Genomic DNA, 72,089 nt, shown 5'->3' on the forward strand with positions numbered 1-72,089 from the left:
TGCGTGGAAATCAGTTCCACTGGTCGCGTGCAGAAAAGTTTACAGACGAAGGACGGACAGAACTGTTCTTCTTACTGACAAAACATTTAGAAGTTCGGGACGTCTATCGGGTTGGACTGATTTCAAACACTGTCATTTGTATTTGGCATCGCGCTGATTCGCGCATCGGCGAACATTCTCGCTCCAAGGAAATGTCGGTCGGGTCAAACAGACCATGCTATAAACTTTATTATTCCAGGATAATTGATTCATTTTTATCATCGCCACCTTACATAATTATGCTATAAAGATGTGTATTTATATCTATTGAGCTATGCGTTTGGTTGAAACAATACGCCAGTCAGTCAATACACCATATTTCACCATATTTTTGATGCGCTGATATATGAAATGAATATGCGCGACATAGTCACAATGATAAACTGTATTATTCCAACATAATTATGCTAAAGATGGCGTGTATAGTCAACATGTATTTATATCTATTGAGCTATGCGCTTGGTGGAAACAATACCACACACCATATTTCTTTTTCCGTTTCGAGAAATAAAGTCAGACATCGTTATTTCTGCAAACCGTATATAACAAATATAACATCTAAAACAACATTTAGTTTATGTAAGTTTGTAATGTAAGTTTGCCTACATGTGGAAGGCTAGTTGGAATGCAAATGACACATTAGCGTGAACAATGCCCGTCTCCAGCCGGGAGGGAGGTGTGAAAAGCACTGCTTGTGGGGGAGAAAGGGTGAGGGCTCTAAGAGCGGTCCCACGGACCGAAAAAGAGCAGACATTTTAGTAGAATTATGTCTAAAATCATATTTCCAAAACGTTTCAGATGGAAAAAAAAACAGAGATGGTTTGAATCGAACATTTAGAAAAAGTCATGCAAGGGGAACTTTCTCAAGACTTCATGGGCAAAGAAAATCCACTTCAAAATTTCAAAATCGGTCAGCCTGACCGCTCCGACGCGCTAGTGTTAAGTCAGGTTCAATCAGACAGACTAATTAGTAACTGGTAACTAACTAGTCTGACCTTACTCTTAATAGATTAGAACTAATGAGGTGATTTAAAACAGTTGCAAAACGTGTCTGCGCGCACACACACACACACACACGTTTACTAACCTGCTCGGCGTAGTCTGATGTGTGGCTGTCGCATCACGTCCAGCAGTTTGTTCTGTTTCTCCAGCAGAGTTTCTAGTGTCTCCATCTCTCTCTGGAAAAGGTTGCACATAAACTCTCCCACCGCGCTGAGGCGCTCCAACACAAACACTCTGACATTAAGCGTCACACTAAAAACATCAACACCACGCTGTTTGTCCAAAACACACACTATCTCCTCTCCCACCGACGTCATGTGTTTATTTATCTTCAGCCGTACAGACTCCATTTGACTCCTTTTACCTTTAGGAGACATTTTCACCAACTGTAATATACTAATATAATGTGTAAATCTCTCGGTTACTACTGTAATATACTAATAATTTGTCAAATGTATCGAGGATCAGTCCAAAGAGGTTCCACAACGCCTCTCCCCCCGTCGATTCCGCCATCACGGCTGCAAATAAAACAAATACGCATTTACTTCCGGGTCAACGTGTTCACGAGCATGCGCAGCAAAGGATGCAGGCGCACCTGTCGCCACCTGGTGAAGGAGGTGTGTAACTGTTACTGAATACAAGGATGGTGATTGATGATTGAAATTCTTTATAGGAATAATAACCCCTTGATGTCCCTTTCGAGGAGGTACTAAACACAATACAATGTATTAACTTTAACAACAACAAAGAAAGGAAAGGAAAACATTTAGACAACAAGACAAACTACAAAAAAACAAATCAAAATCAACCAAACAATAATAAATAGCCTATACAAAGTAAACAGACAAAATGACAAAATACAAAGAACAAACAAAATGACAAAACATAAGTCAAGAAAGGATAGGGAATGGATAATTTGGAAACATCAGTCATGATTGTCATAGTATTTTGCTGCCACAATTATGATTGTTATTATTTTGATATTAGGGTTTGGTATTTGTTGTTTTGTACAATGTGTTATTTTCTACATATGTTTGTTTCATTTCTATGTGGTTTCTACGCTTTAAATGATTATTTTGGTAAAGGTTCATCATTCAATCCCATATAGCCGTCATTTCCGGCGCCCCAACCATATATGGTGTGTAGAGAAACCTCACGGGTTCACGGTCATTGCAGCTTGTTTGTTCATCATGCAGCGTGTTGCCACTTAAAGGTTCGTTTGTTATTTCTGTTCCAAGTTGTTTGTCAACATTTCAGTTTCTATGTTTTGTTTCTTTATGCGTTTCATTGATCGTTTTGTTTATTGTTTTTCCTTTCAGTCCTGGTTGTTTGATTCATGGGTTCCTTCCACATTCATTCGTTCATTCCCTTTGAGTTACGTGCAGTCAGTAAGGTAAATCAGTTGTTCATGTTTCCTTTCTTTATATTTCGTTTATATGCTTTATTTGTTGCTTATTATTTGATCACTGATTATTGTTTGTCTTTGTGTTTCGTCAGTTTTGACGTGGGTTTTTGGAGTAAATAAACCGCCAGTACATGCTACTACTGCCTCGTCTCAAGTTCGTATCAGAGGGAGTGACATAATATGCAGTATAGCTGCAATTTGCAACTCTAGATTTGTTTTAATAATGGGATGAATCTAGAGTTGCAATACCTTCCATTGACTCCCTACCTATCCAAATTGCGTTTGCGATTTGCTTGTATTAAACAACGCACACACACATAGCTCCGTAAACAAATCTGTGCAGGTGATTCTTTTTCTAAGTGCTGGAGTTTGGAAGCACTCGTCGTAAGTCACTGAACGGCCATGCGTACCACCTGTTTCGAATTTGCACATAATGAAGATGGCAGCAGCGCGACCCGTAAAAAAAAACGAGTGCTTCCAAACTCCAACACTTAGAAAAAGAATCACATGCACAGAATGTCTTGACAGAAAGTAGCTCATAACATGTCTACGGTGGATTTTTTGAAACAAAAGCTCGGCAGATTGAAAGAGGATAATTCAAGCTTGGCCGAGCTGCAATGATGGTGAGTTTAACGTCTTTAATACAAGCAGATCGCAAATGCAAATTGGATGAGTAGGGAGTCAATGGAGGGTATTGCAAATACTATTGCAAATTGTGGCTAAGTATGCAGTATTTAGAGTGATTACAGTGATTAAAAAAAATCACTGGCACATATGGTGGATGAATGGACTGACTTCCACTATCTAGGAATAAATAACATGAATGTTAAACAAATAAAATATATAAAAAAATATATAATAATAATTCCAGTTCCAGCCATAGGAGCAATGTTAGGCCATAGGCACCCGCTTTGATGCCACGATGGCTGAGGGGACAAAGCTCCTACTGAAACAAACCTTTTTCCATGGTAAGGTTCTGTATCTTTGTCCTGATGGCATGAGGTTGAAAAAGCGATACAGGGGATGATCAGTGCCACGTGATATTGAGTGCTAGCAGTGTGATGGCCTTATTGTTCATATCAGAAAGCGCTGATGGCAAATGGCAAGTGTTGTTGCACGGGTAGACAACCTAGGGCACGTGTGCCAACACTGGCACAGGGGGAGGGTTATCACTGGCACACTGGCATTGTTTCCTTTTTGAAACTTGTCTCACGAGCCACATTGTACCTCTCCCTGGGCCGCATGCGGCCCACAGATAACCAGTTTGACACCCCTGCACTAGGGACATTTCCTTAGCTTAACGTCATGCCCAGGACACTCTATAGTCCTGTGTTATTTCTCTTTCGATACATACATTATATTAACCCAAACCCATTAATCAATTACTGTCTGGTATTATAATGACATTTGCTGTCCACAAGGGGGAAGCAACGACACATAATTAAAATGGATCACGGTGCTGTAAGACAGTAAAAGTCATATAGGAACATCATAAATCAGGGCTATTCAACTGGCAGCCCACGTGCCAAACGCGGCTCGCGGGGCCCCCTTGTGGCCCCTGGATTTGTGTGTGTGTGTGTGTGTGTGTGTGTGTGTGTGTGTGTGTGTGTGTGTGTGTGTGTGTGTGTGTGTGTGTGTGTGTGTGTGTGTGTGTGTGTGTGTGTGTGCAAACTGTCGAATAGGTCTACATCAATTGTAAGTAGCAAACCTGTACCTGACATAATATCATGCTCATTAATGTGCACAAGTATGTATAAATCTTTGAGCACAAAATGCATTTTGAGAACCCACACATTCTCCGTGCAAAGCGTGCACACTAGCTGTGCGGCCCCCCAGTGGCCCCCAGTCTAATCTAGTTGAATATGCATGTCATAAATGATTATAGTTGTAGCCTACAACTTGTATTGCAAAATGACATGATATTTTTGAAATACAAAAATTACAAAAAATATTGTTATAGGCCTAACATTTTTAAATCTGTAGACATTTTTAAATCTCAACTCAAGACTCACCTCTTCACTCTTGCTTTTAGTTAAGTTGTATTATCTGCGTTCCTACTCTGTCCTGACTGATTTGCTGCATGTTGTGTTTTTATTTATTTGTCTATGTTTTTGTACTTTATTTTGTTATTTGCCATTGTTCTATCATTTGAACTACTTGGCTGTGTTTTATTGTATTCTATTTTTTGTGTCCTGCCCTGTGAAGCACTTTGAGCTGCATTTATGTATGAAAGGTGCTATATAAATAAAGTGTATTATTATTATTATTATTATTATTATTATTATTATTAATGCATAGGCCTATATGAATAACGCATGGTCATCATGCATCAAGCAAGGCTGTCGGTCATTAGTCAAGATCAGGCAATATATTTCACTTCATAAAATAATGTCCACACACTTTATAACCAATGTTTCCATCACACTTGAATTAATCAACGTTTTGAGTGTGATGGAAACGTTGACTCTAGCAGTATTGTTGGTCCTGCACCTGCTGCATGGGCGCTTGGAAGTACGTGCACTATCCTTTCAATATATTTCCCTTTGTGCCATCATCATCATCATCATATCATCATATCATACTATAATTAACCAAATGTCTGAATGTGTGTCTGAATGTGTGTCAGAAACACTGCCGTAGCTCCTCACTGCCTGCACCAATCACTCCCACTTTTCACACAGGCATTGACCATAATAATATGGAGGTCTTAACGAAGCCCTTTTTTCAATTTAACAAATTATAGATTAATCATGAATTTAATAGTGAATTAAACATGCGAAAACGCACCCAGGGCGCAGTACCCCCCACGGCCACAAGGGGGGGGGGGGGGGGGGGGGCAATATCTCACAACGGGTAAGGGCTAGTATTTATAACGCAGTCATTTCTTCAGAACATGTCAAAATGCATTGTATGGTTCTAGCATGACCATGTCATCCGACTGTTACCGCCAAATCCTGAGTGACAGTTTAACTCAGAGTTCAAATGGAACCAAATGGACCCGATTATCATTGCTAATATGACTGTGTTTATCACTGGTGCTATATTTATTTAACACAACACAGCCCTGGAGCTCTTAGTTAGTGTTTTAAGAAATTAATTCATTAATCATATTTAATAGAATGTGTCAGTCTCAGCCAACCAGAAACGTGTTTTGAATGTCGGTGGAATTTAAGTTGTCGTAGAGCCCCGCCTACTCTGTCCGGTATTTGTTGTTTTAATTTTGCATACGTCATAGGCACGGATCATGTCTCATTTGGGGGCGTGACATTTGTAGTCCATGTGTGTCTCTATCCAGCCTGGTCAGTGCTGTGTTAATACAGATTATACATCCAAAACAGCGCTTAAGGGCAAGATTATACCCTACGTCACTCCATAGAACACATTGTAAAACAGGGTGATATTATACCCTACGTCACTCCATAGAACACATTGTAAAACAAGGTGATATTATACCCTACATCACCCCATAGGCACACATTGTAAAACAGGGTGATATTCTACTCTACGTCACTCCATAGGCACACATTGTAAAACAGGGTTATAATACCCTACGTCACCCCATAGGCACACATTGTAAAACAGGGTGATAATACCCTACGTCACCCCATAGGCACACATTGTAAAACAGGGTGATATTATACCCTACGTCACTCCATAGACACACATTGTAAAACAGGGTGATATTATACCCTACGTCACTCCATAGGCACACGTAAAACAGGGTGATATTATACCCTACGTCACTCCATAGGCACACATTGTAAAACAAGGTGACATTCTACCCTACGTCACCCCAAAGGAACACATTGTAAAACAGGGTGATATTCTACCCTACGTCACTCCATAGGAACACATTGTAAGTTGAGTGAGTTATGAGTTATGCCCTCATATATTTCCATTGTCGTGTCCCAAGCCAGCCCAGTAGAGACCTGCAGATGGCGGATTTAGCCGTGGTTGCCGCGGGCATGGCTGAGGGAAGTAGGGGTGCTGGGGGGGCTGTAGCACCCCCTCCCCCCAGGCACAGCCCCCCCTCGAACAGGAGGGGAAGAAAAAAAAAGAGATAGGCCAGGCCTAATAAATATGCTGTATCACAGTATTGGCACCTTATCCTGGTTAATTGCCTGTGTCAGTTCGTTCATATAACTTGCGTGTGGAGAGGGAAAGTAAAGGCCACGTTTGCGCGTGAAAATGCGCAAAAATGCGCGTGCATGATGCGCGTGCACGCGCATTTTTGCGGTGCGCACTACGCGCGCGCACCCCCTACTAGACGCTCAGCCCCTGCGAGTGTAAAGTACTTCCCGCGGGCCTGGCCGCGGGTAACCGCAGATGGTGCGGTTAATATAAATATGATGGGTTGGATAACGGGCGGATAATGAATTTGTGGTTGTGGTTGCAGGTGACAAAAAACTCCATCTGCAGGTCTCTAATACACTCGCTATTATTTGTAAATAATCCGCCAGCCCCTTTATTTTTTTATTTTATTTGTTTCGCATCGATAAAGGGAAACAGAGCTTGTACTGGCTTGGGTGGCGTGTCCATGGCAACCAGCTGTTCCAGGCTGTTTCAGCCAGGGGACTCACGGCTGATCAGCCAGCCCAAGATGAGTGCTGTTCTCTGGGTGGAACTAGTGAGATGACTGGGTGTGTTATAGAGGGTTTTTTTTTACTCACTATCCCACCTCTCTATGTTTGAGGGGCGCTAGCCGCTCCTATGTTCAGCTATAGTGTAGATTATTGTCCTAACACAAACATTAAATGCCATTTGACAATGAATGGAGAATTTACGTCATATGTGGACGAGCATATCGGCTATTGTCCTACACAAAGATTCAATTCCCATTAACAATGAATGGATGATGTACGATGCTAAGAGCACCCCTCACTTCACACGGGTGTGATTTTTTTGTTCTGTCTGGCTGGACCAACAGTGACACTACATTCCATTAATAGTGGGCAGGACAGGTAGACTATAGCCTATATGTTTTGTTTTTTTGTTTTTTTATGGATTGAGAGTTGGCCAAAGAAAAAACTTTTATGCCCTGTAGGGCTGTGCAGTGGAAAATGTTTGCAACTCACACCACCCAGGACTCCCATATGAACATCAATGCCTATACCTGCTGTAGTGGATTACATCAGAACCAATATAAACACAATATAAACGGTCCTTGACTTTCTGTACAGCTCAATACCAGTACAGCCGCCGTGTGACACATGTATGTTCGTGTTCCAAGTGTAGCACTTTGTTTCCCAACCCTGTTTGAGACTCAACGAAAAGCATCCGTCTAGTGTTGCTATTTTGCAATGAAAGTAGGCTATATAGCCTAGTGTTTGAACAACACTAAAAAACTCTGACATCTCTGGCATGTCGGTTATTGAATTCACAAGCACAAGATTCAGCCTATGAATGAGCATGGATATACGTTGCATGAGGCACCGTCTCACACATTATAGCCTGCACTCCACGTGCATTGCCCCGCATAACACTTGCTCCGTCGTAGCATTGTGCAACTGGATAGATATAAACTTGACGTTTCAAGAATTATTTTCTGGGCCAGGGATTGAGCTGTCAGGTCCTTCACCTGGTAGGCCTATGTCCCTATTGCTCGTTCCTTTATCATTCCGTTGTGGACATAACGGACCAAGATTGCCAACTGCTCCTTTTTAGATAGGTCTTTAGTTTCATCAACTAAAATAGAAAAGTTCTCGGCTTTCTTTACTTCGTCTATTATTGCTTTCCTAAAAGATAAAGGTTCTCCTATAACCTTTATCATGTCATTCTGAGCCTCTGGGGAAGAATAATGTGCAATCATGTCTGGGGAGTCACTGGGGAGGCACTGTCTGGGGAGGCACTGTCTGGGGAGGCACTGTCTGGGGAGGCACTGGGGAGGCACTGTCTGGGGAGGCACTGTCTGGGGAGGCACTGTCTGGGGAGGCACTGGGGAGGCACTGTCTGGGGAGGCACTGTCTGGGGAGGCACTGTCTGGGGAGGCACTGTCTGGGGAGGCACTGGGGAGTCACTGGGAGGCACTGTCTGGGGAGTCACTGTCTGGGGAGGCACTGGGGAGGCACTGTCTGGGGAGGCACTGGGGAGGCACTGTCTGGGGAGGCACTGGGGAGGCACTGTCTGGGGAGGCACTGGGGATGCACTGGGGAGTCACTGGGAGGCACTGTCTGGGGAGGCACTGTCTGGGGAGGCACTGGGGATGCACTGGGGAGGCACTGTCTGGGGAGGCACTGGGGATGCACTGGGGAGGCACTGTCTGGGGAGGCACTGGGGAGGCACTGTCTGGGGAGGCACTGGGGAGTCACTGGGGAGGCACTGTCTGGGGAAGCAATATCTGGGGAGGCACTATCTGGGGAGGCACTGACTGGGGAGTCACTGGGGAGGCACCATCTGGGGAGGCACCATCTGGGGAGGCACTATCTGGGGAGGCACTGTCTGGGGAGGCAATGGGGAGGCACTGTCTGGGGAGGTACTGGGGAGGCAAGGTCTGGGGAGGCACTGTCTGGAGAGGCACTGTCTGGGGAGGCACTGGGGAGGCACTGTCTGGGGAGGCACTGTCTGGGGAGGTACTGGGGAGGCACTGTCTGGGGAGGCACTGTCTGGGGAGGTACTGGGAAGGCACTGTCTGGGGAGGCACTGTCTGGGGAGGCACTATCTGGAGAGGCACTATCTGGAGAGGCACTGTCTGGGGAGGCACTGTCTGGGGTGGTACTGTCTGGGGAGGCACTGTTTGGGGAGGCACTGGGGAGGTACTGGGAGGCATTGGGGAGGTACTGGGGAGGCATTGGGGAGGCTGTCTGGGGAGGCATTGGGGAGGCACTGTTTGGGGAGGCACTGTCTGGGGAGGCAATGGGGAGGTACTGTCTGGGGAGGCACTGTCTGGGGAGGCACTGGGGTGGTACTGGGGAGGCACTGTCTGGGGAGGCACTGGGGAGGTACTGGGGAGGCATTGGGGAGACACTGGGGAGTATAAAGCTCTAGTTATGAAGGTGTGGAAAAATAATCAAACATGAGAGTTGATCAAACACTTTGAAGACGTTATGTGTTTAATGTTGAATTATCAAATGTATCCAGACAGACAGGGGGCATGAAAGGGACACAGAGAGACAGACAGAATGGGTTTACTCTGGTTACACCCCACCACTCCGAACCACCGCTACTCCGAACGCCCACTTCCATTCATCGGAATAGCGGGGTTTCTCCACTGTTCCGTTCATCCCGCCAACCTGATGTTCTCATCACGCTCTGCTCAGAGACAACAGAATAAACAGTAAAGAAAAACAAATGAATATTACTTTTATTAGAAGAAAACATTTTAGGCTAAAAATTATCTATAATAGTTCAGTTGTTGGTTCGTCTTGGTTTACCTGGTGTTTGGCGTTGGTTGAACCGGGCGACCTGAAGAGAAGAAGACATGTTAAAATGAATGGTTTTGAGTGCAACAGGGTGGTTAATCTGTTGACATGCAGGATATGATGTCCTTTGTTTCTCCCGTTTGCTGCCATTTGTATGCCAATGTATAGGCCTATTTAGTAATACAAATAAAAATCTACAACGTAATTAGTAACTAATTAAGTTATTAAAAATAATTGCTGACAGACAGACAGACAGATGAAATAAGATACTGTATTACTGTCATTGTTTGTTTACCAGAACACGTTATCTCCCGTAAGACGTTGGAGTGACCAGAGGAATCCCATTCCTTCCCGATGCAGTCCTTGGCCGTAGACTCATGTCCGTGGCAGTTGGAAATCGTACGCCACACTGCGTGGCGTTCGGAGCTCCTTCTGCTGGCCGTGTGGAGAGCGTGGCCACAGCCCAGCTGTCTGCACAGCACGTGCGTGTCCTTCATGTCCCAGTCGTCGTAGCGCTCGACCGTCGGCCTCCACCTTCCCCACAACTGCATCTCCAGCACACCGTCACAGTCGCTGGGTCCTCCCACCAACCTGAACTCTACGCAGAGACAGAATGGATGAATACTGAAAAGCTCGCCTCAAAACACAGTCCCCCGGGGCGCCCACTGGCCAAGTGGTCCAGGCGCATGCCCCACATAGGCTTTGGCCTGACAGCGCGTTGCGTGTTCGAGTCCACGTTCATGACGCCTTTTGCTGCATGTCTCTCCCCTTGTCTCTCTCCCTCTTTCCTGTCATTCTTCACTTGTACTATCAATAAAGGCAGAACAGCCAAAAAAACTATCTTTAAAAAAAAAACACACAGTCACGCAGACAGAACTGCTCAGCATCGTATTCCTAAGCATAGCCTCAGTAAACTATGCTTAAACGGTTAAACCTAACCTTATTCCCAACCTTAACCGTTATAGTATAAAGTTCTATGCCTAACCATACACTTATTTCTAACCTCATTCTCAGTATAACAGATACAAAAATACAAGAACCGCCACACTGAGCGGTCGGCGGAAAAAAAACTAGGGCGAGCAGGTTTTAAGGCGAGCATTCCAGATACCGAACGGGTTAGTGAAGAAGAAAAAGTAGAAATATGAGTTTAATTAGAAGAAAACCTTTTTAGGCTACAGACAATAATGTTTGGTTGTTGGTAAGAGTCTGTGACCCAAATTAAAAATGTGGACCCAAAAGTTGTATAATTCTTTTTTTCCCTCAAATGTATGGAATGTACCGGCATTTTGTTTTGAAAATTTAACACAATCATCAGCCAATTCTTCTGGGCCTCAAACCCAGTACCGCCCAGTCCCGTTTCACTGAAGGACCCCAAGGGCCCCAATGGCTAATTTGGCCCTGGGAGCAGGGCTGGACTGGCCGTAGGACGTAACGGGCATATTCCCGGTGGGCTGCGACCGTAGGGGGCCGCCATGATATAGAGTAGTAGGTAGAGTAGCCTACAGCTGTGCAACAGGTCGGTTTATCTGTTGACATACAGGAGATGATGTCCTTTGTTTCTCCTGTTTGCTGCTATTTATTTACTTGAGTAACTGTATGAATTCTATCAGAACATATAGATACTAAAGGTATGCTGGAATGAATGAGACAAGCAATAGTTCGGTGTATAGAGCGCTATCCAAACTGCTTCATAGTGCGTGTTCGCACGCACGCACACACACGCACGCACGCACACGCACACCCCTGCTAAACGAAACCTAAAGTGTAGGTGATATATTACCTGAGCAGGTGAGTCCAATGGCCTCGTCAGGTGAGCAGGTGTTTCTCGTTGAGTCTGAGGCTCTACAGTCCAGGAGATCAGACTCGTTGCCATGACACTGGAACTCTTTGGTCCACATCGGAACGATGGCTTCTCCATAGAGCGCCCCCTGGAGGATTGCATGGGTTCCACCACCGAGCTGCCTGCAGACCACCTCCGCCTCCTGCTGGTCAAAGTCAGCTTCACACACCGAGACCCACGACTGGTTAGACTTCACCTCCACTCTGCCCGAGATCTCACTGGACCCATTCACCAACCTTACTGACCCTGGTAGAGAGAGAGAGAGAGAGAGAGAGAGATTTCTAAACCATTTAACTTTTCTATACAATGATGGTCTGGAATATTTTTAACCTACCCTTAAACTCATTAAGCGCCAGGGGGATATATAGGGCCGTTAGTCGGCGAAGCCAGCCAAATGTGCAAGATAAGCAGAGAAGGCGAGCGCTTGTTGTCTGCCGTTTGAATCGGAAGTGACTATGGTAACGTTCTCCTTACTGGCCTACGCAGGGCTGCCAAATTTCAGGAAATGGCAAGAGTGAGACTTTAGTGTCATGATGCGTTCGGCCGCCGCCCAGAAAAAATTTGGCCTTTTTAACATTGATTAAGAGGAATTCAGACATCCCACCATCCTAAAAAAATCCTAAAATATATGAACATTAAATGCCACATATGATTAACATAGGCTATATGTGGATATATATGTGCTAGGCCTATATATGATGATGAATATATTTCCTATAAATCCGCATGTTGTTATATCAAGGTTCAAGGTTTCTTTATTTTGTCTCCCAAGGGAGAAATGTGTCTTGGACCCCAAGGACCCGCCCTGCAGCATGCAGATGCAATACATACAATACAATACAAAACAATACACAATACAAGACAACAAGGCACACAACAATATGCACATACACACGCACGCACGCACACACGAGTTAACTTCTTTGTCCCCGCACCGTTCCTCAATCCTCGTCAAGAGACGAACGAACACACCACTGATACTCACTTGAAGCTTTGTTTACTACTCCTCTCACTCTCTGCTGTTGTAGCCAGTGTGCTTTGTGTGTTTACTTCCCTCCATGCGTCATGGTGTGTGAGAAATAGGAGGTGTGTGTGTGTGGGGGGAGGGGGGTAGCCAAAATTCTCACATGTCTCCCCCCTTCTCCGCTCCCTGCATTGGCCCCCGGAGTACAAAACTCTGATGCCGGTCTTCAAAGCAACCAAAGGTTTGGCACCCTCATACCTTCAGTCTGATAGGACCCTAAAAAAAAACTCCCGCGCACTTAGATCAGCCAACACACCAAGGAAGCTGGAAAAACATTCACTAAAAACTCCAGGACAACGCTCCACACGTCCCAAACTCTTCTCCATTCTGGCTCCAAAACAATGGAACGTACTTCGCATTGCAATAAGAACTGCCAATCTTCCGCCAGTCTGAAAACTCACCTCTTCAGACTCCATCTTAGCCCATAGCACTTGCCATAGCCTCGACGACCTTACAGCCGTATGCAAAAGCTCAACTTATGTAATTTAAAGAGCATTTTATGTAGACATAGCACTCTATAGTGTGTATGCATTGTTTCATTATATAGATATTCCACTCTTAGACAGATGTTCTTAGCTTACGTATGATTTTTTTATTGATGACTTATTTTCATGTATTTTATGTATTACCATGTGTTGTTCTTTCTTACTGTAAATCGCTCTGGATTAAAAGTGTCTTTTAAATGCCTAAATTGTAAATGGATACCTGAACAGATGATCTTGGTGGTTTTCGGGGCCCACATCCTTTCCTCGTGGGTTAGTACCGAAGCAGCGCTGCCACAGCCTATCTGTCGACACACTTCGTGCGCCACCCTGAGACTGAAGGCATATTCAGAATCCCGGACTTGAACCCACTCTCCATCGTCTCTCTTCTTCTCCAGCGTACCGTTACAGTGGCTGGTTCCTCCCACCAACCTGACGTCTGTGGTGTTAGACATGAGACATTTTTGTTGAGTAGAGACAGACTGACTTTTCTGCTGATTTCTGCTGGTCAGCGGACTGACCTCATGCTTCCTTCTATGTATGAGGAGTCCAAGCTGCTTCTTTTCACCTGACACGGCAGAGTTTCACCGGATGGACATGGAAGGAACTTTCTGACAAGCAGCTAAATATTGTCCAATACGTTTTGTTATTCAAATGCAATCTAGTTGAATCGTTTTACTGTGATATCAATTAGACGGCAAATGATCATTGAGTAACGTTAGCTCTGACTCGCACATTATGTGAGATCACATCATGTATCACATTTATAAAACATAGCCTATATGATATCTAATCTATGGGCTCTCTCACTCTCTCTCTCTCTCTCACTCCTTGTAATGACAGGACAGGACTCTGTGCGTACCTGTGCGTAATGTGACTATATCGTTAGATTGGAAGACAATACAGTCTTGGCTGACAACACCAATTGAGGTGATTTTCTTCAACCGTCATCTGTCGGCAATTTGATCATTAACTTTAGCTCTGTTGTTCATTAAGCAATGTAATCATATTGTGTATATGTTACATCTTGATTGTGTTGTGTAAAGCAATGTGACATTCTCTTTCTTTATGCCTAAATAGGCAAACCTTGACTGTAGAAAACAATGAATAAAATATAGCCACATAACACGTCGATCATGACTTATTAGGCCGGCTTCCTCGCCGTTCTCAAATAGACTACTAATAATGCGACGATACCAGAAGTCCATTAACGTAATCAAAGTCATGCAATGACAACAAAAATACAGTAAAACTAATCACATTAGAACATATTGACTTCCTCGTTGCAATGAACATTGAACAGCCAACTCAAACCGATTGTCTTGGGCGTGTGGGTCACGTTTAAAAGCACAAAGATCATGACATGCTAGAGAATGACAAAAGAACAAGCTGAATCAAGTGTGAATCAAACTTTCTTTTTATTTCTTTATTTGTGTTCCCGGTTGCTGCGGGAGGTGGGCGGCCCTCCTCGTTTTTCTCTAACCGACTTCGTTGTGATTGGCTTTTGGCGAGGCTGCAGCTGGCTGCTATTGGTCCTCTCCGACAGACCGTTTGTTGATTCTCTGTGCAGGGCACAGAGAATGCACAGAGAATCCAGGACCGCGATTGGCCGCCCAAGCTCGACAAAGAAGTTACAACAGACGCCAGCGTGCCCCCTAAGCAATGTGATTTTGATGTTATCTCCCCTACTGGTAGGCTACAAAACAGCATGGAATTGTGGACAAAATCTTACAACAACAAATATTCAAAGTGTTGGGTCTGAGAGGCTAAATCTCATATAATGGTGGTCTATGATCAAAAGCAGAATAAATAAATAATGGACCTAGACGTGAAAGGGGTTAAAAACCACTGACCTGAACAGATGAACTCCTTTTTCCCGCCGGCACGGAACATTATCCCCGAGGCAGCCGAGCCGCAGTCCAGCTGTTGACACAGCTGCTTCTCCTTCATCAGGGTCCAGGTGTCATCATCCTTGAAGATAAGCCTCCACCCTGCGTTGTGTCTCTCGGTCAGTTTACCAACACACTTACCCTCTCGTTCCGCCAACCTGAAATCTGGACAGAGACCACAGAATAAAATGGTAAAGAAATATATATAATAAAGTCATATAAGACTTCCTCCTCCAGAGGGAAGTCTGGAGCTCTCTGCCGGAACTGTTGACATGCACCGGACCAGCATAAACCTAGCTTGAGGCGCGGTGGAACCCTGTTGTAAAAAGTGTAGTTGGTGTTTTACCTGAGCAGGTGAGTCCAACGGCCTCGTCAGGTGAGCAGCTGTTTCTCGTTGAGTCTGAGGCTCTACAGTCCAGGAGAGCAGACTCGTTGCCATGACACTGGAACTCTTTGGTCCACATTGGAACACTGGCCTCTCCATAGAGCGCCCCCTGGAGGACCGAAGGAGGCCCACAGCCAAGCTGCCCACAGGCCACCTCCGCATCGTGCCGGTCAAAGTCAGCTTCACACACCGAGACCTACGACTGGTTAGACTTCACCTCCACTCTGCCCGAACACCAGCTGGTCCCATTCACCAACCTCACTGACCCTGGTAGAGAGAGACAGAGAGAGAGAGAGAGAGAGAGAGAGAGGCTTAAAAAGAGAATATAGATTTCTGCCATTGTTGAAGTCATTGTTGAGTGGCACTATCCCCTCCAATGCATGGATTTTGAAGATTACGTCACATGCCAGCCAAGTCTATGGGAGTTTGTTTAGCCTAGGGCACAGAGCACGGAATGTGATGTATGATGATAAAAATTCCTTCTGTCACCTGAACAGATCACCTCCACACTGCTGGCAGCGCCGTCGGGCCTAATGGTGGTCGTGGAAGCTGCGGTGCCGCAGTCCAGCTGTCGACACACTTCATGCGCCGTCTTCAGTTCGAACTTATAGTCGTAGTGATCGGCGCGCACCGCTCTCCACTCTCCATCCAGTCTCCTCTCCAGTATACCAGCACAGTGGCTGGCTCCGCCCACCAACCTGACATCTGTGGTATGTGTGGACAGTGGTGGGAAAAGTACTCACTTCTGTTTTACTAAGTAAAAGTATAAATGTAGATAGAAATGTAGATTTCTCAGACAATTTTAGCCTTTTATTACTAGCAGTCCTGCTCCTGTAATGCACCTAACCCTAACCCTGTTACAGGTAATGGTGTGGAATAAAAAAATTACTATGTTCGGAATTAAAAATGTGCTTGAGTAAAAGTACAATATAAACCATGACAAGTTTAATCATACACCTCAATGCAGTCACAGAACGTCAGTCAGTCTTATTGTCATGAAAAAATGTAAATTAAATACAAAATAAAAATTTGAAAAGAAACTAACCTACAATAAAATACAAATCACAATTTGGAACTTCACGATTCGATTTTAAAACGGTGGCATTGAAAATTGCGATACATGAGTGAATGGTAAATTGCCCACCCCTATAAGACACTGTTTAGAATTGTGTCGTTTGTTACCTGAACAGATCACCTCCACATCGTCATAACTCGTCGTGTGTTACCTGAACAGATCACCTCCACATCGTCATAACTCGTCGTGTGTTACCTGAACAGATCACCTCCACATCGTAATAACTCTTGGGGAACCAGAACCCAAACAGACCGCTGGTTCCCGTCGGAGCGGAGACGGAGCCACAGTCCAGCTGTCTGCACACGTGATGCATTTCCATCAGCTTCCAGATGTCATCGCTTTGCCAAGTTGTGATCATTGTTTTCCACTCTCCGTCGGGTTTCTCCTGCAGTTTACCGATACATCTACCTTCCTTTCCTTCCACCAACCTGACCCCTGTACAGAAACAACAGAATACAGTTTTAAAAAATCACACCCGTGTGAAGTGAGGGGCGCTAATATATTAAAGTCTAACTCATGTTGATTAGGTGATGTAATGGTGATGTAAAACAAACGGTGCCAACACAAACATTTATAAACCCTTATTGACAATAAGGAGACAATATGACGTAATGAGTTACATTATGACGTACATTTTATGTATTACATACATACATGTATGTACAATGCTGTGCATATGTGACATGTACATGTCACGTCCTGTCCTAGGACGTACCACGCCTGGACCGCCGTCCCTACCTTTGCCTCTCTGTTGCCTCCCTTCCCCTGGCTGATTGTGAGACTGTGTCCACCTGCGCTTCTAAGCTGAAGAGACTTTGGTTAATGAGCATGGAGGTATATTAGGGACTCTGTGTTATTGGTTAGGTTGCTCTATTTTAACACTGTGTTTCCCAAGAGTGGGAGTTTATGTTATATATGCCCTGGGAGGGTTTTCTGAGTTTAAATAAAAGTGCTTGAGTGCAAGTCGTTGTTGCCTGGGTTATTCTGCATACGGGTCCAAATACTGAGGTGTTCCTGACAGTACATGCTTCTTTGAAGTATATATTTTTCCTATATGTTTTGTTTTCTACACTTCATTTGTAATGTGAAACAAATTGCCTGTCAATTGATATTAAAATGGCAAATTATACAACAGGTCGTTTCGAGGAAGCAATCTTGAAAAAGCCATCTAGGCGTGCTTAAACGAGCATGATGGAACGTCTAATCAAAACATACAAATCGGTCTCGCTGTTCGCGAGTTTCATGGGACATTTTCGGTCGTAGTGGATTCATCTCTTTCCCGAATATCTTAGTTATAATGACATTGAAGGGTATTAAATGTTTGTCTTTTACCTGAGCAGGTGAGTCCAACAGCCTCGTCAGGGTAGCAGGTGTTTCTAGTTGAGTTTGCACAGTCCAGGAGAACAGACTCGTTGCCTTCACACTGGAACTCTTTGGTCCACATCGGAACAGTGGCTTCTCCATAGAGCGCCCCCTGGAGAATTGGATGAGTTCCACAGCCAAGCTGCCTGCAGACCACCTCTGCGTCCTGCTGGTCAAAGTCACCTTCACACACTGAGACCCACGACTGGTTAGACTTCACCTCCACTCTGCCCGAACACGAACCAGTCCCATTCACCAACCTCACTGACTCTGGACAGGAGAGAGCGAGCAAGATTTTTTTTTAAATGTACTTAGATATACCTTTATTGATCCCACAGGGGGAAAATCAGTGTCCAAGAGGCAGCGCAGCAGGATTCACAGAGTTACAGTTCAAGATGAACTCATCTACTGCCAAGGGTGCATTTCTGTGGTTTTTATTGATTAAGTTAGATCGCTAATTTCTAAAAAATTACCCCGGGCCTTAACCCGAAGTTAGCTCACGGATTAGCAATCCTATTGCGGGAGGATCGCGGACCACCCGAGGCATGATTTATTTTTGCCACGACCAGTGACACGACCGTTATCGGCCATAAATAAACCTTGTTTTGATTAGAATCAAGATCTGGGATTAGAATCCAAGATAAAAGGGTGTTAAGACTGCGGCTATTGTTGAAGTAAATGAGGAGGAACCTTTTTACTGATGCATGAACCACTACCGGTTTCTCTCCTAGACACAGAGATAGATAGACATTAAAAGACGGAGATCTCCGTCCATGGCAGTCGGTGTTAGGATAAACAATCATTGTTTTGTTACCTGAGCAGATCAAATGCACATTGGTGACCCAACGACTGACTTCATTGTGATTAAACCCTGCAGCGGTGCCGCAGTCCAGCCGGTGACACACTTCGTGAGCTTCCTTCAGCTTAAACGTGTAATACTGATCCTTAACGGCATCCCAGGATCCATCGCGAGGACGAGTGTGCCGATACAGTCACTGGGTCCATTCACCAGGAATACCTCATCATCTGTACAGAGAGACAACAGCATGAAGAGGAAAGAAAAATATACAGACATATAAATATACAGCTTTATAGACCTAAATATATAAATATACAGATATACATCATCATCTGGACAGAGACAGGAAAGAAAAGGCAAGAAAAAAGAGGAACAGAAAAGAAGGGGGGGGGGGGATTAGGGATTAAATATTTGACTTTGATCAGAAGAAAACCTTTTACACTACAATGTTTAGTTGTTAGCAGTGGTGGAGATAAGTAACCAAATACATACATTTACAAGCGGAACTCTGTCTCCATCTGCCTCAATGTAAACAGATTTATTTATCTCTGGTTTTTGTCCCCAGATTGTGTTTTTGGTCAAAACTAGCTGTAGTATGTTTGTTTGTGTATGTAGGTTTTCCGGGTGAAAGAAAAGATGATCGTCCACCACTCCAAGCATTTACATCCGGTTAGCGTCTCATTCAAAATACACTGAAAAACACTGGCGGTGGTGGAAAAAAAATGTAATTAATTAATTCCTGGAACATCTAAGGCCCAGGCCACACGTCTATGGATCTTTTGCAAAACGCACATTTCTCTGTGCGTTTGGGCCTTTCAGCCACACGCAAACGGCGTTTTCGGCCACTCAAACGGAGGTTTTTTTAAACGGATAAATAAGTGAAGATTTTCGAAAATATCCGGATCGGTGGAGCTGTGTAGTCATGCAAAACGGAGCTTTTGAGAAACGATGATGTCACCGCTTATTAGCGCATATAATTTTTACTATAATTAGGTGAGAAATGCAGCTTGTGCCTGCATGGAAACTACACAGATATCTATCCAATTGTTCATGTTTATATATCACTGTTAACAACTTTAAAACTTATCATTGCATCAACTGCAGCGAGCAAAGGCTCTGCTCTGCTGCATCCAATAATACATATATCAGCCTACTAGTCCAGTGCGGACTGGTGATTTCATTTGTATTGGTGCCGAGTGCTAAGCACAACCGATTGTTTTAATTCAAAGTGGTATATATTCTGTGAAATGTTTATCGTCATTCCGTGTATCTACAAGCTCCAAGTGTTGCGTCCACATGCAGCGCGTTGTGAGCTTGCAGATCGTCGGTGCCGTCCATGAATCCAAGCAGAGGTCCTCACAAGTATAGGTAAAACACTGCCAGTCCTCAGCGCAATGGCCCATTGCGCAAAGAAGTTGAGATTTTACTTGTGCGATATTCAGACAATCTTCAACCGATTGTTATAATTCGAAGTGGTATATATTCCGTGAAGTTTATATTTTCATTGGGTGTACAAGTCATGTTTTTAATATGCCTTTATCAAATGATATAGAGAGATGGGTAGTGCCCAAGTATATTAGCCATGCAGCCTATATGATCTGTGGTGCGCTTGCTAGGCCTACACTCTCTCAATTAGGGATTTTCCCAAAGGTTAATTTCACTGATGTGACGTGTACAACCTTTATTCAAATAGTTTCATTTGTATTGGAGTGCGAAGCTTGAACAATAGGTTAATTGCGGAACGCTATGGATAAACTGTGGATATTAACCTATAAGGACCCAGGCCAAATTCCATTGCGCAGTAGCCTATACACCAACAAGTCTATGCGTGGTGTGGCACATCTCTCTCATGTTTAGGTAATTAAGGGCGCACCATGGACTGCATCTCACTCCCTACATGCTGACAATGTGCGCGCGTGAACTTGTATTAGCCTACACATTATAACGTGACATTTATTATACAGCTCGAAAATATAGCCACTCTACAAGCTCACAACTGGTTGTGGACACTTCTATAGGTCTGACTATGCTATTCATTTTTGTGCAGGACTTGCCAAGTCGCCAGAGCAATGGTAAAGTGTTTATCATTTTTAAATTATATGGAGAGAAAAGTCGAGAGTCGGGATTTGGAGATTTACGCACATAGTGTGACATGCTGAAATGCGGTACTTATTCCTTCATTAAAAAATATGATTGGCACCATAAGTGTAAATATAAAATCAAGTATAATATAGCCTACAATTGAAACCTGCTACTGCAGTGATTTTATCCTGTGTTCAATGCGTTTCTGCGTTTGGGTGTGGACATAGATATCTCTGTCGTATGGCCAGGGATTTTTTTCTAAAACGGAGGACGAAAATATCCGTTTTGCAAAAGATCCAGAGTAGTGTGGCCTGGGCCTAAATGTGACCATGCCTTCTCTGTTGCTTAACACTAGCATGTCTGAAATAAATTCTCTTCTACTATGACGGCTAACGGTCAGGATGACCGTGTTTTTCGTGCGATTTGATTGGCCATTCTCTCCCCCACTCGTCTAATGATCTTCACACCTCCCTGCACCCGTTGACGGCTTGCCATTGTCTTCTAAATGTTACATTCCAACTAATTCAAGGCAGCAGTTTCAACTGACAGGACAACTCAAGTTATTTTTTCTTTTTCATTTCAGTTTACCAAACTATAATTATAGTGACGATGTGAGCGCTATATTGAATACCCTTGTGCAGCAAACACTGTCCGACTTTGTATTGAGACAATAAAATAGGCTACCACACGCCAGAGTCAGGCACATTGCTCAGAGTGAGACGAAATACGACATTAGAGTTATATATTGTCATTTTTATATAGAGGGGAAACATTATAGGGAGGGAGGTCTATCGCGTTGGAATGATTAATGTCATCGATGTCATTTTTACACTGTTCGTTTAGCGTGCCCTCCGAAAAATAAAGTCACAAACAATGTCTGTTTATTTCTCCCGAAAAAGTTTGGGAGCGGATAAAACACTGTCCGACTTTGTATTACCATTGGGTAGGTTTTTGGGAAGGCTAATTCTTGCCTAGCCTTACATACCCGCTGCCTATGATCGATGTAATTTATATATATTTGATTGAATGTGCCAGCAGAGAGGTCCGTAGCAGAAGTTTTATAGCAGCACGGTTTATATATACACCATAGGATAGATCAAGTCATGTGACGCATCACCGCCACAAATAGTGCTACAGCGTTATCTAAAATGCACTTCCGCATCTTTTCACTGACAAAACATTTAGAGGTTCGGGAAGTCTATCGGGTTGGACTGATTTCAAACACTGCAGTCATTTTTGTTTGGAATCGCGCATCAGCAAGCATTCTCGCTCCATGGAAAGGAAATGTCGGTCGGGTCAAACAGACCATGCTATAAACTTTATTATTCCAGGATAATTGAACAAATATAACCTCTAAAACAACATTTAGTCTATGCTGTGAGTACATTCGTAATGTAACTTCACTGCTTGCGGGGGGAGAAAGGGTGAAGACGGTCAATGTGACCGAAAAAGTACAGTCATAGTAGGTATAATGTCTAAAATCATATTTACAAAACGTTTCAGATGGAAAAAAAAACAGAGATGATTTGAATCGAACATTTAGAAAAAGTCATGCAAGGGGAACTTTCTCAGGACTTCATGGGCCAAGAAAATCCACTTCAAAATTTCAAAATCGGTCAGAAAGACCGCTCCGACGTGCTAGTGTTAAATCAGTGGTTTTCAACACTTTTCATAGGAAGGAGGTCCATTATTTATCGGGCATTTGAGCCACGGACCACCATTTGATGAGATGTAGCCTCTCAAAGCCCCCCCCCCAAGGACCACTGGCTGGACCACTGGTCGAGAACCACTGGCTTGCTTAGAATGACTCAATGATTAATCCAGGCCCTGGCTGAAGGAGATCGATACGATGTCCTCATTTACCCTCAGTAAACAACAAACAGAACTGAACAAATACGAGGCCGACCACATATTAGCGTCTGGTGATGGTTCACTGTGGTTCTCAGACGCCCACATTAACACTAATGAATTTGGCACTACCCCCCCCTCCCATATGCAAAACAATATGCTAATAAAACCAACAGTAATAATAATTTAAAATAAAAATAACAGTTCATAAACAGTTAAACAATCTTGGCCAAAATCCCAATAACACTTTATTGTCATTCTTACTCTGTATAGCTATTTATTATTTTGTTTTTGAAACGTTTCTTAAGTTTACCCATATCTATAAATTATTTTAACCCTGTAACACCCGGATATATGTCTACTTGCAAAAAAGAGATTTCAACCTTACTACTACTTTGTACTACTATGACTTATCAGAGGAAATTAATAACTATAAATGTGAATACAAATGCACATTTATAATAATTATTAAAATAATAATAAAATAATAATTTACATTTGGGGATATCTTTCACTATAATAAATAAAACATGTTCTAGACATTCTAATGATCACAAACACATACAAATATATATTACAGGCATTTGAATTACTTGTATCAGGGTTAAAGGTCAAAGGTCATAGTTTAATTTTCATTTTGAAGTTGTGTGAATTTCTGCCTCTGTGGGGAGTATTTATATGAAAATATCATGACCAATGGCATAGCAAGACTAAACAATGAACATCATGTGTTTAGGTGGTGCAACCACTCCAAGGACCTATGTTTAGAGTACCAACATGTCCCTGTGTTTAGAGTACCAACAGGGGGCACTGTTGCACCACTCACTTCAGATTTGGTCAGATGTTTTTGTTTAAACATGCATTTTCCTCTAAGTAAATATCGTCTCTTTCTCATTGTGAACAGCAGCAACCTGTGAACCAAAGTGCATCAAACACTCCTTAATCTTACCAACATCTATAAAGTGCAGCTCGGTGGTTAGAGTCAGAGAGGACAGCAGCAGAGAGGTCACACTCAGCCACAGAGCCGTCTTCATCCTGCTGTCTGCTGCTCCTGTGTGTCTGAAGCTCCAACAGAACACGGACCACAGATTCACTAATAATTAATGGAAGTCCTGCAGTCTCCTCTATTTGTACAGCACATATGAAATGTGGACAGTTCAGAGTCAGAGTCCACATGAGCCCAAAGAGTTGGGGATTATACTGTAAATGATCTCCTAGCTAAATCCGCCGTGTTTACAAAGATTGATTGACTGAATGTCTTTAAAAGGTACAGCCAGTAAAACAAGTAAGAAACACTCCAAGTGGACGACACACGACAAGCCAGAGGTTTGTTGTGTCCATGTTAAGCCGCTTTTTCGAATGCCCCCGCCCCCTGTCAAAATCGCTAAAATGTCTGAAACGAAAGAAAGCAACAAATGAAAGTAAAAATAACACTCATCTTTTTCTTTCTTTCCTGTCCTTTAAAATGCCCGTGGCACATTGGGGAGTGATGGGCAGTAGGCACTAACCAATGGGAGGACAGATAAACATCCTGTGTGGGGTGCATACATATGTTGGTTAGACATACTAACAGTCCGACAGGCATTAGTCTGACAACACCGTCGCTCCCTACATGCACGGCCGGTTAACCCTAGAACACTAAACACGGGTGATTTTCACCTGGACGATTATATTTTTGCAATTTTCATAATGTTGCTGATGTCTGAGGTGGGCGGGTCTTTCAGTACCTTCATGATGCTCAGTGACATCATAGAAGGTAGGTTTGTTTCCCTGCCCACATCCCTGTTTTTCTTTTTCTACAGGCAGGTGTTCGGGTGAATTTCACCCGTGTTTAGTGATAGTGTGATAGAGAAAAAAATACCATACACACCTAGCCTGGATCCAGCCCAAAGACCCGGCCCACTCTCTGAGTGGACTGAGTCTCTTGGTCTGGTGTTGCACTGTGAACCTATAATTTCTTTGGTACAAAAATGTATTATCCAATGAGAATCGGTGGTGGGGGTGGGTCTAACAAACAACCAATCAGCGCCGAGTCCCGTTTTCAGCGTCATCACGCAGCGCAACACACAGAGGAAGGAGGGAAAAACAACACCAATGGCTACTGGTTGAGGGAAATTCTAATCCCCTCCCCCTTGAAATCGCTCAGACAGGAGACAATGTCAGACTGAAGCTTCAAGAAAGCTACAGTCTGATAATCAGGCTAATACACACCCACAATGGACTTCATTTCATTCTTTTCATCACTGGACCATTTTGTCTTAGGAATGGGTGTACCAAAGGAGAAGTTCACAACTTCATTTCTCTTTTTATTTTATGAATATCTTTAAAATAATATGCACATTTTTCACCGATTTTGCCCCCCCATGAAGGTTGGGTTTTGGGTAGGGTGTCAAACTCATGACTGTAGGACTGTACATCAGACCAAACACATGCACCTATCCTGTGTTCACTCCACTGGGTGGGGTTTCATTCAGAGATCCAGCAGCACTCAAAATTCAAGGCAGACGATCCAGATCAAACGCATGCACTCGTATTTCAATAAATGTAAACATCTTTATTTGTGGTGAAAATCCTGAATAACGTTTTCCCCGCCTGAGTAGCTTAGGTTTAAACAAAACAAAACAAAACAAAACCTAAAATTAATACAAAAATAAACATCAGAAAGTTATGCACAACTTTCATGCAAGGGCTCATAGGACACTGGAAACAGGTGGCTACAGGGGGATTAGACTGATGGCCATGCCCTCTGGTTCAGCTAAATATTTCCTCTTGCTGTATGAGTCCTCATGTGTCTTTTTAGATTACTCAACTCACTAAAGGCTTTGCTACAAACTTCACACGTGAAGGGCTTTTCTCCTGTATGAGTCCTCATGTGTTTTCTTAGAGTACTGCCGTCACTAAAGCCTTTCCTACAAACTTTACAAGTGAAGGGCTTTTCTCCGGTATGAGTCGTCATGTGTGTCTTTAGGTTACCCTTAGTACTTAAGCCTTTGCTACAAACTGAACATATGAAGGACGTTTTCCCTGTATGAGTCGTCATGTGTGTGTTTAGGGTATCCTTAAAACTAAAGCCTTTGCTACATACTGAACAAGTAAAGGTATGTTTCCCTGGATGAGTCAACATGTGTGCTTTTAAGTCAACATTATGCCTATAGCCTTTTCTACAAACTGAACAAGTAAATGGCATTTTCCCTGTATGAGTCATCATGTGTGTCTTTAGGTTATCCTTACGACTAAAGCCTTGGCTACAAACTGAACAAGTGAAGCACTTGTCCCCTGTATGAGTCGTCATGTGTGTCTTTAGGTTATCCTTACGCCTAAAGCCTTGGCTACAAACTGAACAAGTAAAGGGTTTTTCCCCTGTATGAGTTATCATGTGCGTCTTCAGATTTCCCTTAGAATTAAACATTTTGTAACACACTGCACAACTAAAACCTTTCTTCCCTGTGCAACTCTGCATGGAGTGAGTTTCTATCGATGGTTTCAGGTCCTGGGGCATCTTGTTGCTCAAAGACAATCTCTGTCCTTCCACATGTTGTGTCTTGTGTGACTGCAGTGTGTTTAAAGGTGACTGATCTACACTGGGCTGCCACTCATCACTGTCTTCAGTGATGTCAGATTCAGAACATTGTGAAGAGAGGAGCTGGTCATCACTAGCTGGTTGTGATGTTCCACAGTCCTCTACATCAGCTTGCGTTTTCATGTGTTCAGTTGAGGTGCTGGCTACAGGCTCTGTGTCTCTGTTCTCACCATCATCATGTTCACTTTCCACTGCTAGTAATGTCAGCATTGGCCTATCAAACTCTTCTGGTCTTTGAAGTAGCTCCTCCTGCTCTTCTTTAATGTGTGGAGGCTCTGGTTCTTCCTGGACCAGACTGGAGCTCCTCTCCTCTTCAGAGGAAACCTCCTCTGTACGCACAGGGAGGTGCAGGACGTCTAGGGAAAACACACAATGAGAGAACTTCGTTATTTCCTCTGTTTAATGAAAAGCTAGTGCACTAAACTAAACAAAATACATACATACATGGATGCACATGGGACGTATCCTCAGTGATGTATCCCAAGGTCATCGGGGTTTCGGGTCTCGCAACATCATACCCCTCACTCAGGTGACCCAGCCGGGGTCACATCTGTACTATATTTTCCTTTCACTTTCAGTTGACCCTGATGAAGGCCCATGCCGGCCGAAACGCGTTGGTCGTGTTTTTAACCCTTGTTTTTAATATTGAATTAATTAATGAAATAAAGGATTTTTCTACTTCTACTGGACAGAGCTAACCTGACTCCGCCAGATGGGGCAGCAGAGAGTACACTCGGTTCCCCCCTCCTGCTCCCATCTGGGAACTCTCAGGCAGACTTGATGCCCGGCCACAAAACGGCCTGGCCACAAAACGGCCTGGCCAATCAGCGGCAGCTAGAGGCGGGATCAAGGCAGCACTGTGTATGCCTTGATCCCGCCTCTAGCTGCATCAAGTCTGCCTGAGAGTTCCCAGATGGGAGCAGGAGGGGGGAACCCAGTGTACTCTCTGCTGCCCCATCTGGCGGAGTCAGGTTAGGACAGAGCTGCCTTGGACCCTCTTTTGGACCCTCAGTGACATTGACTCATGGTATAGAACTTTTTAAGAACTCTTGTGCTTTGCTATATGAAACCCTCTCCAAAGAGCACCTGTCTACAGTTCTCTCTACATATAAAGGACCCACGTAGCGCTTCTTCTTTTCTTTTTTTCCTATATTTTCCTTTGTTGGAACTGTCCTGCCATTGGCAATTCAATAGATTGTCAGAACATTGTCAGTTAGAAAGGGGGGCGGGGCATGTGCCAATTGTGTGATATGTTAGTTCTATTCAGATTCCCTGAATAGGTAGAGTTCCTCTGACACTTCATTTCAGTAGCAAAGTAGTAGAATTAGATTAGATTAGATCCATTAATTAAAGATCAGGACAGTGTGAAGAGTTGGAATGGCACATCTATATGCACATCGGTTTAAGCTCAGCTGTTTTTAATATGCTCTCCATTTCCTGACTGATCTGACTGATGGAAACGTAGAGGCCTAGCGGAACAGATTAGTGATTAATTTAACTGAACCCTAGTCCGATTCATGGTACATACATTCAGATTGATCCAGAGTGAATAGTATAAAGATGAATGTTCTACCCCGTTTCGTGTACTTGTTTCAAGCATTGCCAATATTTATACCTGTGTATTTTTTCCGTAACCTGGACAAACTCATGTTATCATTTATATGGGGAGGTAAATCTCAGATAATTAAGAAAGAATACCTACAAAGATCCAGACCTGATGGGGGACTTGCCCTCCCCAACTTCAAGTTCTATTACTGGGCTGCTAATATATCTAAGTTGGTCAGTTGGGTTCACAATCCTGATTTGGACTGGTGCCAAAATGAAGCCAGTTCATGCTTGAGCACATCTCTATTGGCTCTTATTTCATCCAACCTACCCATTTCCCAGAACCTCCAACCCTATTGTTAGAAACACCTTGAAAATATGGTCCCAATTCAGATCCTCATTCAACCTCAGAGGACTTTCTCCCTATAGCCCGATACGTAATAACCACCTGTTCACCCCCGCAATGTGAGATCCAACTTACTCTCTGTGGTCTAGATCAGGACTCTTTAGACTGGAGGATCTTTATGTCAACGGTATTTTTGCCAACTTCAGGGAACTGACATCCAAATTCAATCTACCTAACTCTCATTTGTTTAGATACTTCCAGATCCGTCACTTCGCCCAGTCACACAATCCTTCTTTTCCTAACATCTCCTCCAAATCTGGAACTGAATCCATCTTAGATGCCCCGTTGCAAGTAAAAGGCCTTTTGTCTTATATCTATAACATTATTTCTAATTTAAGGACTACCTCTCTCAATAGAACCAATTTAGGCTGGGAAGGGGAACGTATGGTTACTTGGTAACCTTTGTTCTCTGAGTGAAGAGACTACCTCTCCACCCAACATATTTCATATGTAAGGGGAATGACCCCACCTTACTTGTGACGTGGATATCTCTTTAAGACACACCAGTTGTACTGGCACGCACGGGTATATAAGGCCCAGGTGTGCGTGATTACACTGGTTTACTTGATCGACACCGCTTCTGAGCGACATCGTGGTGGAGAGGTAGTCTCTTCACTCAGAGAACAAAGGTTACCAAGTAACCATACGTTCTCTATCGTATCGAGACTACCTCTCCACCCAACATATTTCATATGTAAGGGGAACTCTGTAAGACACCTCGTGAGGAAGCGAAGCAGTCCCAGAACCCCGAAGACACCGCCAGTGGGCTCCGACCCAGCACATACTAAATTTTGAATTATTTATCATGTATGTTCAATGTAATGTATTTACAACCCCTGGAACGGTCGGACAGCCAGACGCCATCCGCCGCCAAATGCTCAGGTGCTAGACGCCAACCAGAGCCTGGCCCCGCAAGGCACTAAGGCCAGAGACCGCAGGGTTCACCCCTGCGGTCCCAAGCCAGCCCACCAGACGCAAGGCTGGCTTGACTGGTGAAGGTGACAATGACACCCACCGCTGAGTAGCATGCGAGACCAACTCCCCGAAGGGAGCGAATGCTGCATGTTCAGCCGGTATAACCGGGTGAATGTAGACGGAGTAGACTAAAGTTGCCGCTATGCAGATCTCTGTCAGAGACGCACCTTTCCGCAGCGTCCCCAGGTGGAGTGTGCCTGCCCTCCAGGCGGCACTGGTACTCCTGCCTGTTTGTGTGCTGGATAACCTCTGTGATCCATGCACTCTCACTTGAAGCACTCAAAGAGTTGGTCCGTTATTCTGTGGGCCTTGTGTGGCCCTGACGTCCGACTCTAGTGCTCCGATAGGGCAGAGTGGGGACCGACTCCATCTCTGTACGTCGACTGTCTGTGTGACGACGGTAGGGCAGAGCTCAACCACCTGATTGAGACGTGCCCTTTTGAAAACATTGGGGAGAAAGGCCGGTTTGGGGCATAAGACTATACCATCATCCGGCATAGGCCTGCAGAGCTCAATATGGATTGATAGAGCTCGCAACTCCCCCATTTCTCCTTGCAGATGTGACGCCGACAAGGCTGCTGTCTTGAGCATGTCAGGCTCACTGACTAAAGGTCGTAGAGCCTCCAGGGCTAACCCCAGATGGGCCTGATTGGGTCCCTAACCTGAGCCCCTCTGAGCCTCAGGGCACCCTTCAGGAAATGCTCTTCTTTTCTTTGTAACGAGGTTACTGCAGTCTGCAGGGCCTGCGCTCCCGTTCAAGTCAGCCTGCCGAACACTCGGTCAGCTGACTGTTGAAGCCCGGTTCTCAGAACCAGAACGATCCTTATTGTCGCATCACAGTTTTACAAGTAAAAAGTGGATGGCCTTTGTTTTTGTGCATAGTTCCGCGTTTATGCTGCGGAGCTAAGCACACACACAGTGAGAAGGGTGCTGGCCGCCACACTGATACCACATATGGTAGAACCTGATAAATGCTGACAGCGTCGATCAAGAGGCTGTCCCACAGATCTCAGATTGGAGGGCACCTCGAAGCCCATGTGGCAGCGAGGCCCTGTGTGGAATGTGTACATGTTCCTGTTGGGGCTGGCCTGCCTGCCCACCTATATGCCTGCTGGATTGTTTCACAAGCCAATGAGTGAAGTCCAGTCTTGGAGACTATCTGCCTAAGACAGTTAGGCCCATTTAAGGCCCTGAGAAGAACACTGAGGAAGGCCCTGCTTCACCACCCTGCTTAGGAGGGTGGGAAGGGTGAAAATCAATAGACTGGATGGCTCACACTCCGATCAGGCCGTAGGGCAAAATGCAGGGATTGGTGCCGACGACACCTAAGCATTGCCATGTAGGAAGCGGCAGCACCCCTCACTGACAGGGACATTCTTGTGCCGCTAACGGCAAGAATGCTGTCCTGTGAGGTGCCCAAAGTGCTGCAGGTGCCTGGCCACATTGTTGTGGCACTGCACCTCTGAGCGAGCACACATCATTCGGTTATCCAATTTAGGATGCAAAGGCCCTCCCGCCAAGGACTGCGTCCAATCGGGGGGCTAGACATATGCCGAATGGGAGGATACGGGACTCAAAGGTTCCGTCGTCTAAGACAAGCCGCAGTGCGTTAGTATGTCAGACCCGGGATCTGAGTATAAACATCCCCGGTCGAGCATGGCAAGCCAGTCGTCTTGGGGGATGGCTTGCCAGACCCTCGGCCCTTCCTTGCCAGGAGAGTGCTGTAAGCAGCACACCACCCCCCGAAGACATAGTGGAACCCACCCAGGGGTCCACCTGAATTGTCTTCCAGGACAGCTGCTGTCCCGAGAGACAGCGGGTGGGGTCTGGGGCCTTAACTGTCAGGACTGAGGGATGGGCTTAGCCCGCCGAGCACATTTTAGCCATACCCCGCCGGGTGGCCTGTAACCGGACACGTAGGTCCCTGGAACTGCCAAACCTGACTGGGGTTGCACAGCCTGAGGGCAACCGAGGCAAGATGCTCACGGCTGCTTGTGGAGGTGCACATCCTGTACACCTCCACAGCCTCCTTAGGATGCTGTAGCAAAGCACTGGCCTTTTTGGCCAAACATGGCCGACGGCTCAATAGGCAGCGTCATTGGGGGAGCTTGGTCCTCCTATCGCAGCTTGGATTGGGGCCGCCACAGATGGCGCCTCATCAAGGGCATCGATAGCATTGCCCGCTGCTGCTGCCTGGGGGGCCTGGAAGCCAGTAGCTGCAGCTCCTAAAGGTCCGGGCCATTATGGTCACATAAGCGCCGCATATAAGCCGGTGCTGAAGTAGTGACAAAATAGGCCTGTGTTGACTAGCTGCGCCTAGATAGCCATAGTGCATTCTCGGGATGAGAAGGAGCTTACTTTGTGGTTTTGACTCCTTCAATCTACACATAAATCTGAACAATACATTCCTCAGTACAGCATGAAAGGTGGGTACATTACTAGTTACAAACATCTCACTTGCACTGGTCCATCTTGGGAGTTTCAAAATGATTCTAAAAGCATCATTATATGCCACCTGAAGTTTTTTCATTTTTGCACTGCTAAAACGGCACCACAAGTGATAGTCCCTTGAGTTGCAACAACTCGTTTTCAAGGGGGTCCCCAAGGCACAACAAGCTTTTAGCCAAAGTTCATTTACAATATGAAAACCATGCATCTGTGACTTAAACAATGTACACACTTTGGAAGTACATTAAACATGGAAGCTCCGTGGAATTAGGTGAGTAGTTAATTGTATCTGTGTTGGAGTGTGGCTGCAGAGTTCATGTGCAATCTCATGCTGGCTAAAGTAACGTTGTGGTAGAGTAGGGCATTAAGCAACTAGTCGACTAGTAAATCCACTAGTCGACCTTGTTGGTACTAGTTGACTAGTAGACAAAATAAATAGTTTTTTTCCCCCCGATTTTGTAGGCCTCAAGATCAGGTAGATTATAGTTATAGTCACCAATTTACACAGTATTTAAATATTTATTTCCAAAAAATATATAAAAATACATAATAGGTAGTTAAACAACTAGTCGACTACTAAACTAGGCAACTAGTCAACTAGTAAAAATTACTAGAAGTGAATGCCCTATGGTAGAGTAGAGATGTCTGCCCGTCGTGCACACCAAGCAACATCTACAGGTGCTCCTCTGAGAACTAGCCCCAAAAACGGTATGCACACCCCTGTGTATGTAGCACTGTAGACCTAGTCTTGACGACCATGCAGTCTTATGCAGAGGTTAAAATGTAATTTAGATAGCATGTTATTTAGACAGATGCTGGGTTCATTTGTTGACCTGGAATCCTATAGTTTGTCTAGTTTCAATGTACAGATTATTTATTGTGTGATATTATAGTGTTTAGACTGATGCTAGGTTCATGGTTTACCTACAGTATGATACTAGATCACTGAGACACTACACTGTCTCTATACATTTGATGAATGTGCTTACCTTGCTTACTGTAAGTTGCTCTGGATGAAGAGCGTCTGCTAAATGCCTAAATAGTAAACTGTAAAGTGCTTTAAACTTACTGAGATCTATGTGGTCTTCAGGTTCCTGTTTAAGGTGGTCTTCAGGTTCATGTTTAAGGTGGTCTTCAGGTTCCTGTTTAAGGTGGTCTTCAGGTTCCTGTTTAAGGTGGTCTTCAGGTTCATTTTCTCCTATGTGAGTCCTCATGTGTATTTTTAGAGGACCGTTGTCACAGAAGCCTTTGCTACAAACTGTACAAGTAAATGGCCTTTCCCCTGTATGCACCCTCATGTGTCTTTTTAAATAAAACTTTTGACTATAACTGTGGCCACAAACTGTACAAGTAAATGGCTTTTTCCCTGTATGGGTCCTCATGTGTCTTGTTAGATGATGCATGTAACCAAAGCCTTTTCTACAAACTGAACAGGTAAATGTTTTTTCCCCTGTATGAGTTCTCATGTGTGTGTTCAGATTTTCCTTGCGATTAAACGTTTTGCAACACAATGCACAACCAAAACTTTTCTTCCCTGTGTGAATTATCATGTGCGTCTTCAGATTACCCTTTTGATTGAACAGTTTGTCACAGACTGTACAACTAAAACCTTTCTTCCTTGTGTGACTCTGCATGGAATGAGTTTCTTTCGATGGTTTCAGGTCCTGGGACTTCTTGTTGCTCAAAGGCAATCGCTGTCTTTCCACATGTTGCTGCCACTCATCACTGTCTTCAGTGATGTCAGATTCACTGGGCTCCCACTCGTCACTGTCTTCAGTGATGTCAGATTCAGAACAGTGTGAAGAGAGGAGCTGCTCATCACTAGCTGGTTGTGATGTTCCACAGTCCTCTACATCAGCTTGTGTTTTCATGTGTTGAGTTGAGGTGCTGGCTACAGGCTCTGTGTCTCTGTTCTCACCATCATCTTCTTCACATTTCACTGCTAGTAATGTCAGCATTGGCCTATCAACCTCTTCTGGTCTTTGATGTAGCTCCTCCTGCTCCTCTTTAATGTGTGGAGGCTGTGGTTCCTCCTGGACCAGACTGGAGCTCCTCTCCTCTTCAGAGGAAACCTCCTCTTTACACACAGGGAGGTGAAGGGATTCTAGGGAGAACACAGGGAGGTGAAGGGAGTCTAGGAAAAAAGATACAATGAGAGACGGTAAAGGTTTGAAATGTATAATTGAGGGGTGCTATCCCCTCCTATGTCTAGCTTTAAGGGTTTGTGTAAGCACAAACATTGTCCTAACACAAACATTAACTCTATTTTGCCAACTACATGAATATTCGTACCCCCGTCTATGGGACGTAAACTGCCAGCTACGTAAATATTCCCACCTAAAGCAGTACACCAAATATGAGGCGATTGAGCGGAAAATCAGCTTTTAACATTGGTTGCTAGGCAACGCCTCTGTCACACCCAGCACCAGGATCTTTGACCACAGCCCCCATTTACCTCCAGTCAAAGTACGATTTAAACTTTATTATTAAAAAATCACACCCTTGTGAACTGAGTGGTGTAAGGTCTTATATAGCCTGATCAGCTGTGGTCTGACGTAATGTCAGTGACCATAGTAACTGTTGGTGACAGGTTAGACAGCTCGATGGGTTGCTATGGTTACTATGGTCACGTGGTGTTGGGTGGTACGTCAGACAGGTAGTAAAGTCAGCTGTTCACTGGTGGCATTTCATGAATGGAAGGAGAGGGGGTGAACGACGGGGAAGTCCAACTTTGCTGACCGCTTTACAAACGCAAACGCTAAGACAACACCATGCTGCTATCTGTATACTATCTTGCACAACGCACTTTGTTATGATGCCAAATCAATTGTTTGAATATACCTTTAATAAATGAATAAACGCAGTACACTGGAGAAGTGAGTCCTTGGCATGCAGCGCGTCTGGCAGTACATTTCCCCGCTTTTAGCCTATCGGTGGCTTAATAAGTTCGTCGCCATACAGTAACCATGCTCATTCTTTTGAGGGATAGGTACACAAACACACACACACGGGTACTATCAAAGCCAGTTGTTGGAGTGGTTTGCACCACTCAAAAATACTTAACGGCAACGGTCGCCAGTTCGAATCTGGCGACCGTTGCCGTCGCCAGTTCGAATCAGCGGTCCGACACGTTAAAATTACCACCGCTGAAATGCCCTTGAACAAGGCATTGAACCACTAGCCTACGATGAAATGTTCTATGAGCAGGGCCTGGCTGGAAACAAGTTCTTGAGCTTAGCCCATATACCCTGGGTAAATATAGTAATCATTTCATTTCATTTCATTTCATTTCACACTCCTACTGCTGCTATGCATCTTTGAAACATCTCACCAACACTCAAGCGACCGCGCGGGTCTCCGTGAACAGACAGTAGGTAAAGCTGCGTCCTATGGAGAGTGGAATAACTAGCGAGGGACCCTAGGGTACCGCCGAAAGCGGCTAGGTCCTCCATTTGCAATTAATCAGAACATACAAATATTAAAGATCTGGTTGCAAAGTAGCGTTTTAATGAATGGGGCACCATATGTTAACCAACCTGCTCTGTGTAGTCTGATGTGTGGCTGTAGCATCACGTCCAGCAGTTTGTTCTGTTTCTCCAGCAGAGTTTCTAGTGTCTCCATCTCTCTCTGGAAGAGGTTGTACATGAACTCTCCCACCGCACTGAGGCGCTCCAACACAAAGACTCTGACATTAAGCGTCACACTACAAACATCAACACCACGCTGTTTGTCCAAAACACACAATATCTCCTCTCCCACCGACGTCATGTGTTCATTTATCTTCAGCCGTACAGACTCCATTTGACTCCTTTTACCTCCTGTAGGACACATTTTCTCTGTTCCTGTAATATACTAATATAATCTGTAGGCCTACTTGTATAACAACAAAGAGGTTCTCGCCGATTCCGCTGACAGTAAACAACATGCATGTACTTCAACCTAATACTAGTCTATGACTTCAACGTGTCACGAGCATGCGCAGCAAATGATGCGGGTACTGCTGCTTGTCGCCACCTGGTGGAGGTGTGCAACTGTTACTGAATAGTGATTAGGCCTACATGTCTTTTAGCCCAATGCAAACTATTTATTATTATGGAGCTGGAGAGACAAGGAGTCTCCTGTTACTGAATGTCATGAACTCACACAGACACTTGTGCTCTCTTAGGCTTCAGTCATTTATATGCGATAATCATGAAATGGGTACAGCTGGTATATGCCTGCCAAGGCTACTGCAAGGTGGTAATCAATTGACACTATAATGAAAATAAAGTTGCTCTACTCAAAACAAAAACGCAGGTTAACCAGAATGCACACACTAGACTGTTATATGTCAAGCAGCAAGAAATAAGCATTTTCCTTTTTTTTTCTTTCAACAATCAAACCAAAATATTGCAATAAACATTATGCATGTTACTTTCAATCAAATCAAACAGTTCAACTTGTCATAGAATGGTCAGTCTTTTTTTTTTCCTTCGTTCAATGTTCACAGTCTATCTGTATCTGACTGGTTTCACTATGGTGCGTCCATAGCGGGTTGACATCTTGGGTGATGTCGCTGCTGGCGATGCAGGTGTATCTGGCACCCGTGCAGCTGGGCTTGCTGGTGGGTCCAACTCAGGAGGGGCCTGAGCTGGGCACTCAGTTTCAACATCATGCTCTTGTTGGGTTGGTGTTGCTTGGAGGTGTCTTCTGTTCCTCCGGTATTCACTCTGCTCAGTTGCTATGATGTATGATCTGGGTTGTCCTGCCTCTTGTCTCACGGCTCCTGTAGTTTTCCAACTTTTCTCTTTATCCGTCCTCACCAGCACAGGGCCACCTGTGCGCAGTGGTGGTATGGTCCTTGTTCCATGCCGACGGTTATAGAAGAATCGGTAGGCGTCCTTCACTTGGGCGTCCTGTTGAGCCACAGCCTTCAGATCAGGCCACTTTGGGACAAGATTCTTCTCCAGCGTCGGGAGTGACGTTCGAAGTTGGCGTCCCATGAGGAGCTGTGAGGGGCTACAGCCTGTGGCTGCTATAGGAGTCGCCCTGTAGTTCAGCAGTGCAAGGAACGGATCATCCTGTTTCAGGATCTTCTTTGCCTCTTGAACGGCTCTTTCCGCCGCCCCATTAGCTTGTGGGAAGTGCGGGCTTGACGTACAGTGTTCAAAACCATACTCCTTCCTGAAGGTCTGGAACTCCACAGAAGTGAACTACGTCGCGTTGTCCGAAGTCAACTCCTCAGGAATCCCGTGACGGGCAAACATACTTTTCAGCTTGCCGATCACAACACTGCTGTGCGTTGTTGGCGTATGAGCAATCTCTATGAATCTTGAAAAGTAATCAACGACGACCAGGTATTGACGCCGGTCCACTTCACAGAGATCTGCTGCTATGTGTTGCCACGGCCTTGCCGGTAGTGTTGTTGTCATCAATGGTTCTTTTCGCTGCGCTGGTCGCACACTTTGACAGTACTTGCAGTGCTTAACTTTAGTTTTGATCTCGGCGCTGATTCCTGGCCACCACACTGAGAGTCTGGCACGCTCTCTGCACTTTGTTAAGCCTTGGTGACCTTCGTGGATCTTATTGAGCATTTCACTCCTCATGCTGGGAGGAATGACAATTCTCGGTCCGTGGAGTAGCAAGCCGTCTGACTCGCTCAGAAGGCCTTGTTGGTTAAAGTATGGCTTCGCCTTTTCTGGCACTGACTTAACGTGTCTTGGCCATCCATGTCTGGTGAATTTCAGCACAGTTTGGATTTCTTCATCCACTGCTGTTGCTTGTCTCATTTCTTGCAGCTTCTGCTGCGACGCAGGTCGGTGTGCCTCCACTGAAGCAACATAGGCCTCTACGTCTTCGTCCAAGTCTGTCGGTTCCCCACCACTGATAGGGTGTCTTGACAGCGTATCAGCAATGAGTAATGTCTTGCCTGGCGTGTACTCAGCTCTTGGATTGGATCTTAACATCCTGATCAACAGGCGCTGGCAGCGCAGTGGCACCTCGTCCAGGTTCTTGTGATTTATCAGGGGTACTAACGGTTTGTGGTCGGTCAAGACTCTGAATGAATCCAATCCACTCAGGTAACGGTAGAATTTCTCACACGCCCACACTGATGCCAGGCATTCTTTTTCTATTTGGGCGTACCTTTGTTCTGCTGAGGAGAGAGTGCGTGAACAGAAGGCCACTGGTAGCAGCTTGTCATCATGTTGCTGAAGCAGCACTCCTCCTAGTCCGTAACTGCTAGCATCAGCGCTCACGACTGTAGGCAAGGAGACATCATAGAATGCCAAGGCAGGAGCAGATGTCACCAGTTCCTTGACTTTCTTGAACGCCACAACCAGACTGCATCTGATTGGAGCAGGCCGTTGAGCGGCTGCAGTACGGTGGATCCATTTGGTATGTATCTGCACAGGTAATTGATCATGCCAAGGATTCTTCTCAGTCCTGTAGTGTCCTGTGGCACTTCCAGGTCCTGTATTGCTTTGATCTTCCCTGGGTCTGGCCTGATCCCATCCTGGCTGATCTTGTGCCCCACAAAGATCAGTTCACTTTGATGCAGGCAACATTTGTCTTTGTTTAATTTCAGACCTGACGCACTTATGACTCTGTAGACCTCTGCTAGCCTCTGGTCATGTTCCTCTCTTGTGCGTCCATAGACAAGAATGTCGTCCATAAAGCATGACACCCCTTCCAGATCTCTCAGCACTTCCATCATTTTTCGCTGAAATATTTCGGGTGCGCTTGTTATGCCGAATGGCAACCTCCTAAAACAGTACCTCTTGAAGGGCGTTATAAAGGTTGTTAGTTTCATGCTGCCTTCGTCCAGTGGTATCTGACAGAAACCACTGGCGGCATCGAGGCTGGAGAACATCTTTGCTCCTCCTAACTTTGGTATGATGTCATCCAGTGTTGGCAGTACGAATTTCTCTCGTATTACAGCTTCGTTTAGGCGCTTCAAATCAACACATATGCGGATGTTTCCATTTTTCTTCACTACTGGCACCATTGGCGCACACCACAGTGTTGGCTCTGTGATCTCCTGTATGACTCCTAATTCTTCCATTCGCTCCAGTTCTTTTTTCACTTTCGGAAACAATGGAATGGGAATTCTCCGTGCCACGTGGACACTGTATGGCTCTGCTGTGTCTTTCAGCACAATCTTGACTGGGTCCCCAGCTAAGAGTCCAATTGAGCCAAATACATCCTGGTTGACTTCTTCAATCCTCTTAATCAGGCCCATTTTGGTGGCTGCGCCACGCCCGAGGAGATTGTCAATCATTGTCCCTCTGACTACAAAGATGTGGATCTGATACTGCTTTCCTTTAAGGCTTGCACATGTTTTTATTTTTCAGAGGCACTGGAGCATACCCCCTGGACTGTTCAGAATTATGCTTGATTGCTGCAGTCGTGGCTTTGGGTCGAGCATGTCATAGCAGGTCTCTGACATGATAGTTTTGTCAGCCCCAGTGTCTATCTTGAAGTTAACATTTTTCTCTTCAATGCCCAGGTTCACTCTCCATGGGGGAACAGTATCCATGTCACTGTCAACACTGCCCAAGAACACAGACTGAGTCTCTGCAGCAGTCACTTCATGCACTAGTTTAGTGTGGCATTTTACAGCAAAATGGCCCATTTTCTTGCATTTTCTGCATTCTGCATTTCTGGCTGGACATGCCTCCCCCTGGCCATGCTCCCTATTGCATCTCCCACACTTTTTAACATAACTTGCATTTTGTGGAGATTTCCCTTTAAACCCCCTCTGCCTGGGATTTTCTCTGTATTTAGCGCGAGTGTATTTCACCTCCTCCACATGTTGAACAGCGCCATCTTGCGCATTTTGGGACTTAATTAGCTCATGGTTACGTGCCATTTCAATAGCACCAGGTAGTGTGAGGTTAGCTTTTAGCTGTAATCTCTGTGACAATGCCTTGTCTTTTAATCCAATGACTAATTTGTCACGAATGGATTCTTCCTTTTTGTCTCCAAAGTCACAATGCTCAGACAGTTCGTACAGCCCTCATATGAATGCTTCCACTGACTCACCCTCACGCTGGTTTTTCTGGTAGAAGCAGGCACGTTCGAATATCACATTCCGTAACGGGATGAAGTGGTCGTCAAACTTTTGAATCACTATTCCAAAGTTCACAGCCTCCCCGTCGGCAAACGTGAACGAGCTGAATATATTTTCGGCGTCCTTTCCCATCGCATAAATCAGTGTGCTGACCTGCACTTCGCCGTCCTCCGCTGCGAGTTTAGTTGCTGATCTGTACCTCATGAAGCGTTGTCTCCATTCAGTCCATTCGGACGGTTTGTCGAAGTGATAACTCTCAGGTGGAGGGAACTTTGCCATGTTAAACCGCACTCGACAATGAGTATGTCACTCTGCTAGTTTTAACACTGTGTTTAACTTTCTTCTGACACCATGTCATGAACTCACACAGACACTTGTGCTCTCTTAGACCCCATTTAGACTGAGACGTTTTAAAAGATATCACGGAGTCGGTGTCAAAAAGTTGACCGTATACACTTAATCGAATCAATTAATCTATGTGTCTACACTAAAACAACCAAAACGGCAACCGGCCCTGAATGCGCCTGTAGTATATATGGCCAGTCTGTAGGTGGTGCTGTAGCACTAGCTGGCACAAAGTCTCAAAAAGAGAGAAGAAGACATGATGCCAGTGTTGCCATGTCTGTTTATTATAAGCGACTTTGGGCTTCTTTTTTGGCTTGTTAAGTTAAGTGTATAGTTTATTATTTGGTCTTGTTTCCTATGATTTGATTTGATTTGATTTGATTTGATTTGATTTGATTTGATTTAGCACATTATACAAACTAAATAATGAAACATACAAAAATACAGAAAAGGGAAAGTGCCTGGTTGAGGCAAGCATAGATATATATAAACACTAGATAGCTCACCCGCGCTGTTGGCCAATGGAGAGCGACGTCGTTACGTGGCGGCCATCTTACCTCGGGACACACAACATTGTGTCTATGGGGCATGTACTCTTAACACTAGGATGTCTGAAAAAAATGCACTACTAATATGACGGCTAACGGTCAGGCTGACCGGTGTTTTTCGTGCTATTTGATTGGCCATTGTCTCCCCCACTGTCTAATGATCTTCACACCTCTCTCTGCACCCGTTGACGGCTTGCCATTGTCTTCTAAATGTTACATTCCAACGAATTCATTGCTCAGACGAAATACGACATTAGTTATATATTGTCATTTTATATAGAGGGGGAAACATCGATGTAATTAATATATATTTGATTGATTGTGCCAAAAAAAGGAAAGAGCTGTGCGTGCGTGCAAATCAGAAAAGTTTAGGCTACAGACAAAGGAGTTGGGAGTTTGGGATCGGCTAGCCTTCTATATAATGCTGCGCACATATTAGCCTATATATATTTAAAAAATACCCAGCATAATTTTTGGGAAGGCTAAGCCTGGCCTAGCCTTACATACCCGCCGCCTATGATCGATGTCATTTATATATATTTGATTTATTGTGCCAGCAGAAAGGTCCGTAGCAGCAGCACGGTTTATATATACACCATAGGATAGATCAAGTCATGTGACGCATCACCGCCACAAATAGTGCTACAGCGTTATCTAAAATGCACTTCCGCATACCTCACCGTCAGTTACTTGGATATTTTCTCCCTCTCCACGAGAGAGGGAGAGAGAGAGGGAGAGAGAAAAAAAGAGAGCCGTGATGCGTGGAAATCAGTTCCACTGGTCGCGTGCAGAAAAGTTTACAGACGAAGGACGGACAGAACTGTTCTTCTTACTGACAAAACATTTAGAAGTTCGGGACGTCTATCGGGTTGGACTGATTTCAAACACTGTCATTTTTATTTGGCATCGCGCTGATTCGCGCATCGGCGAACATTCTCGCTCCAAGGAAATGTCGGTCGGGTCAAACAGACCATGCTATAAACTTTATTATTCCAGGATAATTGATTCATTTTGATCATCGCCACCTTACATAATTATGCTATAAAGATGGCGTGTATAGTCAACATGGATTTATATCTATTGAGCTATGCGTTTGGTTGAAACAATACGCCAGTCAGTCAATACACCATATTTCACCATATTTTTGATGCGCTGATATATGAAATGAATATGCGCGACATAGTCACAATGCTATAAACTTTATTATTCCAACATAATTATGCTAAAGATGGCGTGTATAGTCAACATGTATTTATATCTATTGAGCTATGCGCTTGGTGGAAACAATACCACACACCATATTTCTTTTTCCGTTTCGAGAAATAAAGGCAGACATCGTTATTTCTGCAAACCGCATATAACAAATATAACATCTAAAACAACATTTAGTTTATGTAAGTTTGTAATGTAAGTTTGCCTACATGTGGAAGGCTAGTTGGAATGCAAATGACACATTAGCTTGAACAATGCCCGTCTCCAGCCGGGAGGGAGGTGTGAAAAGCACTGCTTGTGGGGGAGAAAGGGTGAGGGCTCTAAGAGCGGTCCCACGGACCGAAAAAGAGCAGACATTTTAGTAGAATTATGTCTAAAATCATATTTCCAAAACGTTTCAGATGAAAAAAAAAACAGAGATGGTTTGAATCGAACATTTAGAAAAAGTCATGCAAGGGGAACTTTCTCAGGACTTCATGGGCAAAGAAAATCCACTTCAAAATTTCAAAATCGGTCAGCCTGACCGCTCCGACGCGCTAGTGTTAAATGACCATAACCTGCTCAATTTTCAACCGATTTTCAAACGGTTTGGTTTGTTATAAACGTCAGAGACGTCCGCATACTTATATGCTTTTATACGACGTTCATATAAAAAACATAAATTAAGCAGATACGCGTCCTGAATCATAGCCACGTTGACAACGTTTGTAATAAACCAACCCGTTTGTAAATCCGTCAAGATTTGAGCGAGTTATGACTGTTTCTGTTTGAGCTGCCATTGAACATACTGTACTGTATCCCCGAACTAAGATGGCTGCCGGGTGAACGACGTCAGAAACTCCGCCTTGAGCCATCTAGTGTTTATATATATCTATGGAGGCAAGTAGCCAAATGGGCTACGTGTAGAGGCTACAAGATAGACTACAATAAAACATTTAGGTTTAGGACATGATTGTATAGATTTTCCTAAATAGGCTACATGATTGGACTATATTTAAAAAAAGTATAAAATAAAGTATAAGTATTCTAATTAAAAAATATAACACTTAATCTACAGTAAGAGAAAAAACATTTATTGTCATCTGGTCAATCAGAATGTGATATTCCACATTTGTCACTTTGTTTTCCATGATTTTTAAATATCAGATCTACAAGCTCACAACGTGTCACATCACGACGCAAACTTGTAGATCTGCTATTCTCAAATAACCTGGTCGCTTTTGGGGTTGTTTTCATAGACCTGGTTGCTTATTTCTCTCACACAATCTGGCAACACTGCAGACGCTCCGATGTAAACAAAAACAGACAGGAGAAAGCTATTCTCCATGTCCACTTGTTGCCGACGGTGGTGGTGTGTAGGAGCAGTACATTAGCTGTAAAAGCCCTAACTATTAACTATTTTCTGCAGGACAAATGCAATGTATACAACGCTGGGTGCTGCCATCTTTGTTTATTATTGTTCGGGGGTGGCGCATGCGTCTTAAAACACATGTGGGCTCTTGCGTCATCGGTTCAGGAAATATGCGGATTCGGACGTCCACACAGTGGCGCAAAAGTTGCGGTTTCATATTTATCCACTCTGGGACCCGGTTTCAAAAATGAACGGATTCATTCACCGTTTTGGTCGGCAGTGTGTAGATGAAAGGGCAAAACGATGCAAAAGTTATGCGGTTTGACTGCGGATCGTCTCCGTGTAAACACCCTCTTAGGCTTCAGTCATTTATATGCGATAATCATGAAATGGGTACAGCTGGTATATGCCTGCCAAGGCTACTGCAAGGTGGTAATCAATTGACACTATAATTGCATACAACACAATTGCATTCAGCACACTGAACAAACAAAACCTATTGTGATTTAATCATTTAACAAAATAAGTTTTGTTTTCACCAATAAATATCACTTAGGCTACCCTACCTTAATTGTTGTCTAAACAAACTGGTTTTCAACCAGTGGTCCTTGAGGGGGTTCCAAGTGGTCCCCAGCTAAATGACGCAGAGTAGGTAGGCGATAATTAAGTAGACTATAGCCAAATGGACCGCCGGGACAGATATCTTTAACTCTTGAGAGTGTAAAATGAAACCAAATGGTTACATTTGGTCTCATGTTATGCTCTCTCGGGAGTTAAAATAGCCAGCCCCCCCCCCCCCCCCCCCCCCCCCCCCATAGCACCCCCAGTCACAATTTTCTGGAGCCGTCGCTGCAGCTCTCTCACCTATGTTGTTTAGCACCCAGCCAAGTGGGAGACTGGGCTCAATCCCTGCTCCTCCACTACTACATGGTAACACATCAATACAGCATGGAAGTGTGGACAGAATATTATCCAACGACAAAATATCCTTTAGTTTTGGGTCTGAGAGGCTAAATGTCATGGTGGTCCATATGGCTCAAATGCTGAATAAGCCTATATAATGGGCCTTGATGAAGGGTTGAAAACCACTGGTCTAAAGTGACCAGCAGAGGTCGCCACATGTTAACGAATGACTGTCTAGTGCTTCACAATTAGGATACTTCAGATCAGAGAGCTGAACTTGTGAGGGAACATTCAGTCATCATAGCAGCAAAGCAGCACAGTAAATACAGGACTACACAGGTATACATTTTGTATTTATTTTCTTTATTATTTTGGTGTCGGTGTGTTGGAACAGGCAGGGACGGATTAACCCGCAAGAGGGCCCCTGGGCCGGTAATTTTTGCAGGGCAACATTTTCGTGTTTTCCGTGTTTTTATCATATTTTTGACCTAAATTTAACAATCAATGGCCAATGAAGGACCCTTTTCAAGGCGGCAAACCTAGTACCACACGGTCCAATTTCCTCGAAGGGCCCCTGAGAGCCAAGGGCCCCTGGGCCATGGCCCCACTGGCCCATTGGCTAATTTGTCCCTGGGAACAGGACTGTAGTCTACTTTAAATTGTGTCTGAATAATCCCATAAGGGATGGGCTGTGAAAGGCAGCCAGACACGAAAACTCATTAATTCATTCATTCATTAATTCATTCATTCATTCATTCATTCATTAATTCATTCATTCACTCACTCACTGGACAGTTAATAACGGTGCAATTCTGGGATTCATTCAATACATTAGAATTCACACTGCACTCTACAATACTGGGCAGGCCTAACTGTGTGCTACTAATGTTCATCATAGTCCTGGATGATGCACTCAGGAAGGCCATCAGTGGACGAGAGCAGGATCTTGGCTTCACTCTAACACCAAGGAGGTCGAGACAACGCCCCACAGTAGTAGTCCTGACAGACCTGGACTATATGCAGACGACTATAGGCATATGCACAGCAGCCCTGTGCACCAAAATAAACCAAGGCCATCCAATTTTCCTCACCTCACAACCTGGACCTCGAGGTTGCATGTGCCCATGTGGATCTGCTCAGAGCTGAAGCAGCCCCTCCTCCCCGCCTGGTCTGGCTTTTTAAGTGTTATTTAGCACCAACATTAGGACAACGATATTATGCGTAGAGCACGCAAATGGCCAGCAGCCGCCCTGGGACGACATCAGCCTGCTCTCCGACAACGTGGAACAAGCACAGGAACTCCTGAACAGAATAGAGTTTGAGGGATTCAAGTTCGGCCTTAGGCTAAGTAGGCCTACCTGGGCTCATGGGTCAACTCAAACGAGCAAGACTTGAAAGGCGAGAGAGAGAGAGAGAGAGAGAGAGAGAGAGAGACTGGAGTACCAGTAGGTGGCACTCTAGAATCACATGAAAATGAAAAGCTCTATAGTTGTAGAATTAACAATGTTGTGACAAAGGTGAAAATCAATGACTCAGGCATTGCAGTTAAAACGTAATCTGATTATCTGACCATTCTAACTCCAAAGAATGCAAAATAACTATGCAGCCTACGCATAAGGAATTTTGGTTTCTAACTTTTCTGTGTTGATACTAGTACACAGTCTCAGAAAATGTGATCAGAAAATGATTATTATTTTATTTATTCATTATTTATTTATTTTTGGGGGGGTTCCACAAATTCTTGCCCAAATATGCAGTTCTACATAAAGCTGAACATGTTGAAGTTTGAACTAGATTTCTAGCACAAAGTATGTGGAAGTAGTTAGATGCCCAAAAAAGTAGAGAACTAGTGTGTGCTCGCTGGAGAGAGCCCACAACAATCACTTCTCACCTGGTGCAGGCACTGAGGCAGGCAGGCAGACAGACAGACAGACAGACAGACAGACAGACAGACAGACAGACAGACAGACAGACAGACAGACAGACAGACAGACAGACAGACCACTGCATGTTCACCGTTTCATTTCCACCTATTAGGCCTGTGTGATCAGTCAGCCTGACATATTTTGGACATGGTGTTTACACACTGTGTCTGTTTCCTGCATGCTTTCCTGCATGCTCGCTGGCCCATGGTGGCCAGATGGGTCAGTGATTGTACAATGAAGGCCTTGGCTGCTAGATCCATAGATGAGCCCCTTCTGTTCTCTGCCATGAGGGACCACCCATGGGACTACAGTCAGAGCCCCACAGGGAGACTCAAAACGCTCCATCATAGGTTGGATGGGCTTGCAAGCCGACACACGCGCCAGTGTTGATTTTTTTCACTGTCTTTTGAACAACATTTAATTTAGTTGTAGTCCTATCCGGTTCTGTTCTGTGAGTGAGACTTGACTTCGGTCTGCAGTACTACTGAACACTAGCACTACAACCAAAACTCCACCCATTGGGATCAAAAACGTCCCTTCTCTCCTATTGGTTGGCGGTTGAACCCCCACGTGCACAACAACAAGTGTGTCTCGTCAAACACGTACATGACTCCCATTGGAATGAATTGCGAGCTTGTGACACGCAGAGAACGCAGGACACACTGAAGAGACAAAGTGTGTCTTATGAGGCCTTTGTCATCTGCAATGTTTCCGTTTTGCAGATTTCTCCTAGTGAGACAATTAATCAACAGTCAATAATAATGAGAGCCTGTTTACAGTAGCCTATGCATTATTGAAGAGATGAACCAATATGTTGTTGTTGTGTGATTTCCCCTTCAACGCTCTGACACAATAAGAAAGCAAAGACTTGAAGAGTCATTTTTCAGAGCAGAGAAGACGTACAGGCTGCCCATGCGGAAAGAGGGGGTTTCCTTACCTTAATGGGCTGAAGTTAGATTTTTCTTACCACGTCACACACGTGGGAGAATTAGAGTCAAGTCATCCTGGAGTGTTGCACTGTGCAGCAGTCCATTAGCTCTATTGTAATGATGCATAATTGATGCAGCGTGTGGCTAGAGTTTAATCAAATGGAGAAGCACTCTGCACTTCACAGACGGATGAGAAATGAGACGCGCCATCATCGTTGACAACGAGGCTCACAATGCCGCGGTTCTCAATTTGAATTCATGTATTTCAATTGGAGCGCGCTGCGTGCACGATGGAGGCACCGACTGTACGCCCCTCAACGGCTGGGACCATGAGAGGAATCTGAAGGATTTAGGGTCGCTCAAAATGATGGACTCAGTCACACAAAAGCAGGTGCTTCTGCTTCAAAAAGAGATTCAATTCAATTTAAATCATTTCTGTTCAGTGTATGCATGACCTTTAACCCATTTTGGGCGGGAACCCCTTTTGGTGTTTTAAACATTATGTTATAATTTAGCTATTGAAAAATAGCAGATCTACAAGCTCATAGCGCGCCACCGAGTGGCGCGCTACGAGCTTGTAGGTCTGCTATTTTTGAAAAATCGTGAAAATATTTATTTCAGAAAACTGGAGGATTTAGAAGATTTTTTTTAAATGTCGAGGTCAGGCCTAAATGGGTTAATATTTGCCTTTTCACCATATTCCCATCATCCCAGCTATTAATTTATTTTCCAACGCAGGGTTTTATTGCTCTAGAGTATATACTGCTTGCTTTTCTTTGAAATAACGGCCTTGTGTGGGCGGGGCTGTTGAGAATGAGTCGTGCCTCGCTCGGTGAAAACCAAAGGGCTTAGAGGTCTCTCTAATCACACTTCACAGCCAGCACTAATCTCAATTTATTACACCGCTTGGTTGAATGCTTGATTCTGATTGGTCAGTCGCTGAATTCAGCGGTGTGTTATTTCTTGATAACAGACCGCTCTGCTCTATAACAGGCCGCTGCCTAATCAAAGGCTCAGAGCACCTGCTGGGCTGCATGGGTTTTATGCTGTATGTCCAACACGAATAGCCATAAAGCCTACAAACACACATATGCCATTTACAGCTAAACGTTGATCTCAAGAATGTGTTTTTTTCCTGGGAGAGACCTCCTGGAAATGTGGCATAGCGCTAAAGTCCTTTATGGTTTATGTGAGCTAATCGACAGTGTCATTCCAAAAGGGCCTTGTCAAAAAATGTCCTCAAACGCTTTTCTCTCTCTCTCTCTCTCTCTCTCTCTCTCTCTCTCTCTCTCTCTCTCTCTCTCTCTCTCTCTCCCCTTGATTAGATCATGCCCTGCAACTGTATTCAATCTCACTCTATCTCTCACACATACACCAGACAGTATAATACATATAACCAGACAGTCGCGCCAAGAAAACACCTAGAGAACGCCTGCGTGGCTTCACCTTGCACAGCGCTACAAGTTGAAGTCACACGCTAGCGTCATTTCCATCCACCAGCTGTTTAAAAGCCCAGAGGAGACGCCTGGACTAGGCGCTTTCTTGAGGCCTCTTGACGCGAAAGTCTCTTCCTTCAAGGTTGGTGAACCAATAGGGAGCCAGCGTCTGTTTCCAGCGCTAGATTGACCCGCCCCTCTCTGCCAAGGAAAGCATACTAGGTCTCTTTCAGGCTACTGTGGCATGGACTCGTACCGTACTACGATCCAGTCGTGAAAAATGCATAATCTGAGTCCGCACACACGTGGGCCCGTTAATAAAATATCACCTCTCGCATTACTATCCGAGAGGCATCGTTTATTCAGCCGAGGCACGGCACCATAGGCACTTGATACGTGTCACTAGCAAATATGCTGTCCCTCAATTAATTTCTTATTTGACTATTTGAAAAATGTACACGCGTCCGAGAGCAGCGATGATTGTTTTCCCACTCATGATGTCCAGGTATATGATTTACAAAATTACCATAAACCATCTGGGTGTATGAGATTACATTACAGGATAAAGTATTGAACTGGGAGAAGAAGAGAGAGGGGGAGGGAGAGAGAGAGAGAGAGAGAGAGAGATACAGAGAGAGAGAGAGAGAGAGAGAGATACACAGAGAGGGAGAAAGACGGTGGACGGTTGGTTCTTCCTCTGATTAAAACTGTAATAAGGATAAGGCGGTCCTCACAGTCACTGATGCTCTCTCTCTCTCTCTCTCTCTCTCTCTCTCTATCTCTCTGTGATGCTCCTCACAGTCACAGTCACTGCAGAGACAGACGTGGTGGACACACAATTACCAAAGCTGCCGACCAGCCCGCTGATAATGACAAAAAAACAACCCGAGGCCAGGAGAGCCTGACCTGGTTGTGAAATAATAATAATAATAATACCCAGATAACAGCAGAGCAGATTGTGCTGCAGTCATGATGACGATGATGCCTATAAAGACCAAACCGTCTCGTTATCACCCACTGTGTTAGCCACGGTTCACATGACGCTCGTCAGAAGGACGATGGCAGAACTATACCCTGTTCGGCACATGTTACATTGTTACAACCTTAACGGCCAAACCGCACCAATGATTCGCCACGCAACTCCTTGCAACATGCAACTGTACTCACAACCATTATCCCCAATGACAGCTGCAAGTAGTTACATTGGTGTGGTTCACCTTTTGGTGTTTTAAACATGTTATAATTTAGCTATTGAAAAATAGCAGATCTACAAGCTCGTAGCGCGCCACCGAGTGGCGCGCTACGAGCTTGTATGTCTGCTATTTTTGAAAAATCGTGAAAAATATTTATTTCAGAAAACTGGAGGATTTAGAAGATTTTTTGTAAATGTAGCCTCGGAAACTGCAGGCGTTTTGTTTTCAAAAGGGGAAGGAAAGGCCTGGGCGAACAAGCCAGGAAAACTGGCACAGCAGTGGGAGTGAACCTTTTATTTTGTTAAACCAATAGCAGTGCAGACCGAGGGGCGTCGCTCCAAATTTGGTGACGTTAGTGTTCTCAGCCGTGTTCTACTGGGCTCATGAACCAGTAGGCGTCAGTTTCTCTCTCTCTCTCTCTCTCTCTCTCTCTCTCTCCTAGAATAAGTGTCCTGTGGGAGCAGACTCTCCTCTCCTCTCCCCTCTGTGTGGTCGACGTGTCGTTTCCTCTCCTGAAAGAAAACCCCACTTATGGCCAATTAAGAGCAGCCTCTCACCCACCAAATGAATTGCCTGTGTCAGTGTCTAGCTGCATGCAAGAGGCTGTCTGTGGGAAAGGCTTCTAGCTGCATGCATGTGTGAAAGCAGAAGAACAAATAAGATGCCCGAGGTCAGAAAAGGACAAGTTGTTTTGATGTGATAATCGCCAAAGCTAAACGTCTTAAGCTACAAAGCAACCGACTAAAGGTCGTGCTCAGACGGGGAGCGAGTAGCCTCGGAAACCTAGACGTTTTTATTTCCAGGGAGGAAAAAAAAAGCGAGTGATGCAGGTCTGCTCATGAGGATCAGAGACAGGTCTGCTCATGAGGATCAGAGACAGGTCTGCTCATGAGGATCAGCGCCAGGTCTGCTCATGCGCCCCTCATGATACTTTTACTTTTAGGAAAACATGGGAGTACTTTTTCCACCACTGTTAATTATTGGAGCATAACAAACGGATGTTCGTTCCATGGTGAATGATTTGATGTGTTAATCAATAGTGAAAACAGTATTAGTGCATGTAATATCCTACACGTTATAATGACCTGCGAGGATACATCGATTCTGTTTGTGGATGTTTTACCATTGGTATTTCAGGAGGCAGACAGACAGACAGGCTGACAGACAGGCTGACAGACAGGCTGACAGGCTGACAGACAGACAGACAGACAGGCAGGCTGACAGACAGACAGACAGGCAGGCAGGCAGGCAGGCAGGCAGGCAGGCAGGCAGGCAGAGATCTCTATTGTAAAATCATCAGTGTTCATTTAACTCTGAGAGTGTACAATGGAATCCAACCAAAGTTGGATCCATTTGAACTCTCAAGAGTTACAAACCTGTAAAAGGGTCCATGGACCTGGACCCCCGGTGGTCCCAGTACCTTACGTTGAGAAACAGTGCTACTACACCCTGTGACATGCACGCACGCACGCACGCACACACGCACACACGCACACACACAAATGACTATGATACCCTGCCGTGTTTAAATTGTAGAAAAGATAACAAAATGATGCTTTTATTACATTTCGATAGTTTTGAAAGACATCACAACATACTTGCATGATTTGCTCTGATATTTTATGTTTTTCTTTCCACATACCATTGATAATAGGCATCAACGCAGCCTGTACGAAACCATAGAAAACCATGCATGCTTCAAGATACAGAGAGGTGGGGCATGGGGGTCAATTCAACAACGGATTAAAGCCATATTCTGTCAGAAATCAAGACTTCGGTTCGGTTCAAGCAGTGGTTTTCAACCCCGTTCATGTCAGGGTCCATTATTTATTCAGTGGTTTTCAACCCCGTTCATGTCACGGTCCATTCTTTATTTAGTGGTTTTCAACCCCGTTCATGTCACGGTCCATTCTTTATTTAGTGGTTTTCAACCCCGTTCATGTCAGGGTCCATTATTTATTCAGTGGTTTTCAACCCCGTTCATGTCACGGTCCATTCTTTATTTAGTGGTTTTCAACCCCTTTCATGTCAGGGTCCATTCTTTATTAGGCATTTGACCCACACGGACCACCATTTGATGACATTTAGCCTCTCAGACCCAATACTTTATGTTGTTATCTTTGGATAATATTTTGTCCACAATTCCATGCTGTATTGATGTTGGTACCATTAGAAGAGAACATTCTCTAATTGTTTAGACTTCTTGTAAAGTAGGTAATGCAGTTGTTTAACAAGGGTCCATTTAGTCTCCTTTTGCGCTCTCGAGAGTCAAAGATCTATAAGGGTCCATTTGGTTACCAACTCCATCCATCATTTAGCGGGGGACCACCTGGAACCGCCTCAAGGACCACTGGTTGAAAACCACCAGGGTTCGAGGAACAAAATGAAACCGCAGCAGAACGATGTTTAGAAGCTCAGTAACATTTTCAGAATGTATTATCATTATCTTTTTTTCTTGTTCATTTATATATATTTTTGTTTCGACACATCAAATAGAGAACAAACATACATCATCGGCACATGCAATGTGAACACTGTTGTGCTTCTCATTATTACCATTCAGAAGTAAAGCCAATCCAACGACGACTAGATGGTAACAGCTCGTTGAAGCTCAAACAACACCAATGATTCTAGTTGGTAACAGCTCAAGCTCAAACCACACCAATGATTCTAGATGGTAAAAGCTCCACCCATTCTCGGCAGGAACCCCTTTTGCTGTTTTAAGCATTATGTTATGCTTTAGCAATTGAAAAATAGCAGATTTACAAGCTCATATCGCTACGAGCTTGTAGATCTGCTATTTTTGAAAAAACGTAAAAATGTGGCACAAATCTTTGAAAATATACTCGTTCAGAGCAAACGTTTTAACTATTTTGTTTTTGCTTCTGGGGGGGGGTCCCTGGAACAGCATATTTTCAGATGGGGGTTCGCGGCCAAATACATATCATTTTTGGGGTTCTTGACATGAAATATTGAGCACCACTCACATAGAAACATAGGTATTTCAGAAAACTGTCATGATTTAGAAGACACTTTTTTAAATTTCGATGTCAGGCCTAAATGGGTTAAGCTCAAACCACACCAATGATTCCAGTTTCCAGACGCAACAAAACCGTTGTAGCGTTCCTCGCAGCGGTCTGATATGTCCCCGTTGCAGGTCGGCGCATGTCGGCTCATTGCGTCGCAAGTGATTCCATTCAAAGGAGCTTTATTGGCATTAGAAAACCCTTGTCGCGGAAACTCTGTGGTGTACGTTACATCAAAAAAACTTTAGCTATGGAAAATCTGGAAATTGCAGCTGGGCACACCTCGGCGCTTGTGTGTGCAGTTAAAGCACCATTCTGTCACAAGGAGTTTCAAGTATTTGCATGTTTACAAGGAGTTGCATGTTTGCAAGGAGTTGCATGTTTACAAGGAGTTGCATGTTTACAAGGAGTTGCATGTTTGAAACGAGTTACATGGCAAGTGATTGGTGTGGTCTGGGCTTCAGATCGCATGTTTTTCCATCCAAAGCCAATCCAACAAAGACCGGGATAATATCTACATTTGTTACTCCAAACATGAGAAATACCCTCGACTATTAACCCATTTAGACCGTACGACGTGTGGGAACATCATAACTAATCCAACCGACGGGTTGCTGGGCGCATTTTCATTGATATCAACCGAGAGAAAGATATTCTGAATTGTTTTCTTTTTTTTTTTGGAGTTGGCCTCTCCTTCTGCACCATACTCCTTGCTCTTTCGCGCATGCGCGTTGTCGTTCACTTCCCTGTTTACCGTTCACAAAGAAAGGCTCGGCGCGCGTAATCTAGGGAGCTCTCCGTGGTTTTGACCAGATGGATATACTAAGCTCTTCCTTTCTGACTTCAACATGCCTCTCGTTCAAAATATGAAGCGAGCGATCATCAGTGACTTTTATCGGAATCTTAGCGAGGTAAGCAAGCAAAAATATGTCTCCCAGGTTTTTTTCCGGAACGGAAGTGGGGGGGCTTACAGAGTAAAAGCAGCCATATCTTCCCGGCACCCCGAGCTTCTATTTTGAAAGAAATCCCGGCACTGATTGTTAAGAAACATATAGTTACAATGCCCATCACTGGTGTATGTATAATAATAATAATCATCATCATCATCTGACTGACTGACTGGTGAGAGAGAGAGATAGAGAAAGAGATATATAGAGAGAAAGACAGACAGACAGACAGAGAGAGAGAGAGAGAGAGCAATACATCTACTAAGTCAAATTAAATCAACTCCAGCTGTTTAAACAGAAATAAGAGGCACACGGAAGAAGAAATCACTTCATAAATAATACAATAAAAAATAAATCATTTCTAATGAGAACTCCAAGAGAATATGGCTTTAATGGCATCTCAATAAAGCAACAACAACCAAAACCAAATCAAATAAATTGTTTTAAAAAAAAAACAAAGCCACTTGTTCTGTCCTGTTCCGTGTTGTGTGGCGCTGTGCGGCGCTGTGCGGCACTGTGCGGCGTGGTCGGTGCGCGGTCCATCCGGTCACTACAAGTCAACAATAACCGGCTTTCCAAAAAAGGACAAGGTCGCCCCCTATAGACCGTCCGTCCATCCGTCCGTCCATCAACCGGCTGTGTCAGAAAGCAAGGGGAGGGGTGGGGGTCCCGCCTACCTTTTTTTAGGGGAATGTTTTGTTTAAAACCCATACAGCCGAAAGGAACTGGTTGGAATAACGTGTTCCTTCCATGTGCTATACGTCCAACCGGGGAAACTCCCCTCTGTCAGGTGATAAGAAGCAGCTTGGACTCCTCATGCATTGAAGGAAGCATGAGGTCAGTCCGATGCCCTCCCCAGGTTGGCATAGGGAGTGTATAGCGACCAGGATTACACTAGATAATTGAGTACCACAGACGAATAACAGTCTAAGTCCACACTATTGATCCATAATATATAAATGATAGATCAGGGTTCAGGACAACGAGGCCTTTTCGTGGAGGGGTCAGTCTGAAATTTGGACTTAGACTGTTTTTCGTCTGTGGTACTCAATTGACACTGGGTGAAAAATGGGTTGCAAAAAATCGTGGGATAAATAAAACCCATACAGCTAGGTTGTGTAGAAAGCCTGTGCTTGTCATGTTCAGGACTCAGGTGGGAGGTATGGTATGGTAGCGTGATGGCGGTTTGGACACGAATCCACAGTCATGGAGTGCATTGGTACGCTTAGCGCTCCGCTAGGCTCCGCTGTGCAACGCTCCGTCAAGTCTCGTCTCTCTGTGCTTCATCCGTCCGTTCCGATAATCCTTCCTCCTTCGGGCCACAGATAAAGGATGTTATAAAGCGCTTTACTTTTCTTTTTCTTCTTTGTCCAGAAAGCAGGTCAGATCATGAGGTTGTTGTAACTCACGTACGTTTTCTTGGTCGCCTGTCCTGTTGAGGAGACAGAGAGACGAAACGAGGTCAGTGTTTACGTTCATCGACTGAAACTATGACGAAAGATGTTCGTCGTCCTATACCTTTTTTAACTGACGAAAACTAAATAAGAATAAGCTACGAAACTAAGACTAAATACAATGACTATAACTTTGTCAACAAATGAAAACTAGACTAAAATGTCAGGGAGAGACTAGTGGATCCAGTGACGTATAAGACAAGTCATTTTGTGTCTGGTTGGGCTCTGAAAATAGCAGATCTACAAGCTCACAATGTGTCGCTCTGACGCGTTGTGAGCTTCTAGATCGGCTAATTTCAGCATGTGAACATGTGTAAAATCAGGCACTATGATGCCAACAGCGCCCGCCCAAAGATGTTTTTGTCAACTATATCATCTGTATAGCTATCGTCGACTATAATCTTATGTCATCAACTAAAACTAGATAAAAACAGGCAATAAGACGGTGCAATAACTAATCAAATCAATTTAATCATTTATAAAAATGATTAAATAATGATAATAGTAATTTTTATAGGGCTTTAAAAATGGATTACATTTAGTTTTTTACTTGTCCGGGGTGGATGTGCGTGCCACACCTGGCTCAACCAGATCCCATAGCCTGTGGCAACAATGCTAATTAACAGCTTCAATTTGGGGAAAGTTTACAAATCAGCTTCCATTAACGTTTACCACCAACCAACGGAGGAGACAAATGCATGACAGCAACATGACATGAGCACCACATGACAGTAGCTCTAAAAGCCAACCGCCATCATGTCACTGTAGCATGTACACTGAGTGCTAGCGTGGCTCGTTGTAGACAGAGCAGGGCAGGAATGCCATCGTTGTTGCCTCTCATTTTGGCCTCGTGGCCCCTCAAATAAAAAGATGATTACAGTGTTGGCTATGGGCCGTCGAATGAAGCTTGTTTTGACCAGAAATAAAGAGATAATGGTCGAATCAAAGAAACAGATAGTGGGCGCGGGTGCGCGTGAAATTCAAGACGGCACGCTCCATTGCTAGCAACCCAATGCTAATGTGAGTAGCATTACGACTTGATCTATCGTAAGCACTATACAAGACCAATTGCCGTACATCTACGGCAATGGCGCCCAGTGTGTTAAACCAATCCAGTAACTTTTGATTGTTTGGTGCAGGGCTGAGCATGGGTCTGATTGTAATTGGGGTTCCCGCCCAAAATGGGTTAAAAACCAAATCGGCCAAAAACACTGGGCTCTATACGTCTCTATCCTGAATAAATCTATGGGCATCTTTTTTACAACATAAATTTTTAACAACAAAGGCTACAACATACATTTGCATGCACAGCGGTAAGGGGCTGCCAATGTATCTTTTATTTTCTTACGGCCACTTTCTTTTTCTTTTCATACATTTTTATCCCACGATTTTGCAACCCATTTTTTCACCCAGTGTCAATTATCTAATGTTATCCTGGGCGCTACACTTCCTCTGCCGGGGGGGGCGGGGGGGGGGGGGGGCGGACAGACCTCATGCCTCCTTCTATGCATGAGGAGTCCAAGCTGCTTATTTTCACCTGACAGGGGAGAGTTTCCCCGGCCGGACGTATAGCGAGTGGAAGGAACACGTTATTCCGACCAGTTCCTGCCCACGTCTTTTCTGAATCTAAACTGGGCAAGATGTTTATCTTTAAACCGGCCCTCTCGCGTGGAAAGCCAACATCTTATCACTAAAGCCAAAGGCATATCCCTGTGTCTTTGGGGAGATATTAGACTTTTAGGCCATCAGGCTGAGGCTGTGAACCACTCTGACACATTTAGTTACTGTACTTTACAACACTGCATCCCATGTGTGTGTGTGTGTCTCTCACCTAATGTGACTGCCTGCATTAACGCTTCACGCCTTGTCTCCCGTCTCTCACGTACGCACCGTACGCACGCACAAGCACACATGCACATACATTACACACACACACCCACACACACACACACAAACACACACACACGCTCTCTCTCTCCAGCCGCTCTTTCGCCCTTCCATCTCAGCGACAGAGGGATGTGACATTTATTAATGGTGAATTTATGTGCATGACCGCTCCGAAAAGCTGCTCCGCCTCCCCCCGGAGAGCGTCCGTCAGCTCCTGTAACCGCCAGAGCGCCAAATACCTCGCCGCGAGAGAGAGAGAGAGAGAGAGAGAGAGAGAGAGAGAGAGAGAGAGAGAGAGAGAGAGAGAGAGAGAGAGACGCCTCCGCCATGATGTATGGGAATTAAAGGCGCTTGGATAAAGGCGCTATATAAATGCACCATTTACCATTATTTACCATTTTAAAGCCATATAAGCAGCTCTGGCAGCTTGACTTGGTTACCCATAATGCAGTGGTGTGGTGGTTATTTCTTGGAGGGGTGCTTAGAGCCCCTCCAACGTCTGCCTTTACCCATAATGCAGTGGTGTGGTGGTGGGAGGGGCTTAGAGCCCCTCCAACGTCTGCCTTTACCCATAATGCAGTGGTGTGGTGGTTGTTTCTTGGACGGGTGCTTAGAGCCCCTCCAACGTCTGCCTTTCAGACAGGACGTCATGTGGCAGCCAAGTCTATGGACTTTTAATGTTTGTCTTATTCATGCTCTCCCCAAAAAATCAACAGGCCTCCCCAAAACATCAGCATCCTTCATCTCAACCTGTAAAGTAACTTGTAACTCGATTCGGTATAATTGTAGTGTGGTAAATAAGCATAATATTTGCCTCTGAGAGGTAAAGGAGTATAGAAGTATAAATATAACGTATCTAAATACTCATGCAAGTACAGTAAAAGTACCTCAAGATTGTACTTAAGCACATTACTTGAGTAAATGTATTTCCCACGGCTGGCTATGCTGATAATGGCTCTAATCTGGTCTCGGTTCTGCCTCTCACAGAATTCCGAGAGGCTGAAATCCCTCCTATTAATGTCCCTGTTGTAATCATGCTGTTATGAGTGAATGGCAACGTCCGTGTGGCTGATTTAATGATTTTTGGGTCAATTGCAATGTTATGAACACAATGGCAACCAAATGGAAGCTCACGAACCGACAGCAAGAGAGGAAATTACCGACCGGGCGAGAGGAGAGGGATATAAAGATCCTACGTGCATGTCTGCATCCCACACACACATTCAATAATGAACGAGTATGCACGCACGCACGCACGCACGCACTTCAGGACATCAATATTTTAGGACAGTGTTTTTTATGAATGCATTCTTTTAATGCCATTTTTTCGGCCATGACCAAAAACAGCAGGTCTTCAAGCCTGCTGTTCTGCAGGTCTTCAAGCACGTTGGGGCTTTGTGCCCCAACGTGTTTTGAGCTTGTAGATCTGTCGCTCCACCATGCAGTTCAGAGCCTTTGACTAGTGTTGTCGTTTGAGCTGCACGCCGCTCCCCAGAGTGGTGCTCGAGAGTGCAGCCGTCTACCTCCCGCATCGATCAAAAACAACCCTACTCGCTTTTTAAAAGCTGCCCTGTGTCAACAGCGTGAACAACGACCCTGGCTGGACGCACGTCAACTTGACGCTGTGTGATCCGTATACTGGTCTGTAGGTGAAGGTATGCTGTCGGTTGTTCTGTGTGATCCGTATACTGGTCTGTAGGTGAAGGTATGCTGTCGGTTGTTCTGTGTGATCCGTATACTGGTCTGTAGGTGAAGGTATGCTGTCGGTTGTTCAGTGTGAGCCGTACTGGTCTGTAGGTGAAGGTATGCTGGCGGTTGTTCTGTGTGAGCCGTACTGGTCTGTAGGTGAAGGCATGCTGTCGGTTGTTCTGTGTGAGCCATACTGGTCTGTAGGTGAAGGTATGCTGGCGGTTGTTCTGTGTGAGCCGTACTGGTCTGTAGGTGAAGGTATGCTGGCGGTTGTTCTGTGTGAGCCATACTGGTCTGTAGGTGAAGGTATGCTGGCGGTTGTTCTGTGTGAGCCGTACTGGTCTGTAGGTGAAGGTATGCTGTCGGTTGTTCTGTGTGAGCCGTACTGGTCTGTAGGTGAAGGTATGCTGTCGGTTGTTCTGTGTGAGCCGTACTGGTCTGTAGGTGAAGGTATGCTGGCGGTTGTTCTGTGTGATCCGTATACTGGTCTGTAGGTGAAGGTATGCTGGCGGTTGTTCTGTGTGAGCCGTACTGGTCTGTAGGTGAAGGTATGCTGGCGGTTGTTCTGTGTGAGCCGTACTGGTCTGTAGGTGAAGGCATGCTGTCGGTTCTGTGTGAGCCGTACTGGTCTGTAGGTGAAGGTATGCTGTCGGTTGTTCTGAAGCCGTCCAACAAGAGAGAGATACATTGGATAATAGAATCATGAATTAAACCTGCGAGGTAAATGCGACAACACACTAAAGTGTCCCCGTTATGCGCGTAAAATACATGGAATAACATTGGATATATTCGCCACTTTGCCCTGATGAAGAACAGCTGCCAAGGTCCAAATATGCTGGCAGTCGCCTTTTAAATAAAGAAAGGCCGCTCCTCTTTTTTCCCCTCCTGAGTTCCAGGATGGGTCGTCTGATGATTTATTCAAACGTTCGATATATATACAGTACATTCTGGGTCAATAAATAGGCGTACATATAAAAGAGGTTATTTCAAATCGTTCACGTGCGCACGTATATGCAAGCGAGTGCATGTGACGCAGCTCTCCACTAAAAATCCACAACACAGCTCACAACTGCAGGAATACGTGTACACGCACGTGCACATTTTTGCTTTGAAAGAATCCTATTTTCCTAAAGGAAAGGGATATTTCTGCGGTTCATTGCATCTGTTTTATTCATGGTCAGGCCATGTGGGAAGCCGTAAAAGAAGTGCTGCGACTTTAATTGCACTGCCCGTGAGGAGTTGATCGTCACCATGGTTACGTTAGACACACACGCACTTGCATGCACGCACGCATGCATGCACGCACGCACGCACAAACTTGCATGCACGCACGCACGCACGCACGCACGCACACACGCACACTCAGTGGTGTAGAGTAACTATAAGTGCATTGACTCAAGTACTGTAATTAAGTAAAATGTAAAATCTACATCTCGGATCCAAATGTTGTACTTTTACTCCACTACATTCATTTGAAGACTTAGTTACTAGTTAACTTCAGCTACTTTGTAGGTTTTAGTTACTACAGTTACGTTGTAGATTTTCAGATGGGGAGCGACTGACACACCTAGTAATTCATTTTCAATTTCCGCCCATGTTAACTATTTGGGGGTCCCCAAAATAATAATAACTAGAAAAAGTGCCCTTCCGGGCACAGGTCTCCACCAGGAGGATAGGAGTGTGTGTGATGTTTGGCAAAATGTTTAGGAGGATTTTTTTTCCTTCATTTTGTTGAGGAAATGCAGAGCCAGATCACTCATAGCATCTCTGAGGATAGAATTCTGGATGAGCAGGACATGTGCAGCATTTTGTCCAAATCGGGCCACTCCTGAAAACTTTGGAAGGCAATCTTAGCCAATCAGTGTACAATCTGAGAAATCCAACAGACTCGTCTTGATCACATGACTACAGAGATGATGTGTACCGATTTGAGGCATTTTGTTCCAAAAATGTGTTTTGCAAAAATCAACCTGTTGGTGGCGCTATAACAGGCCAATGTGAAAAGGGTGCGATATATTCCTCAGCCTAGTAAGAAAATGTGTGAAAGATTTCACGTAAATTGCATGCTGCGTTCATGATTTGAGGCTATTGTTCAAAATGGGGCAATCTTGCAAACTGTGAAAGCCAATTATAGGCAATTAGGATGGAATATGAAATATCAGACAGATCCGACTTGAGCACATGACCATAGAGATACTGTGTAACTATTTGTGAGATTTTTGGACAGAATCTGGAGGAGTAATATCAAAAAATGTGTTTTACAAAAGTCGGCCTCCTGGTGGCGCTATAAAAGGCAGATGCGGAAAATGCAGGTAAAAGGTTTGTCCTTGGCCTCTAGGGAGTGTGCATGCAACGTTTCACGCAGATCGGTGCAGTTTTAGGTAAAAAAAATGTGAAAAGCTGCCTCATGGTGGCGCTATAACAGGCCGTTCTGGAAAATGTGGGGCAGAGGTTCATCGTTGGCATCCAGGGAGTGTGTGTGCAAAGTTTGGCATCGACCGGGTTAACGGTGCCGGAGATTAGCTGTTCACAGACGGACGGAAGGACGGAAGGAAGGAAGGACGGAAGGACGGACACACGGACGGAGTGCAAAACATACTCTCTCCCCATGCCTTCGGCCTGGTGGAGACAATAATAGTCGTCCCCGGAATGAATAGGAATGAGAACCGTAGGGTGTATAACTCACCGCTGGGCTCTGTGGTGGACGAGGGGTCCTGGGGGCACAGCTCCGTCCTGGCCTCCCCGTTGGGCCTCTCTCCGCTGGGCTTCTGGGAGGAGAGCCTGGAGGACATGGTGGCCGCCGTCACCACCGCCTTGAAGCTGCGCTTCCTCTTCTGAACGTTGAGCTCCGGGTGGAACAGGATGACGTACACCTTGGGCATGTAGAGCATCCCCAAAGCCACGGACGCACTGAGGTTCATGGAGATGGTCAGGGTGGTGGTCTGGATGTACAGCTGTAAAGAGAGAGAGAGAGAGAGAGAGAGAGAGAGAGAGAGAGGAACACATCTGTCACTTTGACCAGTAACACCGTGGGCATGTAGAGCATCCCCAAGGCCACGGACGCACTGAGGTTCATGGAGATGGTCAGGGTGGTGGTCTGGATGTACAGCTGTAAGGAGAGAGAGAGAGAGAGAGAGAGAGAGAGAGAGAGAGAGAGAGAGAGGAACACATCTGTCACTTTGACCAGTAACACAGTGGGTATGTAGAGCATGTAGTCTGGATGTAGAGCTGTAAAGAGAGAGGGAGGAACACATCTGTCACTTTGACCAGTAACATTCTATAACCCAATTTTTTGCCTAAGCTGAAATTCTGAGCACTACCCCCCCCCCCTGCTAACATGGGGAGAGCCCCGAACTGAGCTCATGCTTCCTTCAATGCATTTTGATACCCTCTTATTGCCCGTGACGCTATTGACGTAATGAATCAAACAATCCCCCACTACCCTTGAGGTAATTGAGGTAATTGTTTTATTCCTTATAATCGGGGGCTTTGTTTTAAATTATGTAGCAACCTTTGGCTAGTTTGGCTAACGGCCAATGTAATCTATACCTAAAACTGGCTGAAATCCTCGCGTGCACGCTCTCGCACGCACGCGCGCGGTCTTTATGTGCATAGCTGCATAAAATGCGATATTCGGGGCTTGATTAGAGCTTAATTTGAATTTGATATTAAAATAAACGATCGCTTAGCATCCCGGACAGATGACTGAAAGCTAGCGGATATTGATGTTCTGTTTAACCGGAAATGACATCGCCAGATTCGCTCTATTCGGTCAAAATCGGCATAATGGTGATGTTACCGCCACCACCAGGACTGAGTGTCTAATACTATAGTATTGTCCCGTAAAATGAGATATCACAACATTTTCAATTGCCATTAAAATGATGAATTAAAAATATGAATAGTGCAGGTAGAAGGCACAATCCACTGTTAATTAGGGTGGCCATAAGGGGGTTTTAAGGCAAACATATTTTCAACTGAGGTCTTGCACCCAAACCTATATCACAGGTCTACAGCTATTAAAGAATTGGGTGAAACATATATTTTTTGGTGTGCGCTCAAACGTTTTGTAGTTCCTTTCATTTGTTTTTCTTTTTTTGCATGCTCCATCGTTTTGTATTTGAGAAGAGAGAAGAGAGAAGAGAGAGGATAGAGGTATAGAGTGAGAGCAGGAGTGAAAAAAAGAAAAAAAGGCATAGGAACAGGTCAAATAAGGTAAAAAAAGAAAGAAAGACAAAAGTAAAGAATAAAGAAGAATAAAGTCCAAAAGTTATAAACACATATACAGATAGCAAATGCAGTATCTGGCATCATGGGGGAATGTTTGAAAATGTGAAAATGTTTAAAAAGTAAAGCATTACACCTCTCAAAGCAGTTTTATCAGAGTCGTCCACCAGGTCCAATTGGACCGTTACTGAACTCTACGCCAGACAGCCAAACCTTCTAAATGCAAATCCACCTCCTCCTACAGCAGAACTGTATAGATAGAGTAGCTGGAGGACCATTAAGTCCAGAGTACAAGATATTGCCGCTGTCGCTCCAGAACCGTAACTCTTCAGGACATGGAGAAAAAAGAACCTGTGATCCAATGTAGTTATAATACCTATTATTTAGTCACAAGATCGTCTTGGTAATACTGTTCTGTGGACCCACTGGAACCACCTTCAAGGACCCCCGGGGGGTCCCCGGACCCTACTTTGAGAAGCAGTGGGTGTGATGAAAGCTAAGTGATGTGACAGAGACAGTAAAGGTGACACTGCTACATATGTGACCAGATTTGACTGAGAGACTGCCATTGCGCAAATTCCATCTTTTCACCAGAGGAGAAACACTTTTTTTCTTTTCTTTTTTTTCAAAATGAGTTTATAGCACAGGCAGACTCATCACATACTAGAGCATGTCTGAAATAAGTGTCAGAGCTGAAATCGACATGTAAATATGAAATAAATGCTTAAACATGTAGCTAGGAGTAATGTTAGAGACCACAGAAGTGAACCTTTCAAGCCTGTTTTCTCAACTTGCTGTTTCTCTGCAAGACATTACTCTAAAATCCAATGGCAGTCCCTCAGTCAAATTTAGTCACAAATCATCACAGACAGACAGTCTCCTGCTAGGCTAGACGGCGTAAGACCGTCAATCTTCTAGCGGAGAGGCTCGGCCGAGAGACGGAGAGAGAGAGAGAGAGAGAGAGAGAGAGAGAGAGAGAGAGAGAGAGAGAGAGGAGAAAGCGTTTGAGGACATTTTTTGACAAGGCCCTTTTGGAATGACACTGTTGATTAGCTCACATTATAAACCCTCACTCTCTGACTGACTGGACTCATGTAGCCTGCAGCGCTGGAACAACAATATTACTCAGAGGTTTCTACTGATGTTGAAGTAGCTGTTAAACATTCTCAAGTATAAGGCATTCAAAATGTTACTCTGACTAAAAGTGCAAAGGAAAAACTAAAACAATCAAATAAAAAAAGAGAAAAACATGCTGAAATGGTTCCAAAAGGCAGATCTACAAAGCTTTTAGATCGGTTGTTTTGAATAATAGGGCTTAATTGGTTATCAATGCATGTTTTATAATAATAATCCAAACCTGCAGGATTCTTTCTGTTACATCTGACATGACTCCCACTTTCCCTGCAAACTACAGACAGGATATCCACATTAAGGATCATGGACACAACTACTACATTCAATTGTTATTACTATTGTAACTCTCTCCTTACTGGCCTACCGGCATGTGCACTTAAGCCTCTCCAATTGATCCAGAATGCCGCAACTCGCTTGGTCTTCAACCAGACAAAATTCTCACATGAGTACAAAACTCTGATGCTGGCCAAGCCTGATCCAACCCTGGCTACAACACTTGGAGTTGTTGTTCTTGCTTACTGTAAATCGCTCTGGATTAAGAGCGTCTGATAAATACCTACATTTGTAATTGTAATTTGTAAACTACAGACAGGATATCCACCAGGCTTATGAACACAACTACATTCTCAGACCATAATAATAATAATGGATTGCATTTTTTACAGTGCTTTTCTAAGTGATCAAAGTGCTTTACGGTTCACTCATTCACACATTGGGAGGTGAAGTGGCGAACAGTCCACACCAGCGTCCTCACTTCCCACATAACAAGTTTTGGCAAGCTCACACCCAGGCCCGCGGGAAGTACTTTACACTAGCAGGGGCTGAGCGTCCAGTAGGGGGTGCGCGTGCGTTAGCGCGCGCCGCAAAAATGCGCGTGCATGTGCCTCGTGCACGCGCGTTTTCGCGCATTTTCACACGGAAAAGTGGCTTTTACTTTCCCTCTCTACACGCAAGTTATATGAATAAACTGACAAAATGCATCATAAAAAGGCATAGGCCTATTTAGGCTACACATGACATTGGCAAGGCCCGATATTAAAACAAAACATGTAAATTATAGCCCTATTATACAACAGACGAGCTGACAGCGCAGCGCGCTTGGGCTCGGCGACCCGGGTGTTGTATCGTCATCATTCATCATAGATCCCTCCCCGTCAGAATCTAATATCTAACATCAAATTGCAGCAACATTCAGCAGTTCAGTTGGCACGGCGGCCATAGTAATTAGTGTCGTGTATTTTGGACACGAGACCATACAAACTTAACCAAAACGGGAGAGCGGAGATAATTGTGTGAGACACGGCAGACAGAGTGAAGTTCCTCAGAGATGTCGGTTTATTTCGAAGTACACAGCATAGCAAGACATGGCATAGGCTCCTCCAGCCTCACGGCCTCGGGTCGACTGACTAAATGACATAGAGAATCAACTAGCTTAAGTACAGGTTTACACAATACACATTGGACCAGACTACCATTTGGCCATTCCTAGAAGGTAAATCAGGATCACTGTGGCCCTTTGATCCACTGTTTTAGCATTTGGTTGCCCTAGGTGTGAATCAGGATCTCAGGAACTGAACTCAAACAAAAGGCACTGAAGAGCCATCCACACCCCGGGGGTCCCGAGCCAAGTGCTTGAAGTTTGAGACAAGCATCTCGGACGACACCTCCAAATAGGATGAGCTAAAATAGGTCTACTGCATGTAAACACATGTCACATTTTGTAAGAGAACATGAGATATTGAAGAATTATGGATTCATAATTCACCACATTCCCCCTTTGACAAACTCTAGTCTGTCACTATGAAATATGAAACCATAATTATCTTACCAGTTACCACCCCCCTTGATCCTCAGCTTAACAATACTCAAGACACCAGAATAACAGCTTTACCCCAACATGGTTTTCAAACACAAACATTCAAGATTACACAACTCGACATAAATGATTTCCTTTACAGTAAGTACAAATACAATTTCGTATCAGTGGATAATTCATAATTGGTTTCCATTACAGTAAGTTCAAACACAATTTCGTATCAGTGGATGGATCGGATCAGAATTCTCTTTGCGTTATTTCAAACTCTTATGGCTAAAAATGTCACAGAACATTAGGAGGATAATTTCCCTGTTGTTACTCAAATCTAGGATAACATGTTTATAAGCACCAGATCACATGAAACTCTCTCTTTGGAGTTTTCACAGGACCGAAATCAAAATAAGTCTTAGACTTATCCTGACCATAACACACCAAATCACATAAACCTCTCTTGGAGATTCACAGGACCAATAACACACCAAATCACATGAACTCTCTTTGGAATTCACATGAAAAATAAGAAAAAGGAAGAACACGTTATATCCCAGAACAGAAGCCAACAGAAATTTAACCCCTCACTAATAACTCCCATCCCGTAATTTAAATCACATTTTAAGCCCTAGAAAACCACAAAAGAGTCAAATTGAACCCTCCTTTCAACACTGTCGGTACTACACGACTACCAATTAATTACCCTGTAATTTAATCACTATCCTGACTTTAACACTGTCGGCACTCAAACGACTGCCAATTGCCCTGTAATTTAAACATAAATGATTAGTACAAACGAACGTGACGCACAATTGTAATCAGAAAGAAGGAATGTCCGTCTCCCTCATATGAACAAAGGAAATTCTTCTGTTTGCTGCATTCCGTTACCTCAAAGTTCGCTCAGCTGCATGGACCAAGTTGAGAAAATGTTCACCGCTCTGTTTTCGCTGAAAGCTCTCGAAGCAAACTCTCATCATCTCATCATCTCCCCCCCCTCCCAGCTCTGAAACAACAGAGATGGGAATACGAAGAGAAAAAGGCCGCAACGTAACTTCATCACAGACCCCGCAGGTCCGTGAAGGCCCTCAGCTTGAGTCGTCAGCCGGCCATGGAAAGTGGAAACCGCCGCCGCGCCAAGCGTCGAGTGGCCGCCTCTCCCCGTCGGGATGAGCGATCCCCTCTCCCCCTGGAACGCTGGTGTCCCCGTGCCGTGCTGCACCGCTCCTCCGCTCGCCGTCCCCAGCGTAGAGTTGATGATCGAAGGCCCCTCCCGTGTGGCTGTCCGCTTCGCCGAATGCACCTCCGTCCACCCCGTGCACTGGCTGGATAGTGACGCAGGCCGCCGTTGCGCAACACTCCTCATCGCGGTGGCCCGTCGCCATCCTCGTCCTCGTTCCGCTGGAACCCGTCGTTGCCGTCTTCCACAAAAACTCGCTGATTAGACTGAATAAAAAGCCGCCGAGTCTTCCTGTCTGGCGCTGGAACGCACCATAGACACCGGTTTCTAGGCACCACATGTCGTTCCCTTCGCCTGACGCAAAAAATGCACCAACACGACCGGGTCGGCACCACATGTCGTGTATTTTGGACACGAGACCATACAAACTTAACCAAAACGGGAGAGCGGAGATAATTGTGTGAGACACGGCAGACAGAGTGAAGTTCCTCAGAGATGTCGGTTTATTTCGAAGTACACAGCATAGCAAGACATGGCATAGGCTCCTCCAGCCTCACGGCCTCGGGTCGACTGACTAAATGACATAGAGAATCAACTAGCTTAAGTACAGGTTTACACAATACACATTGGACCAGACTACCATTTGGCCATTCCTAGAAGGTAAATCAGGATCACTGTGGCCCTTTGATCCACTGTTTTAGCATTTGGTTGCCCTAGGTGTGAATCAGGATCTCAGGAACTGAACTCAAACAAAAGGCACTGAAGAGCCATCCACACCCCGGGGGTCCCGAGCCAAGTGCTTGAAGTTTGAGACAAGCATCTCGGACGACACCTCCAAATAGGATGAGCTAAAATAGGTCTACTGCATGTAAACACATGTCACATTTTGTAAGAGAACATGAGATATTGAAGAATTATGGATTCATAATTCACCACATTAGTAAATACTATATTATTTCTCACTGCAATAATGACTATTAGAGAAATAATATAGTTAAATAGTAAATGCTTTACCTTAAACCCCAAATGTGCTCTTGCGCTCCGGGGTGGTTAATTCCCACATCATGGCATTTACTGTATATCCAACGTGTGTTACGTGTCCAGAATGTCATTATGTACGTGAGGGTAATAACGGTAGTCGCCTGGCTCATGGCTGCAGGTACAGGGGCCGCCCGGGCATGCAGGTAGACTCGAGCTCGGCCCCGGCTGAACACTGCTGCTGGTGCTGCTGCTGCTGTTGTTGTTTTTATTATTGTCCTCCTCCTCCTCCTCCGACGACGACAACTCCACGACAATGTCCTCTTCAACGTTAGCACTCGTCCCCTGCTGAACACTGCTGCTGGTGCTCATGAAGGGTTCATGAACTAGACTTGATTTGGGCTTGGACCCACCAAAGAAATTACTCATTCTCTTCTGAGCCATGTTGACAACAACAACACACACAGTCAGGCTGACCGGAGAAATTCAAATTTGTGCGCTCCGTACGTAAAGGTAACCGGAAATAGTGTCAGCAGCAGAGCAGAGACGATGATAAATATAAAAACAAACCAAAAAAGTCACACAAGTGTAGTTTAAGAATACTATTTATTTTATCCTCCAACCAGTCCACTTTTTATTTATATAAATAATAACGTGACATTTCTATTATTCATATATATATTTTTTTAATTTCCTTTTTTCCCCCCCTCCTGTTTGAGGGGGGGCTGTGCCTGGGGGGAGGGGGTGCTCCAGCCCCCGAGCACCCCTACTTCCCTCAGCCATGCTCACGCCGACCGATTCACTGGAGGCGATGTAGGGTTCAGTGTGTTGCCCAAGGACACTTCGACATGTGGACAGGAGGAGCCGGGATTCGAACCACCAAATCATTGGACGACCTGCTCTACCTCCTGAGCCACAGCCAGTTGATGTGTCAAACAACTGGACGTGTATGCGTGCGTGCTCACGTCCAGTTGTTTGACACATCAATATCTAGGATCTACAAAATGTGACAAACGGACATATTGAGCCTACGACGCACAGTATGGCATCCCCCTAGTACCTCTACCTCCACATTTACTGGATCCTGTGAACTTTTGTGGCCAGATGTAATTTCCTGGGGTCTAGTAGGACTATAGTAAATTATAAAAAAGAAATCGCCATACAATTTTGTTAAAAAAAATACGTATTTACTAGCCCCATGTTCGAATGCCCCAAAAATAAGCTATAATCGCAAAAATTAATGAATGCAGCAAATGGAAAATAAAAAATAAAAAATAAAATAACAGTCATCATTTACTGTCTCTAATAACAAACATGAACCTTGGTTGAAAAAAACGAAAGTTGTCCTTAAATCTCCCTGTGACAGACAGGGACAGCAGAGGACACAGTTACACCGGTGGACTCACATTCCCGCCGCACGGCAGGGGAACTCTCGCGGGATCAGTCGGGGACAGACAGGGTGAGTGGGGAATCATCGTCCTCATTTGCATAATTGCTTTTTCCCGCTAAATGCTTCCATGGGGCTGGACTGGCGTTAGCCTCCACGCCGGCTGCGTCATCATGTCTCGCACCGAACACAGCTTCGTTCGCGCTGCACTGATATTATGCTGAGTCACCGCAGCGCGACAACAAGCCGCCAATGTGCTCGTCTCGATGCGAGACACGCTGAAGCAGCCATAGCGTGGAGACCAGCGTCAGTCCAGACCCCAGGCAGCCCCATATGGAACCTGTCACTCCGCTATTGTACACAACTATATGCTTTTATCCACGCTTTTCATCCGTTTTTAAATCTAAATGTCCCATCCATGGGTTTGTTGTTTGGGTTTGGTGTTGTCTGCTCTGCTGACTGCACACTACAGGCTGTTTGGTGCACCGTGGCGACTGTGGCTCAAGAGGTAGAGCAGGTCGTCCAATGATCCATGGGTTCGAATCCCGGCTCCTCCTGGCTACATGTCGAAGTGTCCTTGGGCAAGACACTGAACCCCAAATTGCTCCCGATGTGCTGGTTGGTACCTTGCATGGTTTCCGCCGCAATCGGTGTATGAATGTGTGTGTGAATGGGTGAATGTAATGCACAATCTATGTAAAGCGCCTTGGATAAAGGCGCTATATAAATGCACCATTTACCGTTGTACCCGTTCCGACTGAAACTCGTCCTGTGAGAAACGTTCCGGGGTGAAAAAACGGTCGTCAATTTTTATTCGAATCGTGACAGCCTTAGTACAGTAGAGTAGTTATTCAGTTACTGTCCAACTCTGCCAATAAAGTGATCCACTTCTCTCCAGATGAAAGTAGAGAATGTCGTCTTTCTTTTGAAATAGTTTACATCATCATAGAACTAAATATTATTTGGGTCTTGAAAGATTAGTAAAACAAAAAAAGCAAAACAAAAAAAGCTGTCCAGGGCTGCAGACTGTTCTACAGAAACTATGGGCAGTGAATGGGTTGAGTAACTTGAGTAAGTAAATGTACTTGAATACTTTCCAGCTCTGCACGGCTAGCGGAGCGGCACCGATGTGGATTCACGGAGCGGAGCGTGTTCCAGGTTATTGTAAACAACAAGAGGCGAGGTGGATGTGATGGATCAAAGCCGGAAGCCGCATGAGTCTTCATTTTTAATCACGTGACACAGTCACTACAGAATCAGGATGTGTACAGGCCAGCCAATCAGGATGGAATGTGTACAGGCCAGACAATCAGGATGGAATGTGAAACATCTGGGAGATACTGTACGTCTTAATCACAATACTTAGAACCGGGAGGTTTGATATGGGCCTGTAATTGTTTCAAAAGTGTTTAAGATCATTTGTTTTAGAGTGTCTTGATGATGACTTTTCCAGGGTCTGTGGGAAGCCAACCTGGGAAGAAAAAAAAAAAAAAAGGAAATCCCTTCAATGTGTGTGTGTGTGTGTGTGTGTGTGTGTGTGTGTGTGTGTGTGTGTGTGTGTGTGTGTGTGTGTGTGTGTGTGTGTGTGTGTGCATTAGGCATGCCACGGTATGAGATTTTACAGTACGGTACGGTGCCGGTATTGAAAACCTATACCTCGGTATTCCACGGTATTTATATTTAAAAAAAAAGAAAAAAGATTGCCCCCCCCCCACCTATGTCTAGTGACTACCCCCACCTCCTTATAAGCCCTTTTTTGTTCCCCAACCTGTAGGCCTACATATCTTATTTATGATAATTTGAATTTTGTTATTTGTCATTCGTCATGATTATGAATTGGTTACCCAGGACCGAATGGAAACAAGACTGCAAGGACTTTTTTCAGTGATCCCTTTGGACATGTGTTTGACTGTACCCTATAGTGATTACATTTCTGCCAATAAAGTATTCAATCAATGAATCAATAGCTATTCCCCACTGTATTTCACTGTACTATGGCTCCCCCTAATGGCCGTTTTGTACCCTGCACGCTGGAGCAATCTGCTCCAGGTAGTGCAATCTGCGCATGGTCACAACTGCGTGTCTCTGTGTTGACAGTTCACACTTTTAGTTTAGTACATGTGGAAATATGGAATATAAAATTGGATCTGGGTGTCTTTCAGCAACACTAACTCAAAGGTAGGAAGCAACTTTTCAATCTACTGCAGCGGTGTGGTGAAAATAAATGTTTTGCCTTAGTCTGGGAGTGGAGTTGCACTGCATGCGCGCAGCATGCGCCGCCCACCAACGCTGTATTAAAATACCGTAAGCTCGGAAATCTCACGGTATCAACACCGTGGCTGTTCCTGTCGCGGTATTACCGAAATTCGGTAAACCGCGGCATGCCTAGTGTGCATGCATGCGTGATGGTCCATGTCTCAGCCCCATACAGCAGTTATTGTCTCCACCAGGCCGAAGGCATGGGGAGAAAGTATGTTTTGCACTCCGTCCGTCCGTCTGTGTGTGTCTGTGTGTCCGTCCGTCTGTGGACAGCTAATCTCCGGCACCGTTGGCTTGATCACAGCCATACTCTGTTCGCAGGAGTGCTCAGTTTCAAACAAAATGCTGCAAATCATGAACACATCGTGTGAATTCCGTGAAATTGTGCACACACATTCCCACTAGGCAGAGGAAGAAATGCCATTTGAACATTTTCAACTCAGCCTCATGGTGGTGCTATAACTGGCCGATTAGTGTTTTTACCTCTAACTGCACGGATATTTGTATAACTTTGTATGCCAACTCCCTAGAGGTCAAGGAAAAACCTTTGCCTGGAATTTTTCACATCTGCTCTTTATAGCGCCACCAGGAGGCCAACATAATTATGTAAAACACATTTTCTAATATTACTCCTTCAGATTTCGAAATCGGTACACATGTTCGGTACACATGTTCTCCATA

General features: G+C 44.6%; 3 protein-coding genes across 4 annotated transcripts in view; all 3 read right to left on the reverse strand.

Annotated features, from left to right (window-relative positions):
* LOC306918088 (uncharacterized protein) overlaps positions 1–1,619 on the reverse strand; it is a 19,902-nt gene extending 18,283 nt beyond the window's left edge. The window contains exon 1 of one of the 2 annotated variants that reach the window (XM_079530977.1): positions 1,127–1,619. In XM_079530977.1, coding sequence (XP_079387103.1) covers positions 1,127–1,418 — 292 coding nt within the window. In that variant the 5' untranslated portion in view covers positions 1,419–1,619. The remainder of the gene's footprint in view (positions 1–1,126) is intronic. The other variant, XM_079530976.1, reaches the window with a different exon arrangement.
* Positions 1,620–9,659: 8,040 nt separating this feature from the next.
* Positions 9,660–23,624, reverse strand: LOC306918080 (CD5 antigen-like; the record flags this gene model as incomplete). Its single annotated transcript, XM_079530968.1, has 8 exons — positions 9,660–9,694; positions 9,817–9,847; positions 10,100–10,402; positions 11,585–11,890; positions 15,004–15,204; positions 15,914–16,129; positions 16,695–16,934; positions 23,540–23,624. The coding sequence occupies 8 exons, from the start codon at positions 23,622–23,624 to the stop codon at positions 9,688–9,690; spliced, it is 1,389 nt and encodes a 462-aa protein (XP_079387094.1). The 3' UTR covers positions 9,660–9,687.
* A 31,091-nt stretch (positions 23,625–54,715) lies between these two features.
* LOC306918082 (metabotropic glutamate receptor 7-like) overlaps positions 54,716–72,089 on the reverse strand; it is a gene marked incomplete at its 5' end in the record, with an annotated part of 197,894 nt that continues 180,520 nt past the window's right edge. The window contains 2 exons of the mRNA XM_079530969.1: positions 54,716–54,841; positions 61,126–61,393. Coding sequence (XP_079387095.1) covers positions 54,792–54,841; positions 61,126–61,393 — 318 coding nt within the window. The 3' untranslated portion in view covers positions 54,716–54,791. The remainder of the gene's footprint in view (positions 54,842–61,125; positions 61,394–72,089) is intronic.

The sequence above is a fragment of the Electrona antarctica genome (assembly GCF_951216825.1).
Source record: "Electrona antarctica genome assembly, contig: scaffold_41, whole genome shotgun sequence".
In the NCBI taxonomy this organism is placed as follows: Eukaryota; Metazoa; Chordata; class Actinopteri; order Myctophiformes; family Myctophidae; genus Electrona; species Electrona antarctica.